The sequence below is a fragment of the Gigantopelta aegis genome, chromosome 12, assembly GCF_016097555.1.
Source record: "Gigantopelta aegis isolate Gae_Host chromosome 12, Gae_host_genome, whole genome shotgun sequence".
NCBI classification, from domain to species: domain Eukaryota; kingdom Metazoa; phylum Mollusca; class Gastropoda; order Neomphalida; family Peltospiridae; genus Gigantopelta; species Gigantopelta aegis.
In genome coordinates this window covers 26797485-26859661 of record NC_054710.1, presented here as the reverse complement: position 1 = coordinate 26859661, position 62177 = coordinate 26797485, and the positions used below count along the sequence as shown (strand labels likewise).

The following is a 62177-nucleotide window of genomic DNA, read 5'->3' as shown; positions in this document are numbered from 1 at the left end:
GGTTCATGCTTTGTGAATATAAGGTCATTGCATGTCCCAAACACATTCCCACGGTTACATTCGATAAAACGCAGCTACTGTACAATAAAGTTCCAAAATGTGAATATTCGCAAAAACGCAGCCACGTGCAAACCATGTCACCACTGCACGTGCGTTGTCTGCACGTGCAACATGAACACCGACAGTATAAAAGTGCAGGGTGTTCGCTTGCCTGGCCTCTGTATCTGGCCGACAGTTGACAATCCAGGACATGCCACGTCTCAGTGAACCGCAGAGAAACAATGCCATCGGCCGACTAGACGCAGGCGAATCCAGAACGGCCGTTGCCAGGGCATTCCATGTGTCCCCAAGCACCATCTCCAGACTGTGGGACCGTTACCAGCAACATGGATCAACACGTGACCTCCCTAGATCCGGTCGACCACGGGTCACTACCCCCGGGCAGGACCGCTACATCCGGGTACGCCACCTTCGGGAACGATTGACTACTGCCACCTCCACAGCCTCAGCAATACCAGGTTTGCGCAGGATATCCGACCAGACCGTACGGAACCGCCTACGTGAGGTAGGAATTCGTGCCAGACGTCCAGTTCGAGGTGTCATCTTAACACCACAACACCGTCGACTCCGACTGCAGTGGTGCCAGATTCATCGACAATGGCCTCAACTGCGATGGAGACAGGTGTGGTTCAGTGACGAGTCCCGATTTCTGCTCCGACGTCATGATGGAAGATGTCGCGTGTATAGGCGTCGTGGTGAACGTTATGCGGCAAACTGCGTGCAGGAAGTGGACAGATTCGGCGGGGGTAGTGTCATGGTGTGGGCAGCCATCTCACACACTGGCAGAACTGACCTGGTCCACGTGCAGGGCAACCTGAATGCACAGGGCTACATTGACCAGATCCTCCGGCCACACATCGTTCCAGTTATGGCCAACGCCAACGCAGTGTTCCAACATGACAACGCCAGGCCTCACACAGCACGTCTCACAACGGCTTTCCTACAGAACAACAACATTAATGTCCTTCCTTGGCCATCGATATCACCGGATTTGAACCCAATTGAGCATCTATGGGACGAGTTGGACCGACGCCTCCGACAGCGACAACCACAGCCCCAGACCCTGCAGCAGCAGCCTTGCAGGCCGAGTGGGCCACCATCCCCCGGGACGTCATCCGTACTCTGGTTGCTTCAATGGGCAGGCGGTGCCAGGCAGTTGTCAACACACGCGGAGGCCACACCCGGTATTGACTCCAGATGACCTTGACCTTGGTGGTGTGTCCTATCACTTACTCACAATGGACTAGAGTGAAATGTGAACAATCCTGCAACATTTGGTAATTATCGGACTCACCATTCAATAATTAAATCAATTCTCCAAATGTTACGACAATGTGGTTTTGCGTTTCTTCTTTTGAAGAGTATATATGGGTGGGACGTAGTCCAGTGGTAAAGCATTTGCTTGATGCACGGTCGGTCTGGGTTCAATCCCCGTCAGTGGACTCAGGCCATTTCTCGCTCTAGCCAGTACACAACGACTGGTATATCAAAGGCCGTGGTATGTGCTATCCTGTCTGAGATGGTGTATATAAAAGATCCCTTGCTGCTAATCGAAAAAAAAGAGTAGTCCATGAAGTGGCGACAGCGGGTTTCCTCTCTCAATATCTGTGTGGTCCTTAACCATATAACCGTAAATAAAATGTGTCGAGTGCATTGTTAAATAAAACATTTCCTTCCTTAACCAAAATATCCATGTGATAATTTTAGTGTATTAACCCGGTTAATAATGATATGCAAGTTTGCATGCTCTCTTGGTAATATGTTGCTGTGGATGGGTCATTTGCTTACAAGCCAACAAGACCTGTGTACCTGAGCATAACGTTTTGAAAGCTTTAGCATGACGTCAAACTAATTTGTGTTAATCGTTAAAACTATATGACGGACATGCAGACAGACAGACACAAGGATGAAGACTACAGCTATAGTTCCCTATCCAGTTGGGTTCGTACTGGACCATTAAATTAATAATAACAACAATGACAACTTGTCAAGAAACATATTTATTTCAAAACACAAAAATGTTATTAAATTTTAATGAACATTTTTAAACATTGCATTAATCTGTTTATGATTTGTATTCAAATACATAATATATACTATTGTAAAGATAATAATAATAATAACAATAATAATAACAACAGAAACAAAACCAAACCATTTCATACAACAGCCTCGAATAAGACCATGCATCAACATAATAAGTTGAATTTGTGCTTTTTCTATTGCTTTATGTGTGTGTGTATGTATGTATGTATGTATCAGGGGTGGGGTGTGTATGTATGTATGTATGTATCAGGGGTGGGGAAAAATTAAATTGTCAATCGGTCCCACTTGATGTCGTCACTACCGGGGGCGTGGGGGGTGGGGGGGGGGGGGGGGGGGAGAGGAATTATAAAATAAACAAAACAAAAAAAATTATATTTTCGAAATAGTTTTTTTTTAAAATGAGTGATATTTGTATAGTTTTATCTTGAATCATGAGCGCGAAACGATAAACATGAAAACATAAAAAAAAAAAAAAAAAAAAATCACATATGATCAGTGAAAAACCCCACAAATTGTATATATTTTACATAATAGAATAAATAATATAAAAAAGGAATAAAAGTTATGAATTTTAATTCCCATATATGTATAAAAAGTACGAGTATTCAGTACTGTATCTTGAAAATTAATAAAAGATGGCACCGTTGAAGCGTTTGACAGCCTGAGCTAGCACATGTTTAGACAAAGAGAGTAATAACGACATCACTGATTGGATGAAATTTGACCTCTACTGGCTCTTGAAATAACAGTACATGTAGCTGTTCTGCTCACTCGCACTTGTTAAAAAAAAGGTGGAAACCTTTTGTTAATTTTAAAATCATTTATAATTATTGGAGACACTACATTGAACAGTCAACAATAAATACATTTATAGATTATTTCATTATATTTTATGCTATTTTAAGCAGTTTGTATTGCACAAAAGCCTCTTGCTTTGGACTAGGACACTCGACCCGACAGAGCTCCGTACACATGTGTTGACAGGTGTTGATTGTAACCAGTTGCAAATTCTGGGTCCTTTGTTTTAATTAGAGTGTAATACCTTGATGGCTCTCTAAACTAAGAATGGTGCTATCGTTAATGTCTGTGTAATCTTTTGACCGACTCAGCGACTTTGACAAATGTCTAGCCTAGTGGCAGTCGATTGACGCTACTGTAGGTCCGACTTCAGTGACTGGCGATATACTTAGGCAGACTTTAAAATCACAAACGTCTGAAACACCAGCCATATTGACCACTATTTATTTATTATTTTAAATCATGCACGAGATACCGATGTATGGGCTGACCGATAGGAATTTGTTCCAATAATAGAAATGGAGAGGTGCTTCGGACCGACAAGAATGACAAGAGTGGGACCGGCAAACGTGCGTTTTTAAAAAATAATTTTGGTCTCAGAGATCGAGAATCGGTCCCAGACCGGGAAAAAAGGGCTTTTCCCCACCCCTGGTATGTATGTATGTATGTACAGTATGTATATGTGTGTGTGTGTATATATATATATATATATATATATATATATGTATATAATGTATATGTATGTATGTATGTATGTATGTGTGTGTGTGTGTGTGTGTGTGTGTATGTGTGTGTGTGTGTATGTATGTATGTATGTATCTATATACTATATGTATATATTATATGCATATATCTGTATCTATATATATACCAAATGCTCTTCAGCATTTCAACATGAGCTCTCTGAAGGTAGAATAAATGAATATTAAACTGCTTCAGTTACATTGTATATTAAAAGATCAATAAAATGTACTATAGAACAAATTACCATTATACTGCTGCAGTTATATATTAAAGGATCAATAAAAGTTATTACCATTATACTGCTATGTACGGTTGTATTCAAATATCAATAAAATGTACTATAGAACAAATTACCATTATACTGCTGCAGTTATATTAAAGGATCAATAAAAATTATTACCATTATACTGCTATGTACGGTTGTATTCAAATATCAATAAAATGTACTATAGAACAAATTACCATTTATACTGCTGCAGTTATATTAAAGGATCAATAAAAGTTATTACCAATATACTGCTATGTACGGTTGTATTCAAATATCAATAAAATGTACTATAGAACAAATTACCATTATACTGCTGCAGTTATATTAAAGGATCAATAAAAGTTATTACCAATATACTGCTATGTACGGTTGTATTCAAATATCAATAAAATGTACTATAGAACAAATTACCATTATACTGCCAAGTACGATTGTATTCAAATATCAATAAAATGTACTATAAGGTACATACATGTACTTACAACATACTAAACATTCAGTACTGTTAACTGAACATAATTCATGACTGCCAAATACCAATAACAAGTAATTCATGACTGCTAAATACTAATAACAAGTAATTCATGACTGCTAAATACCAATAACAAGTAATTCACGACTGCTAAATACCAATAACAAGTAATTCACGACTGCTAAATACCAATAACAAGTAATTCACGACTGCTAAATACCAATAACAATAACAAGTAATTCACGACTGCTAAATACCAATAACAAGTAATTCACGACTGCTAAATACCAATAACAAGTAATTCATGACTGCTAAATACTAAATACTAATAACAAGTAATTCATGACTGCTAAATACCAATAACAAGTAATTCATGACTGCTAAATACCAATAACAAGTAATTCATGACTGCTAAATACCAATAACAAGTAATTCATGACTGCTAAATACTAAATACCAATAACAAGTAATTCATGACTGCTAAATACCAATAACAAGTAATTCATGACTGCTAAATACCAATAACAAGTAATTCATGACTGCTAAATACTAAATACCAATAACAAGTAATTCATGACTGCTAAATATTAATAACAAGTAATTCATGACTGCTAAATACTAATAACAAGTAATTCATGACTGCTAAAGACAATAGCACAAGCAAGATTAGTTTCAAGACAAAGGTACACCTTTTTAAAAGCACTGTCTTTAACACTCTACTGTATGGAGCACAATCCTGAAAAATGACCAAGACCATCGGTCAGAAGTTGGAGATCTTTCAAAATTGGTGCCTTCGCAGGATTCCGAATATCTTCTGGCCCAACATCATAACCAATGAAGAACTCCATAAACAAACCTCCACACCTTCACTGGTATCGGAGATCAAGCGCCGAAGATGGTGCTAGACTGGCCATGTCATCTGAATGCCTCAAACAGCGCTACCAAGAGTGGCACTCTTCAGGGTAAATAGGACTGTATAGCCCATGACTAGCTTTTCTCAGTGGTAAAACATTTTATGGTATTATGTGTTTTGTAGCATACACAATTTTAAACTTAAGCAAAATATCAAAGTGAAAATATTATCATCAATATACAACATAAAAAACCAGTTTAGTATGAAAGTTCTGTGTTGAATATACTTTTTCTGCTTTTCAACTTTAAAAAGTGGCAATTTTTTATTAATATTATAACTTTTTAAAATGAATCACAAGATAAACAAGCATTCTGAGAGTACTGCTAAAGTAATACATGTCCCCTACAACCAGGCCCAACACATTTTTGTATCTCCTAAGTTCAAGGGCCATAACTGAAACATTAGTAAATTGCCATGAAAATTAAACTTGATCTAGAACAGTAAATACCGTATATCTTCGCCTATACGTAGAATTTTTCACACCCAAAAATTATTTTATAACTTGAGAGGTCGACTTATAAGAGGGTAAAAAAATTTCACCCAAAAATATTACCGTTTTGGGGATTATTTTACAAGTTTTATTGTTGAAGTATGCCCTGTATTTATATTCAAATATGTTAATTTGACGCATTTATTTTTTTATAACCTTTTTGTTTTGGGCATTAGAACGATTTTGGTTATGCAAAGAGGCGTGCGATCTCACTCACATGCCAAGAGAACAGTCCACTTAGTTAAAATAACAGTCATCACTAATAGCAAAAATGTAAACAATACTAACTACCTGTTGCCCGAGTTTATTTTGAAATCTGGTCACTGGCATTAATGGTTGTTCAAACAATGTTTTGTCGGTGATTATCTTCATGAATATTACTGAGCTTTCCCTTAAAACAGCTTAGACTGATTTCTGCAGTTCACTAGAGCAATAGGGACATACATAAAAACCAGTGTACTTTCCAGAGTTATCCTCCTTACATGTATTAATATGGCGACAAAACATGTGATTAACTGATACTTTGTTTTATTGTAGTGATCTGTTCTCGGTGTTTATAAATAAAGTTGTTGTCTGTGCACAAAACCATGCTGTACAGTGCCATACGGTAACAGCCAAACAGCTTTCACTATCTACTAAGGGAATATTTCGTTTTGATGCTATGTTACTTGTTTGGGATCTACAAAACGTGAAAACCGAAGTTTGTAAAATAATTTTCTTTTGTTCAAACATTGTACATTATTGTTCTCATGTGCTGAAAATAAGAAATACTTCAATATTTATAAGTTGTTTTTCATGGGTCGACTTATAAACGGCTTGCGGTGAACTCGTATGGAAAACTTACTCGTATGGGGGAAAATGCGGTGAAGTCGTATGGAAATCCACAAGTGAACTCGTATGGAAGACAATGTGGGAAAATGCAGTGAACAAACTGATATATCCATAACTGTATAGCAACTTGTTTGTAGTTTTTATGCAGAGTTCGACAAATCCGCTAGCCCAACGTCATTGGCTAGTGTTTTTTAAGTTCGGGCTGGTGAGAAACGCAAAACATGCATGCAATGTTTACGGTTTCTGTTGCAGGAAATAAGTCTAATGACATGCGTGTTTTAATTATAGGTGACTGCCGTTGACGCACAAACTGCGGTTGACACGCAAATAGTTGACTGATGGGGACATAAATAAGAAGCATGTATAAAAAACAAGTGTCAAAATACACATTTAAGAGAAATATCAAAGTTAGTATATATCTGCATATCCATACGAGTTCACCGGTTTTTTTTTCCATACGAGTTCGTTTTCCATACGAGTTTTCCGCATCCCCTTATAAACGGGTCAATAAAAAAATACGTTTTCAGGGCTTGAAATTAGGGACTCGACTTATAGCCGAGATCGACTTACAGGCGAAGATATACGGTATACATAATAAAGCTACATGTATACTCAAAATTTTATCTCAATATCTTCAGGCATTGCAAGAAAAAAAGGTATAGAAAACCAATTTTTGTATCTGCTAAGTTCAAGGGCCATAACTCTATCAAAAATATCAGCTCAATATATCCCAAGGCATTGTGAAAAAAATATCGGGAAAACTATATGTGGGACAGACGGATGGAAAGACAGACGGACAGACGGACAGAGATGAAACCTATAGTCCTCTCCGGTTGGACCGGTAAGGGGCTCTAAGTAAATAACATGTCTTTAACAGTCAACAGCCAATTGTTCTAACCTAAGGCCCGCAATCCATTAACGCGATTTCGCACACGTTTCTGCGAGTGAGTTTAGCGATACAGTGCATTTAATCGTACCATTTCCATATACGCGATTCCATGTGCTAAAAAATTTTGGATTTTTTTTATCAATGAGTGATTTTTTGTACAGTGACGTCATAATGAGAAGCATTTACTTTTGGCCGAAATACACTTTGACAACGTAACATTTTGTATAGTGATCCGCTTGAGAAAATGCAGATATGGAAAAACACATTTCGGTGTATGGAAACGCGCGGGGAATTGTGTTAATGAAAGCAGGCCTTAGTGATTCCATCTTCACTGCTTTGTTACTTCAACTTTGTGCACAATAGAGGGTTCAGAGTTTGTGTCCATCTCGTCCAATCAGCTAGCCAGTACTGAGTGCGTGTTATCGCATTTATTTTGAAATGGCAAAAGTCTTCGTTTCTTCATCAGGTCTTATATTTTTTTTCCATCTATTAAGAGAAAAAAATTCATGAATTTCATTAGAGAACATTTACTGAATGGTATATAACCAATTTTTGTTTTGTCTTAATAAATAACTGAAGCCCTATCGGTACCATATGTACCTGAGTGGCCATTAGATATATAATTTATCTCACAACAAGTTGTTTATATTGAGAATACGACATGAGTGGCCATTAGATATATAATTTATCTCACAACACGTTGATTATATTGAGAATACGACATGAGTGGCCATTATAGATACCATTTATCTTACAACAAGTTGTTTATATTGAGAATACAACATGACTGGCCATTATAGATACCATTTATCTCACAACACGTTGTTTATATTGAGAATACAACATGACTGGCCATTATAGATACCATTTATCTCACAACACGTTTATATTGAGAATACGACATGACTGGCCATTATAGATACCATTTATCTCACAACACGTTGTTTATATTGAGAATACAACATGACTGGCCATTATAGATACCATTTATCTTACAACAAGTTGTTTATATTGAGAATACAACATGAGTGGCCATTATAGATACCATTTATCTCACAAGTTGTTTATATTGAGAATACAACATGAGTGGCCATTATAGATACCATTTATCTTACAACAAGTTGTTTATATTGAGAATACAACATGAGTGGCCATTATAGATACCATTTATCTCACAAGTTGTTTATATTGAGAATACGACATGAGTGGCCATTATAGATACCATTTATCTCACAACACGTTTATATTGAGAATACGACATGAGTAGCCATTATAGATACCATTTATCTCACAACACGTTGTTTATATTGAGAATACGACATGAGTGGCCATTATAGATACCATTTATCTCACAAGTTGTTTATATTGAGAATACAACATGACTGGCCATTATAGATACCATTTATCTTACAACAAGTTATTTATATTGAGAATACGACACGAGTGGCCATTATAGATAACATTTATCTCACAACACGTTGTTTATATTGAGAATACGACACGAGTGGCCATTATAGATACCATTTATCTTACAACAAGTTGTTTATATTGAGAATACAACATGAGTGGCCATTATAGATACCATTTATCTCACAACACGTTTATATTGAGAATACAACATGAGTGGCCATTATAGATACCATTTATCTCACAACACGTACCATTTATCTTACAATGAGTTGTTTATATTGAGAATACAACATGAGTGGCCATTATAAATACCATTTATCTCACAAGAAGTTGTTTATATTGAGAATACGACATGAGTGGCCATTATAGATACCATTTATCTTACAAGTTGTTTATATTGAGAATACAACATGAGTGGCCATAATAGATACCATTTATCTTACAATGAGTTGTTTTAAACCATGGTGTGAGACGTAGTCCAGTGGTAAAGCACTCGATGCGTGGTCGGTCTAGGATCTGTTGGTGGGTACATTAATTGTGCTATTTTTCGTTCCAGACAGTTTGCCATGACTAGTATATCAAAGGCTGTGGTATGTGCTATCCTGTTTATGGGATGGTGCATATAAAAGATCCCTTGCTACTAATGGAAACATTTAGCAGGTTTTCTCTCTGAGACTAATGTCAGAATCACCTTATGTTTGACATCCAATTAATAGCCGTAAGTAAATAACAAAAGAAAAAAGCTTACATGTACTTGAAAGTTAAGGCGGAACGTAATCAAGAAATTAAAATACTGCATGCAAATAGCACTAAGTACTAGTATATATATATATATATATATATTTAAATATATCAAAAAGTCACAATATAGAAATGTTCAAATTAATTTAACACGATCCACTTGTTTGAAAGCAAATTAAAACCAACAGTGTTACTACTATTTGGTGTTAACCAGACTGTGTCTGTAATAAAGTCCCTCCGCCATGTACAGTGTACAAGCACAGACAACCAAACACATAGCTTATAGTTGGCATCTATAATTCTATAATTTACACCAGAATCCTTGGCAGCCAATTAACAACCACACTTCGCTTGGATGACAATTAATTCATTCTCTTTTTAAATACCATTGGCAATGATAGCTTGATCGATCAACACACTTCGAGTTTTGGATGTGCAATTTCTATTAAATATCTAACATGGGACCAAAAAATGAGTTTGAGAGATTGCGTAACTCCATGTCCTACTTATTCAAAAGATAGTTAAATCACACTCTTATAAGTCCAATATATTTTACAGGCTCATATACCACTAGAGTTTCGAGCATTACTCTTATAAGACATTGTTAATTCACCTTTTGTTTCTTTCTTCTTCTTTTTTTTGAAATATATAAAATCATGTTTGGTCTAGCAGATATTACTTGGGGTTGCCATATTTTGTAAATTATTGCCAACAGAAATTTAAGCCCAACCCCTGCAAATAAAAAAATATCCAAGGCAAAAAACATGCATGCCACTGAAAACCCCCAACTTGAATAGTCCAATGCACAAAGGTGCCGTGGACAACTAAAAAACCCACCGGCAATCTCCACGGCATTGCCGATTGCCGTGGGCAATATTGCAGAGGTTAATTGAAGCCAATATGTCATAGGAAAACTGTTGCTATGATTAACTGGTATATGCAAGGTCTTGTTTTATTTTATGGTCACATAATATCACTGGCAGGGTTTCTGCGCCATACCCAAATACATGTATGTTTGCAGATATTTTTTTCTAAAGTTAACTTTTTGACAAAATTAATTCCTCTTATCATTACTGTATGCTATTTTTAACCCTAACGCTAAACGTAACCCATTTTCTTTCTGGGGGAGGCCCCCATACCCCCTGTTGAATGTGATTGTATTCAATTCTATAGCGCCATACCCAAAAATATCTTTCTGGCAGAAACACTGACTGGCATAGGAAGTGTGTGTGTGGGGGGGGGGGGGGGGGGAGGGGGGCATGTGCTCCTCCCTTTTCAGATATTTTGCTTTATATTTGTTTTATAACAGTGTAAAAGTGTGTAAATATAAGTGTTCCTCCCCCCCCCCCCCCCCTCAATTTTTGGCACCTTCCTACACCACTGAATATGGCCTACCATCTCTGTTCATTATAGCAAAACAATATTCCAAAAGTATTAATCAAAAGTTGTTCTCAAATAATTAGTGTTTAAAAGGGAATTAATTTAAATGACCTCATCCTAAGTATCCAAGTTGCGGGCACTGCCGAACCCACTACCACTACCACCACCAGCACTATCAGCACTACACTGCCTGTGTTAAGGGTCTGTACAGCCTCAGGGTGACGCACTGCACTGACTTCTGCTAAACGAGGCATCTTTTCTGAAAATAAATACAATACACAAATGTAAATTATGAGCCAAACTAAATTGCTACTTAAAGTGTTTTGTTCAATGACACCACTAAAGCACGTTGGATATCAAATATTTTGTAATTTTGACATAGTCTTAGAGAGGAAACCTGCTACATTTTTACATTAGTAGCAATTTAGGGATCTTTTATATGCACCATCACAGACAGGATAGCACATATCACGGTCTTTGATATACCAGGTCGCAGGGGTTGAAATATTTTTTTTTTACCACTATCCCAAAGGAATAGTGAATTTCAAAAAACACTATTCCGTCTAAAAATGTACTATCCCTCAATTATTAATGTATCACTATAGTTCTCCTGACTGTGCTACATTGCCCTGTACAATATTGCATAATGCACAATTGTTTATATACCAGTCTATGCTGCGTACTAGCTGGAATTACAAATGCACAAACGCCAAACATTAGTCTTGATCAAAAAGACGTTTATTTTGTACCGGTAAGTGCATGAGAAAGGTCTTAGTAGCGCGAGGATTTGTTCTGCAGAAAAATATAGCTGAAGAAAAAGCGTCAGCGGAATAGTCGCAGGCGATTTTCGGTATTCTGTGCTTTATTTTCACTTTCATGACGGAAGATTGGAAGAATTGTTTTACTATTCCGTTTCAAAATTTACTATTTGCGGAATAGCGTAAAATTCGTGGAGCTGGCTGGAACAAGAAATAGCCCAATATGGGCCCACCGACGGGCATAGATCCCTGACTGACTGTGCATCAAGGAAAAGCTAGTTAGCTTTACCACTGGGCTACGTCCTGCCCTTAAATGGCTACTATCATGGAGTGGATATAAATATTTTGTATGTCCAGGCCCTGTTCCATGAAGTAATCTTAGCACTAAGATCACATTACGTGCATAAGGTGATCTTAGTGCAAAGACTGCTTCATATACATATATATATATAGTGCAAAGACTGCTTCATATACATATATATATATATATCAGGGGTGGGGAAAAGCCCTTTTTTCCCGGTCTGGGACCGATTCTCGATCTCTGAGACCAAAATTATTTTTTAAAAACGCACGTTAGACGGTCCCACTCTTGTCATTCTTGTCGGTCCGAAGCACCTCTCCATTTCTATTATTGGAACAAATTCCTATCGGTCAGCCCATACATCGGTATCTCGTGCATGATTTAAAATAATAAATAAATAGTGGTCAATATGGCTGGTGTTTCAGACGTTTGTGATTTTAAAGTCTGCCTAAGTATATCGCCAGTCACTGAAGTCGGACCTACAGTAGCGTCAATCGACTGCCACTAGGCTAGACATTTGTCAAAGTCGCTGAGTCGGTCAAAAGATTACACAGACATTAACGATAGCACCATTCTTGGTTTAGAGAGCCATCAAGGTATTACACTCCAATTAAAACAAAGGACCCAGAATTTGCAACTGGTTACAATCAACACCTGTCAACACATGTGTACGGAGCTCTGTCGGGTCGAGTGTCCTAGTCCAAAGCAAGAGGCTTTTGTGCAATACAAACTGCTTAAAATAGCATAAAATATAATGAAATAATCTATAAATGTATTTATTGTTGACTGTTCAATGTAGTGTCTCCAATAATTATAAATGATTTTAAAATTAACAAAAGGTTTCCACCTTTTTTTTAACAAGTGCGAGTGAGCAGAACAGCTACATGTACTGTTATTTCAAGAGCCAGTAGAGGTCAAATTTCATCCAATCGGTGATGTCGTTATTACTTTCTTTGTCTAAACATGTGCTAGCTCAGGCTGTCAAACGCTTCAACGGTGCCATCTTTTATTAATTCTCAAGATACAGTACTGAATACTCGTACTTTTTATACATATATGGGAATTAAAATTCATAACTTTTATTCCTTTTTTATATTATTTATTCTATTATGTAAAATATATACAATTTGTGGGTTTTTTCACTGATCATATGTGATTTTTTTTTTTTTTTTTTAATGTTTTCATGTTTATCGTTTCGCGCTCATGATTCAAGATAAAACTATACAAATATCACTCATTTTAAAAAAAAACTATTTCGAAAATATAATTTTTTTTGTTTTGTTTATTTTATAATTCCTCTCCACCCCCCCCCCCCCCCCCCCCCGGTAGTGACGACATCAAGTGGGACCGATTGACAATTTAATTTTTCCCCACCCCTGATGTATAATTCAGGGCTTCTAGATTATGGTAGCCCCACTTCCATGGCTAGTGATATTCAATGTAGGGCAAGTAAATAACTAATATTGCCATGCCCGACGGCTAATAAAAAAGAAATAGTCAAATGTTGCAGTTAAGTCTATTTTGTAAATTTCAATAGCCTGCCACTACCGCAACCAAACAATAAAATGTAAGTAACTTCTAAATTATATTATTATTATTAAAAGTGGCTCTAATAATAATAGTGAAAAATTACGTTGTAGTGTTTAAAAACTGTTGTCCGTCACTTTAAGTGGTATATAGTGAGAGAGAAGTTAGTTTAGTATACAGCGTCATTAAATTCATCCTGGGTGGGAGCCGGTACCTGGAGGTGAACCCAGTACCTATCAGCACACTCGAGACAGTCCCTTTAATGCAACAGCTGTACAGGAAATGTTTTATTTAGCGACGTACTCAACACATTTTATTTACAGTTATATGGCGTCAGACATATTGTTAAGGACCACACAGATATTGAGAGAGGAAACCCACTGTTGCCACTTCATGGGCTACTCTTTTCGATTAGCAGCAAGGGATCTTTTATATGCACCATGCCACGGATGGGATAGTACATACCACGGTCTTTGTTACACCAGTTGTGGAGCACTGGCTGGATGGAAAATGAAATAGCCCAATGGGTCCACCGATGGGGATCGATCCTAGACCGACCGCACATCAAGCAACTGCTTTACCACCGGGCTATGGGTGGCTTAACCACTACACCACAGAGGCCAAGGACTGAAATTATAATTGGGAGTTTTTGCTTAGTTAATTGGTCTATCGTGTAGTTAATGCCTGTGATTCCTGATTGGCAGGTGTATATATATTTGGTAGGTAACCAGACGAGGCAAGTAATTACCGCCGTCTATAGACACAAAAATACGTACCTCTATTATTAACATCACAGAGTATATGGTGAAATAACCTGCCACCCCTAAATTGGTAATTAATGGACATTATCAGCCATTATGCTTTATTACTGTAAATAATTCTGTAAAACTCTTAATAAGCAGACTTTCCCCATCTAAAATCTCAGAACTGACCAATTACATAGTCCCAAAGAAAAGAAAATGATCACTTGGGTATTGCGAGTGGTTGTTTTTTCTCCAAATCAGTCTACTATAGTACCATATGCATTTTTTCTTTGGATTTTATTTGAGAGAAAAATACTATAACCCTAATTTGTTCTGTTAATGCAAATTGAAATATATTTAGTTAAATAGTTTATTATATTAATATCAAGTCATTTATGTTGTTTTACAAGTCTGGTTGTTCAAAGGGAAGGACCTTGTCGTAAATGACTGTGTTTGTTTACACTGCATGTGCATACACTAGGAGTTGGTAAGAGAGCTCTGATATCACTTCCTTTCAAACTAGATTACCCGAGTCACGCAACGAAAACAAAACAAAATGGAATTTAAGATTTGGGATAATTTGTGGAAAATAAGGTTCTCCGAGGTATATTTTAGAGCATTATAGAATTAAAATATAACAGATTCACAAGCTAATTATAACAGATGAGAACACTGAGATAATCGTACATATATACATGGGCTGCTCTTTCCAATTAACAGCAAGGGACCGTTTATATGCACCATCCCACATACAGGATAGCACATACCACGGCCTTTGTTGTACCAGTTGTGGAGCACTGGCTGGAAAGAGAAATAGCCCAATGGTACCGCCAACGGGGATCGATCCTAGACCGACCGTGCTTCAAGCGAACACTTTACCATTGGGCTACGTCCCCCCCCCCCCCCCCCCCCGTCTCATGAAGGGGGAGCGGGACGTAGCCCAGTGGTAAAGCGTTCGCTTGATCTGTTTGGGATTTATCCTCGTCGGTGGGCCCATTGGTCTATTTCTTGCTCCAGCCAGTGCACCACGACTGGTATATTAATGGCCGTGGTATATGCTATTCTGTCTGTGGTATGTGCTATTCTGTCTGTGGGATGGTGCATATAAAAGATCCCTTGCTGCTAATCGAAAAAGAGTAGCCCACGAAGTGGTGACAGCAGGTTTCCTCTCTCAATATCTGTGTGGTCCATAACCATATGTCCGACACCATATAACCATAAATAAAATGTGTTGAGTGCATCGTTAAATAAAACATTTCCTTCCTTCCGGTTTCATGACAAATGAGCTGCAATTTTGTTTGTTGTAGATATAGCAGGTGAATTTCTGTCACCTAAATGTAGCTGCTAGGTCTAAAAAAACACCATGGACTGCTTTTCTCTTTTTGTAGCTACATGTAGGTTGCCATCTTGAGCCCTGCAGTTGACTGTATACCTATAGTTCATCCCACAGTGAACACCTTTTTTCATTCTATTTATTTATTTCTGAGTGGATTGATTTGTAAATTGCACACAAAACTAAAACTAATATTTATTTATTTCTGAGTGGATTGATTTGTAAATTGCACACAAAACTAAAACTAATATTTGTTTGTTATTTCTACAACACTTTTACTTTCCTTCTTACATATCAAACCAAACTGAAATTATTTACAAAGAACAGTTTTATAGAATAATGGGACGGACTATATAAAGTCTGAACCACATATTGTTAACAACTACTATTTATTACTATCCTACCTTTATTTACCGTTACATTTCCTACACATTTTGTCCAGACATACTAGATGAGAACTATGTCACCTATATTTGTATATCCACTTCACTGAAATCGTATATGGCAAAATGTAATTTTGTGCTGGTTGCCATTTTCCCCTTTTATGGAATACTCTCCAATAGAGGGGTGAAAGGATATGACATAATCTAACAAAGTCATAATGTGTTATGATATAAAAGCAAATGTGATGATGTCATATTAATTATGTCACATTCATGTAGAGTATTCCAAAAAAAAAGTAAAATGGCAGAAAGCAAAACACTGCATGCTTTTTGTCCTGGAGGAGATCTTAGCGTTGAAATTGAGATAGTTATAGGTGACATCTAGTATGTGGAATTGGTATCATTGTAAGGCTTTTTTCACAATTTATGTCGGAACAAAATGTAGATAAACTGTTTTGGAAATTAAAGAATGTAGGAGAATAATTTATTGTAGTTGTTAATTAAAAATGTGGTTCTGACTTTAGTCCAGGGACCTAATTAACAAAGTTCTCTTAGGCTCTGTTAATTTGACAACAAAGCATCCTCTTTGCAAGTCTTTTAGCATTGCACTGCGAGATCGCAAAGTTGCAAGAGTTGAATGAATTAGCACCCTGGGCCTGTGCTTATAAAACTTTTAAAGTCCATGCAGACTGAATCTCTAATGACATCACACACATACATGTACAATAATTGTATGGCATTGTCATGACGTTCACGTCTCAGACTCTATAAGTCTCGAGTCTTGGGCGCTAAAAGTTGTATAAGCCTGGTTAGGTTTTACAGTGAATTAAGTAAAAACATTCACTTACTCTGTATTTTTATATCTGTGTAAAAGGGTATGCATCTGTTCCAGTCACACACTGTGAGAACAAATTGACCGAGGTCAGCCTCTTTCAGTTCATCAATTTTCAGGTATATCACAGTGGCTTTCACTTGGACTACTGTGTCGAAAATCTTCACACTAGTGTCTTCCTTCTTCATGTAGCCTTTCCTGAAGTGTCCACTTGGATCCGTCCAGTTGAAGGTCATGTTGCCCGACCCATGGCTCAGAATGGTTTTACTCAACACCATGCTTTCACCAAGAAACGCTGCAATCACTGAGTACCTGGCCGACCATTCCGATAGTTGCAAGGGTACTGTAAAACAATTTGCATGCGACAAAATATATAGTGGAACTCCTCTAAAACAGACACCCTTGGGACCAAGTAAAATGTCTGGTTTTTAAAGGTATCCGGTTTAGAGAGGTTCTCTTCTATATAGATATTTAAAAATGGGACCAAGTAAAATGTCTGGTTTTTACAAGGTATCCGGTTTAGAGAGGTTCTCTTCTATATAGATATTTAAAAAGGGACCAAGTAAAACGTCCGGTTTTGAGGGAATTCATGCTTACCAAGGGTCCGGTTTTGAGGGGTTGCACTGTATCATGGTTTGTTTTGGTGTATTTTGGGCCTCATGTGGCCTTAATATTGAATAAACGTATTCTTGTTGTTCTTGTTCTTTGAAACAATTTTATTATTAAAATTCAGACCATCAGGAATGTACTACATGCAGTGTTTCTGCCAGAGGGTAAATCGAGTATGTCGCCATACCCAAATGTTGTGCTTATTTTTTGTTTTTTAAAGTTAACAAATTGACAAATTTAGTTACTCTTTATCATTAATGTATGATTTTCTTAACCCTAACCCTAAAATTAACCCTTTTTGTCTCTCGGGGAGGCCCCCTCTCAAAATTAACCCATTTTCTCTCTGGGGAGGCCCCCACCCATACCCCCTGTTGACTGTGATTGCATTCAATTCCATAGTGACATACCCAAGAATTTCTTTCTGGCAGAAACACTGACACGTACATGTGTTTTTAAAGGATATTAATGGTTGAGTACTTGCTTGAAGTGCTTGTGTCACAGGATCGAACCACCTCGGTGGATCCATTCAACTGATTAGGTTTTCTCTTGTTCAAATGAGTGCACCACAACTAGTCAAACGCCGTGGTATGTGATTTCCTGTTTGTGGGAAGTGCATATATAAAAGATGCCTTACTATACATTAGGAAAAATGTAGTGGGTTTTCTCTGATGACTACGAGTCAAAATTACCAAATGTTTGATATATCCAACAGCTGATGATTAATTAATCAATGTGCTCTACTGTGGTGTCATTAAACAAAACAATGTTTAACTTTAAAATATATTAACAATTAAGCTTCCGTTTTGTATTACGTTTATGTCGATGAGAGAAATAAACATTCTGAGAGTACTGCTAAAGCAATACATGTCGCACACCGGACGTGCGATCTCAATAAAACAGTTGAGGATTTCTGGAATGTTGCATGCACAAAGCAGCAGGTCATTGCATTTCTTTTCCCATATGCAAAGGTGAATGTCATTGGAAGAAGTCATTGTACAATTTTCGTTGTTGGATATTATACTGCTCTATCGAGTATAGCATTTGTTAATGTATATGAACTGCTGAGAATGGGTAATAAGTGGAATATTCAAGAATAATCACAAACATTAAACAGTTCATGTTTATTTTAGTCAAACTTGATCTGTAACAGTACGTGATAAACCTATACACAAAATTTCAGCTCAATATCTAAAGGTCTTCTGAATTTTTTTCAGCAATTTTTTTTCTTCACATCTCCTAAGTTCAAGGGCCATAATTCTGTCAAATATTTATTTTAGTCAAATAACAAATTATTACCTCCCTTAACGTCACCGTTTTTACTCTTGAATACAGGAAAATCGTTATTCATAGCATTCGATTCTTGCATTCTATACTTTCATTCTATACTTTGGATTTCGAGTTCGCAAGCGATGAAGCTAGACGTGTGTGCCTGCTCTGGGGGGGGGGGGGGGGGGGGGGGGGGGGGGGGGGGGGGGGGGGGGTGGGGGGGGGGGGGGGGGGGTGGGGGGGGGGGGGGGGGGGGTGGGGGGGGGGGGGGGGGGGGGGAGGTGGGGGTGGGGGGGGGGGGGGGGGGGGGGGGGGGGGGGGGGGGTGGGGGGGGGGGGGGGGGGGGGGGCTCGTTGCTAGCTACAGAGTGTTAATGGAATACAGCGTCACGTACACCGGGCCACGGGCAACCGTGACCTTGGTGTACGGTGACCCGGTAAGGAAGCCAACCAGGAAAAGAAGAAGGAGGAAGACGGACGCGCCAGGGGCAGACCGGGGGAGGACAAAACCGGCAGCTCAACTGCCGGCGGCGACCTTTCCCGTTGTGAACCCCCAGCACCGATCAACACCAGTGAGACCAGCAGATCCAGCTCAGCCGGACCGAGCCGTCGACTCGCCAGGGGCGGAACTTAACCAAGCAGTGATGGAATCGCCCCCATCAACTCCAGAGACTTTAGCTCCCGGGACTCCTGCGATGCCACCTCCACCTCGGAAGAGTGCCGCAGTCGAGACCAAGGCCCAACCTGTGGTCGTTGCCAAGCGGAAGGCAATCGCGTCACCAGGCGACCAACCAGCCAAGCCAGGCCCTCCGACACAACCGCCGAATCCTGCTACGGACACTGAGGAGCAGTGGTCACTCAAGGCCGGCAAACTGTCAATGCGCTACTCCCAGTTAGTTAAGACCAACATTGAGGACGTCAGGCAGCTCTTCACGCAACTGAAGCACGCGGCTTTTAGACCGTTACCAGCAAGCCCGACAGAGGGAGACTTCTGCGTCCACAGCGTCACAATGCGGGATGGTCGTGGACTCTGTTTCACTGTTCGCCGGAAAGGGATATATACTACTCAAAAGAATTTAAGGGTCAACAATTTATAACCAAATAAGTTTCAGAGTGTATTAGATTGATGATGTAAACTACACCAAACATTTTATTTATTGTTCTATATTTACAAAAAACCACAAATAAACGTCACTGTATACAAGAAAGTCACATGACATGCTGTCAAAGTTGAAGGTTGTCAAACATGGATTTTACACATTAGAACATTCGTTTAATAGTGTGTGAATCCACCCCTGGAGCGAATACTCTCGACACATCGTTGCCTCATGCTGTTGATCAGACGTCTGAAGAACTCTTGGGGAATGGGCTGCCACTCTGCCATAAGAAGTTAACCCAGATCATGAAGGTTGGCCGGAGGGGCATGGTTATCCCGAACTCTCCTGCCTAATTCGTCCCAGGTGTCCTCTATTGGGGCCAAGTCAGGCGAATATGCTGGCCAATCCATCCTGGCGATACCTTGTTGTCTGAGAAAGTCCGTTACCACCCTGGCGCGGTGGGGTCTGGCATTGTCATCCTGCAGAACTGCCCCGCCGCCAGTCTGCTGAAGGCCTGGGAGAACCAACGGCCGGATAATCTCATTCAGATAGCGGATTCCATTCAGATTGCCATCCACCACATAGAGGGGGGTCCTGTGGTGGATAGAGATGCCGCCCCACACCATGACGCTGCCACCACCGAACCGGTGACGTTGTCTAACGTTAACGTCAGCGAAGCGCTCCCCAGGACGTCTGTAGACACGAACCCGACCGTCGTTGAACTGGAGACTAAACCTGGACTCATCAGTGAACATCACTCGACCCCACTGAACACGTTGCCACCGCAGATGAAGAGTGCACCAGTGACGTCTGGCCGTTCTGTGACGTGGTAGGAGTGGTGGTCAAACAGCCTGGCGATGGCAGCGTAGATTATTGGCTCTCAGCCGATTGCGTATGGTTTGATCAGACACTCGAGTTCCAGTCGCAGTCCGCAGATTGTCACGTAATCGGCGTGCAGTGGTTGTGCGTTGACGTAGAGCCATATTGGTGATGTAGCGGTCCTCTCTATTTGTAGTGCTTCGGGGTCTTCCCGAACGTGGACGATTTCGAACAGAATTCGTTGCTTGGTACCGTTGCCACAGTCGGCCAACGACACTCTGACTGACACCAAGTCTCAGAGCAACATTTCTTTGCGTATTGCCATCCTGATGCCAAGCAATAGCCCTTCCTCGATCTTCGATAGTCAGTTGAAGTCGTACCATTGTCGAATTTGGAGTGTGCACCGTACACGAACGCAAGCTCCAATTATACGGAAATTCAGTATTGGGAACATGGAATACACGTGCAAAGCGTGCAAATGAAGCGCTTTGTGAAAAAGCAAGTTATGGGCACTTAGCAGACCTTTCGCTTTCGCCCTAATTTACGTGCAAATGTAAGCATGTTTTCGCCATTAGAACTAGTAGACAGTGTCAATGACAGTGGATTTTAATTCATTTATGGGTTGCTTAGACCCACTTTCGTCAAAATAGAACAATACCATGCGTGACATTATGGTCTAGCTAATATAATTGACATTCAGAAAATAATGTAGAAAATATCGTCTGACCCTTAAATTCTTTTGAGTAGTATATATAATCAAGGACTGCTACTCCCAGAAATGCATAACCCGACCCTCCATCGAGTCATCAAGATCATAGCCGGGGATGAGTATCGCTCACTAGCCAAGGCGATAGCAGCATCCTCATGCCGTCCAGCCATCCCGCATTTCATCGCGTCGAACTTCATCGGCTCTCCATGACGTCCTCCCCTTTGCCAACCTCCTTCGCCTCCGTGAGTATGGACTTTACTACACTTTAATTTTTAGGCCGTCATCTCAAAAACTTTGTTTATTTTTTTTGTAAACAGTCGATAACCTTTTATTTTCGGCAATCCGTCTAAATTGCTCAAATCACCTTAAAACCTTTTCGGTCGAGCAGTCAAAACTACTTTTCGACTTAACTTTGTAGTCCAGACAGGTTTGGACGCAGTTAACATAGGTAGACTCAAGTACTTGCCAACTCTTACCGAGGAATCGAACTTTAGCCAATCAGAGTACGGCTCCCACTCGGTATTACTTGAAGTCTGCTGAGTGTCTGCTTTTCGGTCCGCGCTTGCGTTTGACTTTACTAAATGGCTTTTTTCCAAATTCCGACCACCTCAAACTCAATCCCCCCCCCCCCCCCCCCCCCCCCCCCTCCTGCTCCGGAGTTGGTCACTGGCGAAGTCAGAGGCTAAATCCGAAGTGGGCGTGCCTGAAACCTTGTGGATAGGGGCACGTTAATAGAGTTGCCCGTTGCCCGTTATTCATAGTCCAATTAACTTGTCTCAAACTTTTATTTTTCAAACAAACTACGGATAGAAAACACATTTTATGGAAGATAAATTGCTACTGGTCCACTGTGTTTTCTGATGTCCAGTTTTGTTTACAGATTAAAGTAAAATTATTGGACAGTCGCCAACTGGCGAATGTTATTTTATTTTTTAGATGACAGGGAATGTTTTTAATCGTCATGGTGAGTATTTTACTCGCTTTGTAGAGCACTGCTGAATATCTTGAGGCATATATTGCAAACAAAAAAATCTGGAAAACAAATGGGTAAATCGCCATGAAAGTCAAACTTGATCTATAACAGTTACAGGTATATGATAATACATGATAAAGCTATAAACAAAATTTCAGGCATTAATGTAAAAAAACAAAAAAACATCCTGTAAATTATATGTCGGACAGATGGACAGAAGGATTTAGTGAGTAAATTAGGGTTTTACGTGCATGACCAGAACGGTGAGACAGACAGACAGATAGAGATGAAACCTATAGTCCCCATCCAGTTGGACTAATAGGGGACTAATAATAATAGAAGCTTAATATTTAAAATCCTAACATACATAGAGATTATTATACAGCTTGTGTGTCGTACTGATTTTATGAAACAAGTATCAGGACTTTTGTATTGCCCGAACGAGAGCGAGGGTAATACATGAATCCTGACACGAGTTTTGTAAAATCAGTACGATTTACATGTGAGTGTATGTAATAACAATGACTGTTTCAAAATGTTTCAACCACAAACTAGTAGGAGACGACGAAACGACGTCATATTTCATATGTAAAGTCTGAACTAGGACTGGAGAAGCAACATCATGTAATCACGTCGCTTCCCAAAATTACGTCATTACACTTGTTATTACACATGTGCTTCGTATGATTATTATTAACTCTGTTATGTTGTACCATATGGATAATAAATACATGTACTTTCAATGTTTGGAATTTAGAGGTTAATTATAACTATAAAAAAGAAACATCCGGAAAAAATATATGTGGGACAGACAGACAGACAGACAGACAGACAGAAGGACGGAGATGAAACCTATAGTTCCCTACCATTCGACAAGCAGGGGACTAGCAATAACAGAAGCTTCATATTTAGAATCATAACATACATGTACTTTCAATGTTTGGAATTTTAGAGGCTGTAACTGTAAAAAAAAATTATACATGTATGTGGAACAGACGGAGATGAAACCTAAAATCCCTTCCGGTTGGACCGGTAGGGGACTATACAGGGCTTGAAACAAGACTGTAGCCAGGTCGCCAAATGCGACCAATGTCCTGTTTGGGTGACATAAATTAAATATTAAATAATATTATATTCTTTAGAGCTATAACACATGAGCCACTATTAATATTTGTTCCACATTAAAATCTTGCTCATTATTCACTTGCCATAATTTGCCAACATGCATTATTATTTTTGGGGCCAAAATACTTTTTGGTAAGTTTTGAACACTGGACTATAATAATAAAATTAATAATAATAATAATAATAATAAAGCTTAATATTTAGAATTCCTTGTGCATCATCTTGTTCCCAGCGGTCCACGCATTAATAATGTAGATATATATATATATATCATGTGTGTATTTTAAAATATTTATGTACGTCGTTCATAGAATGGAAAAAGATGAAAGTGTGTTGTATGAGAGAGAGATAAATGGATAGCTACATTGATTAGATATATAGTGTGAGAGAGAGAGAGAGAGAGAGAGAGAGAGAGAGAGAGAGAGAGAGAGAGAGAGAGAGAGAGAGAGAGGGGGAAGGGAGGGGGGAGAGAGAGGCGGGGATGAAGAGGGGTGGGGGTGGGGTGGTGTAGAATTTGGAAGCCAGTACCCTAAAGTATTATATTATGCTGTTTTATTATGTTTATGTACACAACCCATGTTTTACCCTTGGCATGTGTTGTTCTAATTGTAAACAAAGGGCTGGCAATAAAATAAAAACATTTTTTTTTAGAATGCTACAATACATACTTTCAAGGTTTGGAATTTTAGACACTGTCACCATCTTTATTCCATTCATAGCAGTGCATGTGTAATTTCCATTGTCTTCATAGTGCAAACTGTCAATGGTCTTCGTTAATGTATTTAACTTGCGGTACCCATTCATCTTTCTCACCAGCACACCGCTGACATACTGTCTGAAGTATGTAAATGAGAACGTATTAGGTGAATAAGCTTTGCCAGTACAGGTCAGTTGGAGTCCATGTGATCTTGTCTCTATGGCAAAGTCGAGCTTCAAAAAATCTAAGAGGCAAACGAATCATCATTAGAACAAGGAAAGGAAATAGTTTATTTGACAACGCACTCTCATTTAATTACATGTACAGTCGAACCTGTCTATGGCGGCCACTCGTGGGACATGACAAAAGTGGCCGCCATAGAGAGGTGGCCGCCGTATGCAGGTCATATATAAACAATTACACGTATGTTGCAATAGAAGTATTAAGGAGCCATATACATGTGCAAAAACGTAATTAAAAACAAGACAAAAAATTAGCATGTATATGAAATTTTATTAAGTGAAAAAAAAGAGAGAATATTTAACAAACAACAGAATAATGGAGCACTGTTCTGCGCATTAAAGTCACTGATTATCCTTTAATGTTCACTTGCTAAAGAAGTCACGCATCTTGCTTTGTTTGCTCTGGCTGCACTAATAGCTACTTCAGAATCTTTGAACCCACATTTTGCGAAGCACTTCTGGATGGTGGATGCTTCCACGTGTTTCCATGCATTGTGGATCCAGTAGATGGCCTGCAGAATGTTGATTTCTTTCAGAAGCTGTGAACCACACTTGCTTGTATCCTTTTCCATGGCAGAGATCACGTGCTGTAGTTGTCTTTTCCGGTATTTGAGCTTCATTGTTTGTATGATGCCTTGGTCCATCGGTTGCAATTTGGAAGTGGTATTTGCTGGCAGAAATACTAATTTCACATTACTGAGTTGAGTTGCAGGGTGAGATGGGGCATTATCGACAAACAGTAACACTTTTCTTCCTTGTCGTCTCATCTTGCGGTTAAATCTCTGCAGCCACCACTCCAACAATCCGGTGTTCATCCATCTTTCGTTGTTGGTGTCATGGTAGAGATTCTGGTGTTATGCTTTTTTGTGGTTTCTTGTTGTTGGTGTATGTTACTGGTAGAGATTCTGGTGTTATGTGTTGGTTTCTTGTTGTTTGTAAAGATTCTGGTGTTATGTTTTTAAAACAGCGTGGTTTCTTGCACTTAGAGATTCTGGTGTTATGTTTTTAAAACAGCGTCCTATGACTACTAGAGGAACACATTTTTCTGCGGTCATACTTGCACATAGTGCCACGGTCAGTCTCTCCTTAGAGCGCTTACCGCCAGCACATTCATCAACTTTCACTTTAAGGGTTGCCTTTGTTGTATCCCTGTAAAACAGACCGGTCTCGTCCATATTGAAAATGTCCTTAGGAGCATACCCGTCACACACCACTGGCAACTTTGACTTCCAGTCCTCAACTGCAGTGTCACTTACGTCACTTCGCTCCCCACTTAGTGTACCTGCGACGATGTTGTGCCTATGCCTGAATGAATCCAGCCACCCATTTGACACTTTGAAACTCAGTATTCCCAAATCTTCGGCAAATTTTAACGGCTTCTCCTTAATCAGTGGACCGCTGACATTTATTGTACGAACAGTGGCATCTTGGAACCATTTCCAAACCAACATGTTAATATCCTCATTGCCTGTAAGTTTTCTCTGCCTTTTTCTGTCAGAGGACTGGTTGTTATCATAATCTGCCAACACCTCTGCTTTTCTCTTTAAAATGCCATCAATCTGAGTTCTACCCACCCCGAAATGTTCAGCAATTTTTCTAGCACTCAATTTGTCTTTCTCTGATTTTTTAATGACCTCTACTCTCTGTTCCATCGTTAATGCTATCGGCTTACTGGGTTTAGGTGGCATTTTGAAAATAAATATCAGAAATAAACTGCAGCAGTATTTAATTCCTTCTAGAGTTGACACGTTTAACTCCAGTTGTTTTAGACTAGATACCCTCTTATCGACTGCGTTTAATGACCACCGCCGATGACTAGTACATCGCACCGTTAATCCAGATTAAAAACACTTGTTAATTAACGAACATAGCTAAGCGACCGACGACCTTTAAAGGACCGCTGTTTATCAAGCCAATTGGTTATATCAACAAAAACATCTTACGGTTTGTTTTACGATTGCCGACATTTCTTTATAACTTGAAACTAAAAAACAATTGTGGCTGTGATAGCAGGTTCATTTTCACTTTTTTATGACAAAAGTGTGGCCGCTGGCCGCGTTGAGCAGGTGGTTGCCATATAGAGGTAAAATATATAGTAAAATTCATTGGGGGGACCTCAGGGTGGCCATTATGGACAGGTGGCCACCATATGGAGGTGGCTGCGAAGGCAGGTTTGACTGTATATGTTTTACGTCATTTTGCCATATGACAGTGTCACTTACGTCACCTCGCTCCCCACTTAGCATTATAGGGTTAAGACACATGGATGGAAATCAAAAGTCAAATGTGTGGAAAAAAAGAGAAAGAAATGTTTTATTTAACGACGCACTCAACACATTTTATTTTATGGTTATATGCCATCGGACATATGGTTAAGGACCACACAGATATTGAGAGGAAACCCATTGTCGCCACTTCATGGGCTACTCTTTTCGATTAGCAGCAAGGGATCTTTTATATGCACCATCCCATAGACATAGACCATGGCCTTTGTTGTACCAGTCGTGGTGCACTGGCTGGAGTGAGAACATTAGAACAAATCAACTTGTACTACATATAACATACACCATGACAAAATGTAAAAAAAGTACAAAAAAACACACAAACTATAAAGGTGAAGACCCTAGTTTCAACCCGTACAAATGGACACTCACGCAGGGTTTGGAGTCGGTATCTGGATTAAAAATCCCATGCCTCGACTGGGATCTGAACCCAGTACCTACCAGCCTGTAGACCGATGGCCTAACCACGATTCCACCGTGGCCTGTTTTTGAATAGAAGTTTAGCGACACCACTATAGCACCTTGATTTATTAATCATCGGCTATTGCAGTTCAAACATATGGTCATTTTTGACAGTCATAGAAAGGAAACCAGCTAAAACAAATTCATTAGTAGAAAGGGATCTTTTATATGCACCATCTCACAGACAGGATAGTACATACCACAGCATTTGATATACCAGTTGTGGTGCACTGGCTGGAATGAGTAATAGCCCAATGGGCCCACCAACGGGGATCGATCCCAAACCGACCGCACATCAAGCGGGTGCTTTACCACTGGACTACATGTACATGTACGACCCGCCGCTGTAATTTTGAATAGCTAACATGACTACAATTATGCTTACTTATCAGCATAATCTTGAGAATGCTCCCAGCAAAATAGTGATTAGTTACGTGTTTCCCGAAACAAGAACACGACTTGTTGTATGCCGACTCTCTTACAATGAAACTGATGTGTCCAATAACAGACATTCTCTCAATTGTTTGACGCTCCTCCAGTGCGAAGATGCCATCTTCGCATGTCATATGGACCTTGTACACGAGTGGATTTCCTCCGGCAATTCTGCATGACAATCTCAACATTGTGCCAGCCTCGACTTCTAGGACTAAATCGAGCCGTTTGGTATTTAACATCCAGACCGGGGGAAAGTAGGGTGGATCTGAAACAGAAAGTGTAAACTGATGGCGAGTGTGTTCTGTATGATGATTATTTTGGTTAATTAAGATTCTTTTTCCGGGATCAAATGAAACTAACACCCAGAAAGCTAATGATGTCATTAAAAAGCAGGGCTTCTAGATTATGGTAGCCCCACTCCCGTGGCTAGTGATATTCAATGATGGGCTAGTAAATAACTACAATTGCCATGCCTGAATAAAGAAATTGTCAAATGTCTATTTTGTAAATACCCCTGTGCGTGCTGTAACCTCACTGTGGTGCAGGGGTGTAACATTCCCTTGGAGAATGGCCAATACAGTAAAAGTCCGTATCTATGTGTGATATTTGTATTTTTGCACAGTTCTTTACACTGTTTTTTTTTAAATCTTGAATTTATGTATTGATGTTGATCATCACCTTATTTGTTTACATTACCATAGTGAGACACCCAATAGCCGATGTATTTTTTGTGCTGGGGTGTCGTTAAACATTCATTCATTCATTCATTCATTTATTTTGTAAATATGAATATACTGAACCCACTTCAACCCCTAATGTTAGTGTTTTTAAGCTCTAATTTCCCTCTTTAGGTGACATATCTGATTATTACTATTATTGAGTAAAATTGTATTAACTGAAAGTAAAGTAGGGCTAGTGAATTTTGAATCGTGGCTAGTAATAGGGGGAGGGGTTAATATGAAAAAATATACTTTTTATAGCCTGTACCATTTCAAAATATGGTGTTACCTTTTATAATTGTGAAACAACTTAAAATTATCCATATTTTATATGCTAACCCCCCTGTAGATGGGGTCCAAAGATATCAATTGGCTCCTGGTGTCCAAAAATTCTGAATTTGCTAAACGTTAATATTATCAGCCTGTTTCAAAGATAATTTCATGTTGATTTATTCTGTATTAAGAAATGTAGGATAAAAGCCTTTTTTAAAAACCATAATTGGAGATAGGTGTTTATGGAAATACAATCCCACCCCCCACCACCATCACCAAATTCTACTATTCAAAGTAGAATCGATTGTTATAATATATTTAGCATAATAAACCTTTATTATGATGGTAGCTTTTTTTATTTTTAAAGCAGTTTTATTTTATTGAATATATTTTTAAAGGCTGCAATATCCTTGGGTTTTGGTTAATGACAATCAACATTGATTGACTGTGTACATTGCATGTTTTGACACAAGTCACAACAATACGATGTTTTGACACATGTCACAACAATAATTTTCTTAAAGGCAGACAGTTGTTTATATCATATGCATTGCAAACCAATCAGACAATTCTTTTAAACATAAATTATCATAGTGTTACTTCTACTAAAAATAAAAATATTAGGGTTTTTTTCTGTCAAACTCTTAAAGGAAACAGTTGGCACTGAATTAACATTTTTTTATAAATGGCTTCAAAAAGGTTGACTTCAAGTAGTGGCCCCAGCCCAAACAGAGATATGATATCAAGTCACAGAAGATTATTGGTGAAGAAATATATATTGAAAAAGCTTCATTGTCGGTGGGGAAACTGCCTGTTCAAAAAACAATCATCGAAGCCATGATGTATCTGCTAAGGGCAGAAAGAGCAGGTCAAGCTCAGCAATCAGTCACTGATGCTGCAAGAATTTTAGCTTACGTCTTAATAGAGCACTGGATGTTTTGCAATATTTATACTCAAACAGCGAAGGCTGTTGCTCAAAGTATTGAAAAACTGTATAAAGAATTCATCAGAAATGTACAAACAAGAGTTGAGCGTCGGAATGAGCAATGGAAGGATAAAATGAAGATATACAATCAACGGGTAACGGTTACCTTGTTTGACATTTCTACTAAGGATGAAAGAAGAAGAAAGATCTTAGAGAGGGAAACTGGTATCAAAATGCTTGAAATAGAAGAAAAGTTTTTGACTGATCAAAGAGGGCCAAGAATTGGCTATTGTGATGATTGTGTAGACAGACAGTGGTCAAAAACAATGAAAAGAAAGAAATTTGAAATGGAAAGCCAGGATAGACAAACAGAAAGATAAATGTGACCAAGAAACCGTTCAGAAAAGAATATCTTGGGATGATGTCAATGATGATGAGATGCAAACTGATGATTCAGCTGAGATGGGCACTTCACTTAATGTAGACAGTGATGCTGAATATGAGCCAGACGAGAATGATGATGGTGAAAATAACAGGAAGAGATTCAGGAGACATGTTTACTCAAACATGATAAAAGATGATCAGATGCCAAGTCAATGGCTCCATATAAGAGAAAGTGAAAGGAAAATTAAGCCAGAATTCTACACAGCAGTAGACAAACTGATCAGCATATACCATTGCAGTAAGACACAAGCGGTAGCAGGTATTATTATTACTGCTAACACCTTATTTGGAAGGCAGTGGAAATTTCACAATGAAGAGGATTTTATTGATCTGGACACAGCTCCTGATGAGAAGCCTATTCGTGCATCAGGTAAAGCCATTGAAGTCTTGGCTTTACGATGTATAGTTGAGGAGATGATGAAAGCTGAAGATGCAGTAATAACATACCATGATGATGGATCCAGAAAGAAGGGTGTTGGTTCTTTCATGGTACAAGGTATTACAATCGATGGTGTTTTCCGTGCATTTCCTTCACTTCCAGTTGATACCGAGTGTTGCAAAAATCTGGCTAATCTTAAAATAGCCATATTAAATATTCTGTCAGTATGTAGTGGTGTTTCAACTGAAGACCTATTCAAGAAAATTACCTTTCGGATGATGGATTCTGCTAGCCATAATTTTGGTGTTGATGAACAGGTGGCATTAGAGTTAGGAACAGATCACATACCGGAGGAACTGCTTTCGAGTACCCACCTGCTCTTATGTTTAATAAGGAGATGGTGGGCGTATGTGCTAATATAGAAAATGGCATTGGAAAGGACAAACATTATTCTGCAGTTCTCATAACTTCCACTACATGCCATGATACAGTATGTGAACAATATATTGATGTTGTAATGCGTCTTATAAGTCATGACTGACCATAAGACATGGAATTACAGTGACCAATTTGACAAACATATTTTTCCAAAAACACAATTATGCTGTACAACTGAAGAAAGAACGTTTTAACAGATTTGTGTATGCTTGTGCAATATTGATTCACCATGGAGAAGATTTGACCAAATTCCTTGATAAATATGAACATGTTACCAACTCTCTTGCTTGCATTTTAAAAGCATTCCAGGAAGTTGATTGCCTCCAGGTCATGATATTAGCCATGGCAATACTTGGTCAACAACTGATTGAAGGATTCTTGAGTCTGACATACCATGGTACAGTGAACTATGAAAAACTAATCCCTGCTATGCAACAACTTTATGTAGATCTATCCACAACTGCTTGACCTCTCTAAACCTTCTTTCAAATTCATATCCACTGATAGGTATGAATCTTGCAAATAGAACAATGATATTATTGTTTCATTGGAAACTGCTATTTCTGCTCACAGGTCCGAAGTGACACAAGTAATTGGTATAATGTTACCGAAGCTTGCAGCAGGTTGGTTCAGACAAAGGGCAGATGTGTTTGGCTTTGGTGAGTTCAACCCAAACAGTGATAAACTTCTCACCAAGAAGAACATGTCCGTACTTAATAAGGCACCAGTCAGTAACATGGACTCCGAGCGCCGGGTTGGAAGGATTAACTATGCGTTGTCAATAAGAGGATCAAAAGAACTGCCCATTGCTAGTTCATCAATTGTAATGGGGCAGAGTTTTGATTTGATTGAACTCAAACCTGCAAGTGCATTTCAAGACTGCAGAAAAACAGCAGAAAAGGTCAACCAGCTTGTTAAAGCTTGGAAAGATGAACAGGATAAATTAGTCAAACAAAACTGTTCAGCAAAAGAGTGTGAAAACCTCAAAATCGATATAAGACGAAACGTGGATTTAGAAAAGCTGAAATCCCTTGGGGGACCTTTCACCTCTTCCAGTGATGTTAAAACTTATATTGCGGACAGATCAATATCACATGATGACCAAGTCAGGAGACTCTACCTTGAAGTTCGATACTGTCGTGATAGCTGCTTGTCTCTGCCAAAGTCAAGTGATCTGTTTCGACTGAAGAAAAACTACAAACCATTGTCCATACGAAACTATGTATCAAATCTGTGTGTCTATCTTAATAAGGTGCAAGCAAATGCAAGTGCTACAATGGAAGATTTTCATATTGCCCTCGACATGTTAGCTTCTGGGATTACAGCAAATAAATGATAAAACCTGCCAAAACAAATATTCAGCAATTTCTGATTGTGTAATGATTTAAACTATTTTAGTGCAGAAGTGACCATATCGTAAAACCTCAAAATAAAAATTAAAAAGGAACCACTTTTCAAGACATGTTCAACTCTCTATAGGGGTTTCAAATGATAAAATTACAACTAGAGATGATGAAAGTGTTTTTCTTTTTATTGGTGAGTGAAATGTAACTTTCAAAATAAAGACGAAAAATAGAGCTTTATTTTGAAACTTTACGGTATTAAATAGAAATAATTAAAAACAGACGTATTGTTTTAATATATTCTTCCTATATAATTAATCATCTTAATAATATCTTCATAATGAAGTATTTATAAAAAAAAAAATGTGGGGTGGGAAACTTACCTTAAAAACTTAGTGAAAACGCACCCCATTAACTTTCGGAGCTAATGTACAGGGGGGTTATACTTAACAAAATCATCAAAAGAGGCATGCATTATGTTTATAATATATAACCTCACATTTCTAAAAGGTACAGGCATATAAAGTTACATAACACCGCCCCCTACTAGTAAATTTTAAAAATGACTGATCTCATGGCTAGTGGATTTAAAAACAATTCTAGAAGCCCTGAAAAGTGATGTTATTAGCAATTGGAACAGGCTAAGTTGACAGTAATTCAAGGGTCTATACAGTTAGATTGTATAGCCAGGTATTGTTTTCAAGACATACCAAATATACATGCAGTTTACAATGGACATATAACTACATGGACTTTTAGATTTGCAGGTGTTATTGTTTATTTGATGCACGCAAATGTTTAATTTTTAACCTCAGGATAATAATTGCCTTTAGTCAAAAATGACATAATTTGAAGGATCAAACAGACAATAACACCTGCAAATCTAAAACCTCCATATGCATGGTTATCTCCTAAATATAAACCATGGTATTGAATTTAACCCTGCAATTGCCCACTGCAATTGGCAATGCTGTGGAGATTGCCGCATAGTTTTTCGTTCTCTGAGGCATTTGTTTTTGCTGTGGACTAGATTAGATTTTTTTTTCAAGATGTATTTTTTCTTTACTGTTAAAAATAAAATATATTTTTCGAAACTGAAAACAGATTAAAAGTAAATATTAAAACAATAATTAACTAAACCGTTATTAACATAAGTATCTGAATGTCAGCGTCATCCAGCTTATCTTATCTTATCTTATCTTATCGTAAATACATGTACATTACCAGCATTAAGCGAGTTTCAATTAGGTCATTGAACTCTGTTTACTGTTCATAGTATGTGCATTGCAGGGACAACTGAATTGCATGGGGGTGATAGCTTATACATCGTTGAACCGTGGCTATTATATGGTGCATTACGGGTGTTTTATTTTCAGTAAAATGTTTAACATATACACTTCTACAAGTCACGTGAAGCGTTATGATCAGCCTGATGATGAGATATTTATAGATATACGTACATATTATATATATATATATATATATATTATATAAATTGTTCTGAAAGTTTAATAAAACGTTCTGCGTCATTTATATTTGCAAAATATGCTACCCTTTTCTGATGCCGAGTGGCCTAATCCCCCCAAAAACAAAACAAACTTTACTGATTTACTTGGGCTTGAAAGGGGGGCATTTGGTCTTGGTGACAGATTTTGTAACAGAATTTATGCCGTTATGAAAGAAAATTACTTTCATCGCATTAAATATATTCTGACACTTTGATGTAATAATATAATTAAAATATAAACATTGACCTGGCATGCATGCCACTGTGGACGGACTACGCTGTATATGATAAATTGTCATCCCCTTGCAACCCCATTGTTCTTGAATGTGCACGTGTCATTCGCGTGATAACTGTTATGTCACTTTTTTAATCAACGAATACTGCCACTGGTATAAATAAATCTTACAGCATATTGGCAAACAACACAGATAAAACTCATCCTTCAAACTTACTTAGAATCCCGAGTTGCAAACATGTTAATGGAAAAATTGCCGTGGAAAATGCTGTGGACACTATTTTTCCATGGCAAATTATTTGCCGTGGACATTTTCTTAATTGCAGTGGATGATTTAGGGATTTTAACCTTTTTTAAAAGTAAAAGGCTACATGTATATCTAGATATTTTGGGAAGGAAGGAAATGTTTTATTTAACGAACGCACTCAACACATTTTATTTATATGGCGTCAGACATATGGTAAAGGACCACACAGATATTGACAGAGGAAACCCGCTGTCGTCACTTCATGGGCTACTTTTTTCGATTAGCAGCAAGGGATCTTTTATATGCACCATCCCACAGACAGGATAGTACATACCACGGCCTTTGTTACACCAGTTGTGGAGCACTGGCTGAAACGAGAAAATAGCCCAATGGGCTCAACGACGGGGATGGATCCCAGACCGACCGTGCATCGAGTGAGCGCTGTACCACTGGGCTACTTCCTGCCCCAGACACTTCTGATACGTCGTACAACCATTTGAAGAGTATTATCAGGGACTGAATGTACAGATAATATGCTCAACGTCATCACCTGTGTTTTTAGACTCCGATAATCAGCACCATTCCCCACAGGCTATAAGTTAGCTTGTATTCCCAATTTTGGAGTAAAAAATTCCCAATCTGAATGTAAATAATTCCTATTTTTTATTATTCAGGGGTGGGAATTGGTGAAAAAGAGGAAATCTAGAGAGGTCCCGGAAATTCTTGAAATCCTAGGTTAAAATCTGTGCCATCTGACACATTTTGGAGGAAAGGACGATTAAAATGCAAGGAAATGCAATGTTCCATAAGAGGAAAAAAGCTGATCCGAGGAGAATTCCCACCCCTGATTATTATATAAAAAAGTTAAAGTTTGTTTTGTTTAATGACATCACTATATATAGAGCACATTGGTTTATTAATCATATCTGCTATTAGATATAAAACATTTGGTAATTCTGACATTAATATAGTCCTATAAAGATGAAACTAATTGCTACATTTTTCCATTAGTAGCAAGGGATCTTTTTACATGCACTATCTCATAAACAGGATAGCATATATACCACAGCCTTTATTATATATATACCGGGTATATATATATATATATATATATATATATATATATAAAGACAAATTTTATAAATCATACGTGCATGCATGTACCTCTTGACAAGCTGTGAATTTAACAAGATGCCGTACTTCAATAAATGCTAGATTTTGTGTTGGAAGCTTATGATTATGAAAAGGAATCCCAAAAATATATATACTAAATCATGTTTATAATTCGGGGGGGGGGGGGGGGGTGTGTGTGTGTAATGTGGTAAAGCACTCGCTTGATGTGCAGTCGGTCTAGGATTGATTCCCGTCCGGGCATGGACCCATTGGGCTATTTCTCGTTCCAACCAATGCACCACGACTGGTATATCAAAGGCTGTGGTATGTGCTATCCTGTCTGTGGGATGGTGCATATTAGAGCTGTATAACAGTATCGTATCGCAATATACGAGGGCCACAATATGATACATTGATTCAGAACAGCTGTATCGCGATACAATACGATACATTGATTCAGGACAGCTGTATCGCGATACAATACGATACATCGATTTAGGACAGCTGTATCGCGATACAATACGATACATCGATTCAGGACAGCTGTATCGCGATACAATACGATACATCGATTCAGGACAGCTGTATCGCGATACAATACGATACTGGCCCTACCCTTGAAAGCTGTTCTTTATTATGGTGAAAGACAAATTCAGAGTACTTTCCTATGCTTGCTATAGTTGCCAAAAAATATTGATATGTGTGTTTCCTCTACGTCTGTACAATCTGAAAGGGTGTTCAGTACAGCAGGGGACACTGCAAAATCAACTGCCCAGTGGTCTGCACTGAAACCTAAACATGTTAACAATTGAGTTGATTTTTCTCTAGAGAGAAACCTGAAATTCAATTTAGCTCCTACAAAAAAAAAAAAGTAAATAATTTCAGTTATAAGAAAAAAAAAAGTTTTTTGACATTTAAAAAAACCCCAAACTATTTTTATGATCTATTTACAAATCAATCGGCTCAGAAAATAATTTCCATAGCATGAAGAAGAGCGTTCCCTGTGGGACGGACGGACCAGTGTTCGAGACAAGCACTTGTCTCTCTTGAGAAGTGAAAATCTGCTTGGACAAGCAAAATGTATCCCAATGGTTGTCCAGTGCACCGGGACAAGTGAAAATTAATGTTCAGTGCAGTTTCATTTTAAGTAGTCAAAAATATTGTCCTTGCACTTGAATAAAACAAATCAATTATTTGGACTTAAGTGAAACTATTGGCAAACAGGTAGATTAATTTCTATATGTACTTGTCCGGTGGACTACATGTGTATAGCTAGTGAAACTTTCTGCTTATTTCTATCTCTGCGAACTATAGTTACTTTTATCCTGTAATAATAATAATAATAATAATAATAATAATAATAATAACAATAATAACAATGATGATAATGATAATAATAATAATAACAATGATAATAACAATGATAATAATAATAATAATAATAACAATAATAACAATGATGATAATGATAATAATAATAATAACAATGATAATAACAATGATAATAATAATAATAATAATAACAATAATAACAATGATGATAATGATAATAATAATAATAACAATGATAATAATAATAATAACAATGATAATAATAATAATAATAATAATAATATAGCTAGTGAAACTTTCTGCTTATTTCTATCTCTGCGAACTATAGTTACTTTTATCCTGTAATAATAATAATAATAATAATAATAATAATAATAATAATAACAATGATGATAATGATAATAATAATAATAACAATGATAATAACAATGATAATAATAATAATAATAATAATAATAACAATAATAATAACAATGATGATAATGATAATAATAATAATAACAATGATAATAATAATAATAATAATAATAATATAGCTAGTGAAACTTTCTGCTTATTTCTATCTCTGCGAACTATAGTTACTTTTATCCTGTAATAATAATAACAATAATAACAATAATAATAACAATGATAATAATAATGATAATAATAATAATAATAACAATAATAATAACAATAATAATAACAATGATAATAATAATGATAATAATAATAATAATAACAATAATAATAACAATAATAATAACAATGATGATAATGATAATAATAATAATAACAATGATAATAATAATAATAACAATGATAATAATAATAATAATAATAATAATAATATAGCTAGTGAAACTTTCTGCTTATTTCTATCTCTGCGAACTATAGTTACTTTTATCCTGTAATAATAATAATAATAATAACAATAATAACAATAATAATAACAATGATAATAATAATAATAATACTAATAACAATGATAATAATAATAATATCAATAACAATAATAATAACAACAATAATAATGATGATGATGATGATGATGATAATAATAACAATAATAATAATAATAATACCGTATTTGACTGGGAATAAGCCCAGGGGGCTATGGTAATAATAACAATTCAAAAACAAACATAAACCCAACAAACACACAAATGTACAAATGTATATCAACTTACGTTGTCTCTTTTGACCCCGTCTTCTACGTGTACCACGTTCAGTTTCTCCTAAAACAAAGAAGAAACAAGTCATCTACAATCTCAACTACAGGTGTAAACATATAGGTCGCGATATATACGATTCATATCTACAGGGCTTCTAGATCATGGTAGCCCCACTCCCATGGCTAGTGATATTCAATGTTGGGCTAATAAATAACTACTATTGCCATGCCCGATGGCTAGTGAAAATATTTTTGTCAAATGTTGCAGTACGTTGTCTACTTTGTAAATATAAATATCCTGCCCACAACCCCAGTTAATATTTTTAAGCTATATCTCTCTCTCTAGGTGACATATCTGATTTTTACTATTATTTAGTAAAATTGTATTAACTTTAAGTAAAGTAGGACCAGTTAATTTTTAATCATGGCTAGTACATTTTTTTTTAATCACTGATCCCATGGCTAGTGGATTTTATAAAAATTCTAGAAGCCCTAATCTAGATACTGTAAATCATAAAATATTAGCGATCTTGAAATTTATGAGAATCCCAATATAAGTAAAATATGTTAGCAACATAAAACTTAGCGATATCGTCACATTAGAAACTAAAAAAATAAAATAGAATAAGCTTAGGTTAATGTAAGCTACATGTAGATCAGCTGAAATAATATGTTTGACCAATTTTAACATTATATATGATACATACAACTTAAATTTGGTAGAAATTGAAGTAATTAATATGCAAGCTAACTAACTATTGCTGTTTGGTATACTTTTGGTTTAATCAATAGGATGTAACCAGTGTATATAGTATGCCCCTATATTTAGATAATCATGCACTGACAAAACTATTGCACATAAGGTTGTTTTTTGGGAAAAGACTTCTCTATATGTCTCTTTAAATTTAGTATCATGAAATATTAATTAGTGTCTTGTATTTTTCAAATTTCAAAATGGCACTATACTGCTGTCATGCCTAGTAATGTTACAATTTAATTGATTGTGATCGAAAACTGATCGACTTAGGTCTACCAATATGTGATAATTGATTATAAAAATCCATAATCGATTGTGTGAGATAATTAATGTTAGCTGTAATTGTTCCTCCAGTCTCTACTACTCTTTTCTGGGGGTGAGAAATACCCTAGTGGTAAAGCGCTCGCTTGATGCGCGGTCGGTTTGGGATCGATCCCCATCAGTGGGCCCATTAATTAGGCTATTTCTCGCTTCAGCCAGTGCACCACGACTGGTACATCAAAGACTGTGGTATGTGCTATCCTGTTTATGAGATGGTGCATATAAAAGGTCACTTGCTGCTAATCGAAAAGAGTAGCCCATGAAGTGGCGACAGCAGGTTTCCTCTCTCAATATCTGTGTGGTCCTTAACCATATGTCCCATGCCATTTAACTGTAAATAAAATGTGCTGAATGTGTCGTTAAATAAACCATTTCCCTACTTCTACTACTCGTTTCTAGACTTTACTTTGTTTTACATTGGTAATATCTCATATCCTTCAGACCCCATTATATATTATTCCTGCAAGTGAGGTTTTATCTTCTTGCATGTACATGTATCAGTATCCAAGGTACTGCTGTATACAAAAAGTTAACAGAAGGACGGATGGACGAATGTACTGATGGACATGTCAAATCCTAATACAGCAGCCATATTAAAAAAAAAAAAAAGGAATTCAACTTACGTAAGTCTTGATCTTGATAATCTTCATCGGATTCTGTTTCAGAGCCATCTGAAAGAAAGAAGTAACAATTCTACTCCGATTTAAAAATTTAGCTGCAATTTAATATCTCAAATGCAATGCATGTACACACAGTATTAATTTGGTGTCTTATTAATGTTCTTCTTTTGTTTTTTAAATTCAAGCTATAAAGTTGATGTCATTAAAGCAATGTATTATAACCATCTATACCTTGTAGTAGTTGTACTAGCAAAATGTTAAATGTTTTTGCACAGGTGTCAGAAGATGCTGTGAACATCAGGCGGCCAATAAATGTGAGGTCAACAGTACATTGTAGCGGATCGAGGGAGGGGTTGGATGGGGGTGGATCGGGTGTGTGTGTGTGTGTGTGTGTGTGTGTGTGTGTGTGTTTCCAGGGGACCAGATCCCCCTTTTGTAAATTCGAGAATGATGTGTTCAGCCGTAAGAGGCATGCTGTGTAAAAGGAGAGATGAGTCATCACTTTTGGGCCAACCCCCCCCCCCCACCCCCACCCCCTCCTCCTTCAGAAATCCGTGCATCCGTACCTGACATGTTTGCAACACTGGTTTGATTGTAAGTGAAACTGAATGATGAGTTTGTTAGTTGGTTTGTTTGACAATTTTTATGTAAGATTCATTTATACCAGTGGTGGTATTCGCTGACTGAAAATGACATATCAGTTAACATGCTAATGATGTGCACAATCAAGAACAATGGAGTTGTAAGGGGAAGGAAGGGAAATGTTTTATTTAACGATGCACTCAACACATTTTATTTACGGTTATATGGCGTCAGACATATGGTTAAGGACCACACAAATATTGAGAGGAAACCCGCTTTCGCCACTACATGGGCTACTCTTTTTGATTAGCAGCAATTAAGGGATCTTTTATATGGGGTTGTAAGGGGATGACAATTTAGCATATAGAGCGTAGTCAGTCTGCAGTGACGTGCCAGTTCAATCTTTATTTTAATTATATTACATCAAAATATCAGAATATATATATATATATTTAATGTGATAAAGAATTAAAATAGTTTTCTTTAATAACAGCAGCATAAATTCTTTTAGGATATATATGTCACCAAGACCGAATGCCCCTAAATTGTTAGTTTTTTTGTTTGTTTTGGGTTAAGCTAATTGGCACCAGCAGAAGGGTATATATAGTATATATTTTGTCAATATAAATGACAGAACATTTCATTAAACTATCGCAATGATCTCTCTCTATATATGTATATCTTCAAATATCTCATCATATAAAATTTCAAGTGACTGGTAGGAGTGCGCGCGTGCAGGGTAAATGTTGAATATTTTACTGAAAATAAGACACATATGCATACTGCACCATAGCCACACACACACCCTGCAATGCACCAGATTTTTGTTTTTGACAAACCCAGGAGTGCTAAAAATCGCACTCCTCAAAATGCTTACGAAGGGGGTGGAAATCGCACTCCTCAAAATGCAGAGGATGGAAAAATCGCACCCTTCAAAATAATCAGAATTAGAAGCAAGAGACCAAGAGGAATTGCACCCATGAACATGGTTAAGTTTGAGGAGTAATAGTTTCTAAATTAAATATGTTAAGGGTTAATGTTTTGTGTTTTCAAAGTAAATATCCTAATTTAACTAATACGATGGTTTTTCTCAAAGATGGAAGGAATGAGTCATTGCAGTCTTACACAAGAAAAAGAAACACCATGAACACAACATTTATCGATTTCTTCTGCATTATATGCATATCATGTTGCATTAAAATTCTGAATCATGATAATCCGTTGACTATTTATGAATAAGGAATTGAAACTGATTTGTTTGTGCTTATTCTGTTTTATTTAAACAAGTACAATAATTTTAGTTTTCATCGCAGAATGATTTGATTTCTCCATGGACACAAACCTGTGAACTGAATGTAAAAGTGTAACAACCACATGGCACAGGGTTATCACATTTATCATATCATAATATACATGTTATGTACCTGCAAATTCTCTATTTTAAAAAATAATAATAATGTCATGACAGAGAAAATGAAATTGTTTTATATATACCCAAATATATCTTACTACAATTTTTATAAATATATATTTTTACAAACAGGATTAACTTTGATTATTGATGTACTGTAGTTAACACGTCATTTATTATACTACTAACTCGAATCATAGCAACCAATCAAAAATTATAAAAATAATAAAAACCCCCAAAAACAAACAAAAAAACAAATTTAAAATATCCATGCTTTACAATTGGTAAATTCGAATTACTGAGTCGGTTTGTTTTCAGGTGCCCGTCAATCGATTACATGTACCGTACTAGAAATCTGACTCTACCAAGGTCAATGTCCTTGGCTTTAAATCAAGTGGCAGTATCGTGAAACAGAAAGTAGAAATATCTGGAGGACATCGCTATGCTATTAACGAAAACAAAACATGCTTTACTAAATTTGTTTTTTGTTGGTGTACACGTTTAATGTGATATTAACATATATAAACATTATACATATCATAGAATTATTGGACAACACACCTACCGTATTATGTTTTCTGTACGTGATAAAAACGACGACAGTGTAAAATATATTTTTCGAGGTTACCTGCATTGTACGAAATTAAATTAAAGACAACAAAACTGACGAGATCTTAATAATAAGTGAACTCCTAGCTGATTGGCTCAGTATAAAGATAACCAACCGATCGTGTTTCAATTTATAAAAAGTATTCTAGGAAATTCATTGTGAACAGAATGGAAAGGTTTGTGGCATTGGATTGGATTCAATAAACAATTAAAATGGCAGAGTTAAAAAAATAAATAAATACAAGAGTGATTTGTTCAATTTAGGGGCACGTTATTTTGCGCCCGTCAGATTGAGTTGACGGGGGTTCACGGGCGTGATAGCGCTCGTGCCTGTCAAAAACGAAAGTCTGATACACATTATGAACATGCAGTCAACAGAGTTTAATGACCAACATGTAGTTGGAACTCGATCGCTCAATGCTGGTAATTTACATGTATTTTCAATCAAGCCCGATGGCGCTGATATTCAGATAATAACGGTACAGTTACTGTTTTAATATTTACTTTTAATCTGTTTTCAGTTCACAAAGTATATTTTATTTTTAACGAAAAGGCAAAAACAATACCAAAAAGAATTAAAAAAAAAAAATCTGTGGCAATCTCCATGGCATTTGTTCGTAATATAATATAAAAATCTGGCTTGTACCCCACCCCCTCACTAAAGATTGTGCCCCCCACTAGAGATTGTTTAATGTGTTATCTTTCTGCATGCATCAGTATCCAAGATACAGGTACATCACTACATATATGGCTGGATAAGAAAACTTAACAGATGGACATTCATTTTCATTTCAACTTATTTTCGTACTTATATCCAATTAAGGTTCAAGCACGCTGTCCTAGGCACACCTCAGCTATCTAGGCTGTCTGTCCAGGACAGTGGGTTTGTTGTTAGTTTGTTAGTGGTTAGTGAGAGAGAAGAGGGTGTATTAGCCTTACACCTACCCACTGAGCCCTTAAGAACTCGCTCTGGTTTGGAGCTGGTACTGGGCTGCATGGAACCCTGTAGCTACCAGCCTGTAGTCCGATGGCTTAACCACTGCACCACCGATGCCCGTACAGACAGACAGATGACAAATACAACAGCCATATTAAAAAAAAAATATTCAGCTTACGTGAGTCTTGATCTTGATAATCTTCATCAGATTCTGTTTCAGAGCCATCTGAAAGAAAGAAGTAACAACTCTACTCAATATGTTTTAATTTAGCTGCCATCTCAAAGTTAGTTTGTTTTGTTTAATGATACCACTAGAGCACAGTGATTAATCAATCATCGGCTATTGGATGTCAAACATTTGGTAATTCTGACAGAGTCATCAGAGGAATCCCGCTACATTTTTCATAATGCAGAAAGGAATCTTTTATCTGCACTTTCGCACAGACAGGAAAGCACACAGGGCTCGAACTTAACGACGGCACCGACGGCAATTGCTGTCGTTGAGATATAAATTGCCGTAGGTAGCGAGCATCACCATTTTTGTGCCGTCGATAAAGCTACTCAACAATGGTGAAATGTATACATCTAGTGTGAATTATCTGCCAATATTTAACATTTGCACATTCAAAAGATGTCTACATATAACAAGATAGCCTTTCAGTCAGGTTTATTTGTTGCAAATGTCACTTTAAAAAATTGCCGTGGGAGACAAATTCTTAAGTTCGAGCCCTGAGCACATACCATGGTCGTTGACCAGTTGTGGTGCACTGGTTAGAACAAGAAAAAGCCCAATCAGTTGAATTGATCTGCAATCTTAAATGCAATAATTTAATGCCTTATGAATTTAAATTATAATTATTTTTAATTCAAGCTATAAAGTTCATTAGATTATCTATTTCCGTACATCCAGTGTTTCTGCTCATATTATCTGGGTGTTTCTAATACCAAGAAATACACATTTTTCATTTTTATAAAAACTCTGAGAAGTAATCTTTATGGAGACAGTTCTAGTTATTATAGTTTTAAGGGTATTTTCCCCGCTTCAATGTCAGACTCTTATTTCACTCTAGTGTAACTTTATCCAAATGTGTTACAGGCTTGTAGATTAACCACACTAAGGTTGAAACTAAGGTCTGCGATTTTAACATGAAGTAAATGGTGAAAAGTAGGTCTCTGGACATGTGATCCAATAATTCAATGTATGACACCCGAGTTGGGGGTGGGTGGGTGGAGGTGAGCTCCATTTCAATGTTTATTACAGTGTGGATTTATTTTATCTATTAATGGTAATTTGTATTTACATATAAAAAAGTTAATTAACTAAAAAATATTTTCAAAAAAAAAAAAAAAAAAAATCAAGAAACCCCCCCCACAAGAAAAACAAAGACAACAACAATGACATCAGGAATTCAAATAGAACAAGGGATTACTATGAGAGGTGCAAAATCCTGAGATTAATAGCCTTGCCATCTTAGGCAGTATGGTGCAACTTCAAAAGGACTCAATTCAGATACCATTGTGTGGGTCTCCAGCCAGTAGGAGGAAACCAAAGAAGAAACCCAAAATGGCGGCACCTGGACATTTTCTTTGTGCACATGTGTTTAGTTAAGACTATACCCCATGTCCGTGGAACAAGTCTATCATACAGGAAAACTAATTTGGTAAGTATCTGACTACATGTAGCACCTATTTTTTATTTTAACAGTTTATGTTTTTCATTTAAAAACCACCATTTACCATGCATTACAATCATTGTTGGATTTTCAAATAGACAAAATGGTGGCATTCCTTTGTCTGATAAATTCTCTTTATTTATGTTAATGCATGTACATAGACCTTTCATTTAGTTAATACAGCTATACTAAAAGTGAATCCAGGACAAAATCTCACAGGACAAAATCCCACAGTACAAAATCTACCCGGACATAATCCCACAGTACAAAATACCACAGGACATAATCCCACAAAGTGAAAATAGGGACAAATTCCCACACTCAAAAATTAAATTACATAGTAGTTAGTTCTATATTTATTTTCGTGCTTACATCCAGTTAAGGTTCAAGCACGCTGTCACGGGTACACAGTTCAGCTTCCTGAGCCGTCTGTCCAGGACAGATAATAATGTTAGTAGAAGAGAGGAAACCTGCTACTGCCACAATGTGGCTACTCTTTTTCGATAAGCAGCAAGGGATCTTTTATATGCACTTTCCCATAGACAGGATAGCACAAACCATGGCTTTTGTCAAACCAGTTATGGAACCAATTGCAATTTATATTTTAATGGGCTCCAATTACAAAAAATTTAACTGAGATTACTTGAGCTGAACATTCCCCTTCCTTGGGAAATCACATAGTTGTAATAATAGAGCAAGTCTATTGTCTGCTTAATTAGCATATCAGATAACTGTTAAAGCACGCTCCCATTGAAAGTGGTGCATGGTATTGTCTGTCTAATAGGTCCCTTTAGAAAACCACATACAGTTGTAATCACAGAGTGAGTCAATTGTCTGCTTAATTAGCAGATCAGAGAAACTAAGGTACAAGATATCCTGGCATGGTATTGTCTGGTTAATTAGCAGGTCATCCTTAGCACTTAAAATCATCAAATAATAAATGCCAATAAGAGATCAGCTTGGATACAATTATCTGACAAATAAGCAATGAAAGGCCTGGAATCATGTGAATATTCAGGGTGATGTAAGCACGTAAAATCTCTTTCCAGTCCAGTACTGAATATTCAGTTAACTTTAGATGGAGGTCATACCCAGTAACAAGGGCGGTCAGAAAATTTTGCTAGATGGTTATATGTACACAAAAAAATCTACTAGGAAGAATCACATATGGTGGACATGTGTGCAATGCCATTCACTCCACTGCAAGGGAAGTCTGAAGACATCTCTGGCCCTGGATACACCTGTTTCTGGTGCTTCCCACAATCATGACCCTGACCCAGCTAGTGTTTGTGTGACCAAGGCCAAGGCAAACTTGAAATCTTTAGCTGCACAGACCAGAGAGAAACCAGGTCAACTCTTTGCCCAGATGCTCGCTGATCTTCCCGATGATGCCAAACTACGCCTGGGCAAGCAAGATACCATCAAGATGATATAGAACTAGAGGGGGCCGATATCCACCTGTACACGACTCACTCGACGACTTGGTTATCAATGGTGAATGGGCTCAGACTGTACAAAATGAACCTGAACCATTCCTAATCTATGACAATGGTCCAGACACCAATGCCCATATTATTGTTTTCGCCTCCGCACCCACCGTAAGACTGTTAGCCAGTGCTGATACATGGTTTGTCGATGGCACATTCGCGATGGCTCCCAGAGGGTTCATGCAGTTGTATGTGATACATGTTCCACTTGGAAATACAGCTGTCAGCACCGTCTATGCTGTTCTCCAACGCAAGTCCCTGCCGTCCTACGTGGAACTGTTCCAGGCAGTGATTGACCATTTCCACAGCATGGAACTCTACATAGACCCAATTACGGTAGTGTGTGACTTCGAACAAGGTGTCATCAAGGCCTTACAGACAGCCCTGGGTCCAGCCATCACCATACAAGGGTGCTTCTACCATCTTACACAGGCTACCTGGCACAAGATCCAGGAACTTGGACTTGCACCACGGTACTCCACAGATGAGGAGTTCAAGCTCTTCTGTTGTCAGCTTGATGCACTGGCATTTCTACCTATTGAGGACATTCCAGTTGGTATGGCATCCCTGCGTGAGAACACCCCGGATGGTGCAGATGAAACTACTATCCTACTTCGACAGGACCTATGTTACAGGAAGCTATCGCCGTGCTCAACCAGGTCATGGTCAGATTGGCATTCGGGTCAAGAGGATTCATCCACTACCCACCAGCTGTGTGGAACGTCCACGAGGCTACTCTCGCTGGTGAGCCACGCACCAACAACCAGTGTGAGGGCTGGAACAATCGCTTCACGCACCTTATTGGATACAGCCATCCAACCATTTGGATACTCACTGAAGCCATTCAGAAGGACTGCTTCATTCGCACCCAAATCAGTGAGGACTTGATTGGGAATCCACCTGCAAAGCGAGTCAGACGAAAGCAGAACAATCTGCAGGCACGCCTACTCACCCTGTGCCAGGATCGTCAATCAGGACGTAAGACAGTTACAGAGCTTCTTCGTGGTGTTGGCTACAATATCCGATGGAAAGATACTCTGTGATTTTATTGTGTATATTAATAAATAAAGAAAAGAAAATGTTTAAATTTTATTGTATGGGATTTTGTCCCTATTTTCACTTTGTGGGATTATGTCCTGTGGTATTTTGTACTGTGGGATTATGTCCGAGTAGATTTCGTACTGTGGGATTTTGTGCTGAGAGATTTTGTCCGGATACCGCAAAAAGTGAAGTGAAGTGAAGTGAAGTGAAAGACTTTACGTGCACATTCAGAGCAAGCTGTTGTAGCGCACGCCTATACTGGGCACAGGGACCAGCCTTGGCCGGATCCCTCTGTCCAGGACAGGAAAATACTAAAAGTTCAAATTAGTGCTGATTATAATTATTTTGTCACACAAAGGTTTGGTGTTTAAATATTATAAGTAATTAGTATTAATTAATTAAAATATACTTGTGGTTTCCCTCTTGTACCAACAAACATGATTTTTCTTTCTTTTTTAATGTCAAGGCAAATATTAAAGTTTTTAAATCCATATGATCAATTAATAGCTTGGAAGTATTAATAAGTTATAATTTTTAATTCTATAATTTAATTTGATCATTGTGACCTGTCCCTCCATTTCCGGTAATGGAGGAACATTTGTGCCATTGTACATTAAAACAGTTTATGTGATAAAACCAACTTGAAAAGCATCATATATATATATATATATATATATATATATATATATATATATATATATATTATATATATAATATATATATATAATATATATATATATATATATATTAAATGAACTAAAATAATTAATGTAATGTTCATCAACTTCTGCAATTCACAAACATTGGAAGTCTTTAGATATCACCTTACAAAGGGATTACATAGCTCCACTAATTGGGGCAATAAAATGTCTATAGGAGAATGGGAGTTGTCACCTGATCACTGTGTACCTGTCTTATCAAAAGTATATGTATCTCTACTTCTGGCAGACTGGGAGTAATTAATTTACTTCACACAGTGCTAATTAAAAGCGCAAGGGAAATGGGGGCAGTTGTAATGACTGACATTTTAAACAGTAACATGAAAAATATTTGTTAGCTTTTATGTTTGCTTAATACACACATTAATTTTTATAAGCTCAATCATTGCATGTTAATATCATTTACATTAAACTGTTCTAAAGTCAGAATACCTATTGTTTGTTCAGAAAAATAAAGATGCTACAGAGAACACCAAAAGAAAAACCTAGTGTCATCATATTTTTTACAAAATGCACAATTAAAATGGATGTTTTTATTTATTCACCAGTTATCTCCAGATACATACATGTTGTAATGGTTCATGTACTGAACAAATCAGTCTGACTGATGTTTTATTAAATGTGATCATCCAGCTTTAATATCCTCAACATGTACATTGTACATACAAATACATGAAACTTTACCATTTTTGGATTATGGAAACATATAATCAGTTGAATCAGAGAAATTTATAAACAGTTATTTGCATGATTCTTTCTAGTAGTTTCCAGAACTTAAGAGATTAAAAATATATGTATATACATGTATGTATTTTATTTTCTAGTTTCTTCTTAATTAAAATTAAAGTTCAACATTGAATATTTCAAAGTCTGTTTTAATACAAAAATTAACGTTTATCCTGAAGATTTGATTGAATATTTTTTTAAACTATTATTTTTAGAAGTAAAATTGAAAATTTAACTGAAAGGTTTTTTTTTCCCTGAAGTTTTGATTCCCCACATCTGAAACTTGGTAGGCTATATGATTCTCTAACTTAGTCTTTAAAAACTAATTTAAAGAACTAAATGTTTACATTAAACAATTGCTAATTACATAGCAGATCTATCCAGACTATATAAAATATCTGAATGTTGGATGACATATATCAAGATGGCACTGAACAGGACATAACTGAAGAAAAGGGATGTGAGAGAATCCAATCTAACATTTAAAAATAAATATACATTTATATTATTTATAAAATATTTCTTTGCATATATTGTTCAGATATATTAGTGGGTCACTTTGGGAAGAATGAAACACCACTTTGTTAAGACTATTGTGCTTCAGTTTTTATGTCTTGCTGACAGTTTACAGATAGGGTGTGGAAGTGCTGTCATACTGTACCGGTGACATAAGAACAATAACTTTTTAAAACAATTATTTGAATTAAATGGGTCATGGGAATTCCCATGGTATTCATGGATTTTGAACCTGTCGTTTCACTCTTCTTTTTTCTTTTCTTTTTCTTTTTCTTTTTCTTGACAAAACATTTGTTACCAGTTGGTAGCTTGACCAAAATTGGTGTCCATTTCCGTGGGTGGAGACAGGGTCAGTCGCATTAATACAGAAATTACCTGAGAATATTGACATTTGGCCTCCAGGGACAGATTGCTGCCTAATTTCATTTGTTTAATGATGTCACCAGAGCACTGATTAGTTCATCACTGGCTACTGGATGTAAAAAATTAAATTGATAATTAATTCTGACCCATAGTCGTCTTCAGAGGAAGCTCTCTACATGTTTCAAAAGCAGCAAGTCATCTTTTATATGATCTTACCTCAGACAGGACAGAACATACCACAGCCTTTGATATTCACTTATACTTAACTTATACAGCGTTTTTGTAAAATATCAGTGAATCACTTATACTTCACTTATATTTCACTTAATTACACTTCACTTATAGTGGGTTTTTTTTAAAATGTCAGTGAATCACTTATACTTCACTTATACAGCAATGTTTGTAAATATCAGTGAATCACTTATACTTCACTTACATTTATTTCACTTATACTTCACTTCACATATCAGTGAATCACTTATACATGTACTTCACTATATATACAGCAATGTTTGTAAATATCAGTGAATCACTTATACTTAACCTATACTTTACTTATACAGCAGTTTCTGTTAAATATCAGTGAATCACTTATACATGTACTTCACTATATATACAGCAATGTTTGTAAATATCAGTGAATCACTTATACTTAACCTATACTTTACTTATACAGCAGTTTCTGTTAAATATCAGTGAATCACTTATACTTCATTTATATTTCACTTATACTTCACTTATAAGTCACTTACATGTATATATATCTAACACTTCTGTTAAATATAAGCGAATGACTTACACTTCACTTATATATATGGTTAACACTTCACTTATATGTCACATATACTTTGTATAAGTGATACCTCATTTGCATACAAAATCCTAATCGTTTACTTATAAGTCACTTATACTTGAAAAGTATTAAAGACTTATACTTCACTTATAAATGTAAAATATAAGTCATTTCGGTAAGGGAATTATATTATATATTTACAATGTGTGTGATGAATGCAACCAGTCAACAGGGTGGTATGGGGACCCTCCCCCAGAAAGAAAATGGGTCAGGTTTAGACTTAGGGTTAAGACAATCATACAGTAATGATAAAGAGTTATTAATTTTGTCAAAAGGTCAACTTAAAAAAATTAAATCTGCAAAACATTTTGGGTATGGCACCATACCCGTTTTACCCTCTGGCAGAAACTCTGAACCCATACCACCATATATCACAAGATGTACTCAACTATATAAAAGAAGGATAAAGTTTGTTTTGTTTAACGACACCACTAGAGCACATATTGTTTATTAATCATTGGCTATTGGATGTCAAACCTTTGATAATTCTGATATATATATATATATATATATATATATATATATATATATATATATATATATATATATCTAGACTAGCTTAGAGGAAACGTGCTAAATTTTTTCATTAGTAGCAACAGGGTTTCTGCCAAAGGGTAAAACGGGTATGCATGGCGCCATATACCCAGATGTTTGGCATATTTTATTTTTTAAGGTAACCTTTTGACAAAATAAATTATTCTTATCATTACTGTATGCTTTCCTTAACCCTAACCTTAAACATAACCCATTTTCTTTCTGGGGGAAGTCCTCCATACCCCCTGTTGACTGTGGATATCCTAATACCATGGCCATAATTAATTCAAAACAGAAATTCAACTTACTTTCATCTAGATATTGAGAATCTTCACTGGATTCTATTTCAGAGTCATCTGAAAGAAAGAAGTAACAACTCTATTAAATGTTTTTAGTTTAACACCTGGCAATCTCAAATATTCAAGGTGATTATTTGTTTGGTTTCTTGTATTTTTTAATTTAATTTAAAAAAATTTAATTCACTTTAATTAAAGCTTTATACATGTAACCATATATACCTTGTATTATCAATTAAAACATTTAATGTTTGTATTAATAATTTCAGTTTGGCTCGATATAAAAAAGAAAGGAAAGTAGTTTGGCGAAACATATTCTAGTTTAATATACAATTTGTAATTTAAACATAAGACTTAGTTAATACATGATGTTTGTTTGTTTTGTTTAACGACACCACTAAAGCACATTGATTTATTAATCATCGGCTATTGGATGTCAAACATATGGTTATTTTGACAGTCATATATAGAGGAAATATTAACCCGCCACATTTTTCCATTAGTAGCAAGGGATCTTTTATATGTACCATCCCACAGACAGGATATCACATACAGTACATGTACCACAGCACCAGTTGTGGTGCACTTGCTGGAATGAGAAATAGTCCAATGGACCCACTGACAACCATCGATCCTAGACCAACCGCTTAATACAGTGAAACCCCTCAAAACCGGACCGTCAGTAAACCGGAATTCCCTCAAAACCGGATGTTTTACAGGTCCCGTGATTTGCATACCTTTTAACACTAAAATTTACCCCTCTAAACCGGAAACCCCTCTAAACTGCATCGGACGAAATTATCCGGTCCCATTGTGTTCCTTTAATGCAAATTTTACCTCAGAAAAACGGACGGTCACACCGACATCCATCATTATTGCATTACTTATACTTTGAATACCCACTCAGCCAATAATGTGATTGCATATGCAGAGCTAATTGCAGGTGTGCATATGCTCCAGTGTCACTGTTGTGTAGTTGACAAACACCAATTACGGGATTAATTAACAGCTTTGATGTTTAAATAACTGAAGGAAATACATGTACTCCCTTTATTCTCAGCTCGATTGTTACACAGTCAGATTAACTTACGAATTTGATAGAGCTTCTTTTCATAGTCTACGTCTCACGATTACCCAATGAACGGCAAAGCAACTAGGAATTTAATTCATTTTTCCAATTGTTTGAACCCTTTTTTGTTGTTGTTGTTTTGTTTTATATGTTTGCAAAGTTTATTTAATAAAATAAAGAGTAATCAAAAATAAAATTTGTCAACAGTGTTTCATTTTAGTATTTACTTTGGACATGTCGGAACATCCAGCGAAACACCGCCATGTTGAATTATCACTTGATGATAAACTTAAAATAGTTTGAAAGTGTACCTCTTTTATTGGCAGTTTTATTAGTTACTACATGTATATCAGTAGAGAACACCAACCAACAAACGGTTTACCTCAATACTGAAACCTCGGTAAACCAGATACCCCTCAAAACCGGACTTTTTTCTTTGTCCAATGGCTGTCCGGTTTTGAGGGGTTTGATGATGCAATAAACTGCATACTCACCCAGTGATTTAAGAATGTCATTTGCTAATGAAACTTAAAATGACATTTTTAAATCTCAAATTCCATAAGTTTCCATGATGCGTGCGAACCCTGACAACTGTTCCTCCAGTTTAGATGATGAATTGACATGAATATGTTGGTGTTGGGGTTTGTTTTCATGTGTACATGAAGAAAAATTATATTAAATAGTTATTAAAGGTAAAATTAGCGATTTGTAGGGTCTATAATCCAGGTGAACTTGACAATAGGTGTATGCAGTGCTTATAATTCAAATCTTTTTATGTTCATATAATTCTAACAGATTACATAATTGAAAGTTGATTGGTTGGTGCAAACACTAATTTTATTAATATTATTTTTTAAAGCAACAAACAACAAACCAAACCAAAGAATGGAATTCAACTTACCATTGTCTGATGGTTGATACTGTTCATCGATTTCACTGGATTTGATTTCAGAGCTTCCTGAAAGAATTACGGTAAGAAGGTCAGGTCAAGTCATAGGGCTTATAATGTGCACATTCAGAGCAAGCTGTTGTGGCTCACGCCTGTCATGGGCACAGGTGTCGACCCATGCCGGCTTCTCCATCCAGGACAAGACAGGAAAGGGTTTGGGGTGGGTGGCAGGAGGGACCGCCTGCATGGGAAAGTGCAAGAGATCATCAGCAGCCCGACCAGGGTTGTTAGTAGGTGGTGCTATTGAATTTTGAATATTCCATAGCTAGGATTATTTTAATGGCTTTATTTTAAAGGGACATTCCTGAGTTTGCTGCAATTTTTAAGATGTTATCGACTAAAAGAGACTTTTTAACGATTGTAATTACATATCAAATATATTTTTCTGCATAAAATATTAGAAGCCGTATATTAAACATGTTTCTGATTGTTCTAATATTTGTACTAGGTTGAATTTAATTTTATTTCCTAAAATATATTTTTTCGTACGTACGAAATTATTTGAAGACCAAATCCAGTTTGGGCTTCTTACAAATATTAAGACGACCAGGAACACATTGAATATACAGACACTGATATTCTAAACAAGAAAACATATTTAATATGTAAGTTTAATCGTAGAAATATTTTATTAGTCGGAAACAATGCAGCAAACTCAGGAATGTCCCTTTAATGTTTTATTTAAGGATGCACTCAACACATTTTATTTACGGTTATATGGTGTCGGACATATGGTTAAGGTCCACACATATATTGAGGAGGAAACCCGCTGTCGCCATATGGGCTACTCTTTTCGATTAGCAACATGGGATCTTTTATATGCACCACCCCATAGACAGGATAGCACATACCACCACCTTTGATGTAACAGTCGTGGTGCACTGTCTGAAGCGAGAAATAGCCCAATGGGCCCACTGACAGAGATCGATCCCAAACCGACCGCGCATCGAGCGAGCGCTTTACCACTGGGCTACGTCTCACCCATACAGATGGACAATGTCATATCCTAATACCACAGCCATAATTAATTCAAAAAATGAATTCAACTTACTTTCATCTAGATACTGAGAATCTTCACTGGATTCTATTTCAGAGTCATCTGAAAGAAAGACATAACAACTCTATTAAATGTTTTTAGTTTAACACCATCAGCCTCGGTGGCGTCGTGGTTAGGCCATCGGTTTACAAGCTGGTAGGTACTGGGTTCGGATCCCAGTCGAGGCATGGGATTTTTAATGATTTCAGTGCTTCCTGAAAGAATTACGGTAAGATGGTCAGGTCAAATCATAGGGCTTAATGTACACATTCAGAGCAAGCTGTCGTAGTGCACATCTATCATGGGCACAGGTGTCAAACCATGCCGGCTCCGTTGAGGACAGGGCAGGGTTTGAGGTGGGTGGCATGAGGGACCAGCTGCGCTGACAAGTGCAAGCGATCACCAGCAGCCCTACCAGGGTTGGTAGTAGGTGAGTGCACTTAAAGTTACAGTGTCTGGTTACCATATAATAATATCATGCACAAATATGAAATACACGTTCAACTGCACTTTAAAAAAATTTGTGTGTGTTCGCTATGAACGGAGAACGTCAAAAGTATACGCTCGATTCGTCACCTGTGCGGCCATTGCTCGGCAAACCACAAATGACATGAGAATTCTTGCGTTGTACAAAGAACGTTCGGTTAAAGATACGTAACTATTCTTTCTTTAAAAACGGTTTTAATCATGACAACGTACTATCGACAATAGTACCTTCCTATTTAAGAATTAATATTTTATAAAGTGTTAGTAGAACTTTCAAAGTTTAGTTTGTATAACACATTGATCATGTATATATTTTTAATAAATTATACTAAAGTAGAAATGACCGTTTTCACTTTTTAAGTTTACGTGTGGTAAAATCGACAAATTCAAATAAATATTATTTCGTTTGGAAAGGGTAAAGTTAGTTTGTTTTGTTTAACGACATCAGTGTTAGAGCATACTGATTTAATAATCATCTGCTTTTGAATGTTAAACGTTTGGTAATTTTTACATATAAGCTAAAAGAGGAAACGGGCGCATGTGCAGGGGGGAGGGTATTGGGGGTTGAAACTCTTCCCTGACCAAGATAAAAAAAAAAATGAAATATATTTTCTGGGGGAACATGGCCCCATATAAACTTCGCTCAACACAGTCTATAACCCCCAATTAAATCACATACCATGGCCTGTTATATACCAGTCATGGCGCACTGGCTGGAACAATCCCGCCGATGGGGATTGATCCTAGACCGACCGCACATTTAAAAAACCCACCACATTTTCAGGTCTAAGTAATGAATAGAAATAATATATAGTCTTCATAAATGTTACGTATATCGAACATACCGCCCTCTTCCTCTACCCCTAGAGCGTTACGTAATTATTAACACCCCCTTATATGTAATGCGTATGCCAACCGCTGGTCACTGTCAAAATTTCAAGGCAAATCCCCCACCGACCCCTGGAAAGGTACTGTACCATACCTCTATGGATATAAATATATTTTGGAGATATGAGACGACCCATCAATCAGGACAGTTAGATTTGTTAAAAATCACATGAGAAGCTCAGCGCCTGCGCAAATCGTGTAAATTCCCAGTTCTACTGGCGTCCCGCTAATTGAAGAAAAACAAGCTGGTCATTGGGTTTGCAGTTAACCTAGATAATATAGATAAGCGAGCATTGCAAAACTATAGCGATGTGGTGGGCCTTTTATGTACCAAACAGAACTGGATCATCTATTCTAAATGCTTAAATTAGGCCGAAAAATTACTTGTTTCCTATTACATGCTGGAAAAATATAGGGTAGATAGGTAGGAAAAACAATTTATTTTGGAAAATAATTTTATTTATGGATATTAAATAAAAGTGTTGACTACTGGTATCCAAAATAACCTCTGCATGTATAGAAATGCATTATGCGAACCAACAAGACCATTCATCACAGTGTTTTCCCTAGAAATGAAGTAAGGCATGATAAAGTGACGTTTTGGGGGCATATTTTATGTGCAGTTTTAAATATAAGGGCTTTTTTTTCCATTATACAATTTTCAAAAGGACTAAAACCGTATGGCCATTTTATTTTTTATATCTATTTCATAACTTAATTAAAAAAAGGAAATATGTAGTACTATCCAGATATAGGTGTGTTTAAAGGCTTCTTTTTACATGGGCAAGTTATAATTTTATAAAAGGCAAGGCATTTTGATTTTGAGGGCAACATGGTGCTAACCTATCTGTGGGAGAGTACATACAAAAGACCCCTTGCTGTTTAATAGTAGGCAGGTTTACTCTCATACTAACACTTAACTTCTGTACTGGTCCAGAACAGACTTGGTTGAACCTTAATTGGATAGAAACCAGTAAATAAGTTATAACAATTTCTTTTAATGAAAACTGACAAGAAGGGTTCTATATTTATCTGTCCAACAATAACATTTAAAATTTGTTTTATGAATATTATCTTTCCTAGTGTATCTAAGAAATGGTAGACTTACCAATTTTATAATTTGCAATGTTAGTTTTATTCTGTATGCATCCAGTATCAGGGGACAATATTTCGAAATCTGAGGTAACCGGAAGTCGGTTCACGTGGTTTTTACCTAGGTAACCAATTGTTCGGTTACGTGAATTATATTTGCGTAACCTGTGGATTACCTGATCGGATACCTCAAAGTTACGTTGAAATTATATTTTAAATACATATTTTGTAGCTGAAACATAAAGTTAAAACAAAATACAAAAGAAAAACGTTTTATAAAACAGTTTCTTTAATGCTTGCAAATCGAAAGAAGTGACTTGTAGATGTTTCTTTTGTTTTCGTACGATCATAGCGTTGTAGATTTATTATTATTATTGTTATTATTGTTACTGTTATTATCATTATTTATTATTATTATTATTATTATTCACCACTTGCCATCGGGATCGCAAAAAGTAATTTTTAGTGGCTCGAATCTAAAAACCACTGTCCTCGGGCATCGGGCCACCGTATTCTAGAACCTCTGTGCAGCTTGCTGAAGTTAACACTATTAGCCCAGTACTGAAACAAAATAGATACATTTGGAGGAAAAATGGCCATTCCCTGGTTCCTCTGAAATATAATGCAAAGCACTCAGTCACTCACTGGTGCATGATTAGACTAATCTTTTTTTTTTATATAAATAACAAATAAAGGCCACCATTTGTCACTGATAATATGTAAAATTTAGTATACAGCAGATTTAAAAAACCCCACCAAAAACCCAAACAACAAATGTCCAGTTCCTCTGAACTATAAAACAGGCTACTCATTGGTGCATGATTAGATTAATAAAAATAAACCTTATAATAACATAAAAAGAAAGACCAAAATTTGGCACTGATATTTTGCGGTGGCGATGCTATATTCACTTTATCGCTGGTACTTCTATACTACAGTGATGTTCCAAATGTTTGTTATTTAAAGCTCATTATGCGATCTTTGTATTTTTCAGCTTTTGTGACATTTTTGCATTTCTGTTTACGTTAAAACTGTTTTCAACCTTTGTAAAATTATAGGCAATCCCATCGAATGTCTACATATATTCCTTTAGAGATAGAATAGCAGCAGATAATTTAGGCGCCTTAGCAGTCCGTGCACATTTCTTTAAAACTTTTGGCTCGACTCTATACTGAGCCTTCGGGCGCAAGTTACAACAGTTGTAATGTTCCACTGTCTACTGGTTTGCCGCGCATCAAGTACTAAAAATCATTCTAAAACATTTGCCGGAATACTAGTAGTATGTCTGCATGAATAAATTTCCTGTAATCGTGAAGTTTGCGAGTTTTAATTTCTGACAGGTCACGATGTAACCCATTTGCGGTTCGCGTAAATTTAATTTTGCGTAACCGACACGCGAACAGAACGGCGGTTCGCGTGAAATATTGTGCCCTGCAGTATTAAAGTACACACTTGGTTTGAAGCAATCAATTGGTCCAATGAATAGAAATGCAGTACAAATGTTCAGGATGCTCAAACGAATGTTAAAAAGTAAAGTTTGTTTTATTTAACGATGTCACTAGAGCACATTGATTTTTATCTTTAATATCATCGGCTATTGGACGTCAAACACATGGTCATTCTGACACTGTTTTTAGAGGAAACCGGCGAAGTTCCCAGTGACCACTTACAAAAAATAACGAAACGAATCGAGATCTTACTGACAGATTTAATCATTTGATTTGGCAGTAAACTCCATCAGTATCGGTAAACATTCCCTCCCCTAGTTTATCAGAAGGTCACTAAATTTCTACAAGGCCAGTTTGTCGCTGGAGTAAATCATTAAATATAGTTATTATTATTATTATTATTAATCGGAACACCTCGCTACGCTAGATGTAGAATAAATCGGAAAAGATCGCATATATTCGTGAAAACAATTTTCCGACTCTTCACCCGATATCTCACGAAAGTTACCGAACTTCAATTTGAAGGGAAGTAACTCTATCAATCAATTGGTAGAAGAAAACATTTCGTGGCTAACGGGTTGCCACTAAAACTAAATCAACTGTATCAAAATGACAGGAAAATTTATTTTATTTAATTAAACGCACTATTAGCAGGTAAATAATAATGTTTTGGGAAACATTCCGGAATTCCACGATTCTATCCATGTATCCACGATTGGGGAAATTCAGTGCCTCTGTATAAGGAGCCTGAATCACATGGTATTAACTATACCCTCTGAATGCTCCCCAATATATATATATATATCAAGGCTCGAAATGGCCTGTGGCCAGGTCGCCAATGCGACAAAAGCCCTGTTTGGGCAACTTAAATATTAAAAAATAATGGTGTAATAATATTATTTGGGCTATCTTCTTTCTATAATATATGAGCTACTATTAATAATTGTATGACATGTATTTATTCCACATTAAAATCTTCCTCGTGGGTCACAGAACTGAACAGATCGGCTTACCGTAATTTGCCAACATTTATTTATATTATAAACATTGATGTAGTAGACCAAATGCAGTCATTATGATCCAGTTTGTAACCATTTGGAGCATCTCGGCCGAATATGTGATCAAATCCTAACATTCCCTAATGCTGTCTTTGTTTTTGTTACATGCTTTGTGGTGTTCCGATTTCTGTTTTGTTTTTGGTTTTTTAAATCTTGCTTTAATTGGGTTTTTTAATTGGCCAGTTAATTCGGTGTCTATTGAAATGACTAATGAAATGAATTGTTACCATTTTCGGAGTAAAATCACGATCATGATGTCCTGTGCTGGGTGGAAATGCACAGCAAGAAGCAAAGGAAAAAAGCAAGCATGCCAAGGAATTTGAATTTGTTTTTCAGTTCTGTCTGGCGCAAATGAAGTTAGGTTCTATCAGGATAAGAAAAACCTTACCTGCACTTCGTTTGTATCTATTTCTTACAAATACTTATATTAAACACTGAACACATGAACAACAGTTACACTTTGCTAACACGTGAATAACAACTATGTAGCTCAGTTTTTTTTTTGTATTATACGTGAGCTATCCCTGGGAGATGAATTACGCCATGCAAATTTCCATTGATGATGTACGTAAACAAAAAATTATTAAGTTCAGATATTTTGTAAAATATGTACAAGATAAGTAAATAATTTGCTCAAGCCAATGTTTTCTTTTAATTTTTCATTTCAATATCATGTATGTTGGTATATTTGCTATCTAGAAGTACATTTCATATGCTTACTTAAATATTTCGCTTAAAACATGAAATATGAATATTTTGTGTTTGGGCTACCTAAAGTAAGTTTGGGCCACTGAAAATGAAATTTTAGTGGCCCAGATATTTGTTTTTGGGCCACCATATATTTTGGCGAGTTTCGAGCCCTGATATATATATATATATATATATATATATATATATATATATATATGTATGTATGTATGTATGTATGTAGATATATGTACATGTATATATATATATATATGTATGTATGTATGTATGTATGTATGTATGTATGTATGTATGTATGTATGTATGTATTTATATATATATATATTTTTTTTTTTTAAAGCAACAAAGAACAAACCAAACCTAGTGGTTTCCCTAGACATTTGGCAAGGCATGGTAGACCAAACACTTATGGGGCATTTTCGCCATTTTCAGGGCACTTGTTTTTCATTAAAAATACACAAAAATTAATTTAAATAAACATTAATGTAATTTATGTGCTTGCTTTAATAAATGAATGGCAAAAGATATAAAAGGCATATTTTATTAATTAATAATACCTTTTTGGGTGTTTTATAAAGGCAATTTTAGAATTAATTAGTGAAAAAGGCTTGTTTAATCTCGGTGCAGCATGGTGCTGGTTAAGGCAAGATGGTGCTAGACTACTAAGGCATGGTGCTGCACCATGCTAAAACAAGCTAGGGAAAACACTAAAACCAAAGAAAAGAATTCAACTTACTACTGTCTGGTGGTTTCAATTGTTTCTGTCCATTGATTTGATGGGGGTCAATTTCAGTGCTTCCTGAAAGAAACAAGCAATAATAAGTCGATATGTATGGTGTCTCAGGATTTCTGCCAGAGGGTAAAACGCATATGGCACCATACCCAATTTGTTTCGAAGATTTATTTTTATTTTTAAGTTAACCTTTTGACAAAATTAATGACTTATTATTACTGTATGATTTTCTTAAACCATTTTTTTTCTAGGGGATGCATTCAATTCCATAGCGCCATACCCAAACATTTCTTTCTGGCAGAATGTTTTTAAACAACAAACCACACCAAAGAATGGAATTCAACTTACTGTTGTCCGGTGGTTGATTCTGTCCATATTTTCCAGTGGGGTCGATTTCAGAGCTTCCTGAAAGAAAGAAGCAACAATTTATTTATTTAATTTATTATTAGTTTAGTCTGGTGAACAAATGAAGATATGTACTGTAACCTAGCTGAACCAATAAATGATCCACTTCTATTATATGCTTTGACATTTTGTGAATTCCACTTTCACCTGCTACACCAATAAGGAATAAAGGACTTAAGATGCATGCATGCTTGAAATAGTAAGTGAAATATGGCCTAGCTGCTGTTATTGCTTTTAAAAAGAAGGCCAGTTAGAAATTAAGCCTGCTATTACAAAATATGGCCCGCTCGAAATAAGACAGCATGCATGCATGGGTTAACTGGAGCGTATGAGTACAGCTTGGCAGTATGCTGTATATACTTGGCGGTATACCGTATATACTGGGCGGTATAACGTATATACTGGGCGGTATACCGTATATACTGGGCGGTATACCGTATATACTGGGCGGTATAACGTATATACTTGGCGGTATAACGTATATACTGGGCGGTATAACGTATATACTGGGCGGTATACCGTATATACTTGACGGTATACCGTATATACTGGGCGGTATAACGTATATACCATTCAGGTTCGGTATCATGTCAATACCGATTAATCGTACTGAGCAAATTCCTTGAAATATTGTCACGTGATTTATTTTATTTTTTTAAATTGCCGGATCCTGTACTTATATATCCTTCTACATGTATGAGAAATAACTTTTAAATTTACCTTCTGTGAAATTCACATTGAGAAAGATGAGTGCTCCTGCTCCAATGATGGTATGCAAAAGGGTCATACCTGCAAACATTTTTTAAATAATAATAATAACAAGCATTTTGAGAGTACTGCTAAAGCAATACATATGTCCCCTACCTGACCCAACAATTTTTCGTATATCCTAAATTCTAGGGCCAAACATCTCTAAAAAGTGAGTAATTAAATCACCATGAAAGTTAAACTTGATCAGTAACAGTACATGATAAAGCTATATACAAGAATTTCACTACAATATTTTCAGGTAGTGCAAAACAAGTCTGGAAAAAAAAGTTTTCATATCTCCTAGGTTCAAGGGACATAAGTTACATAACTCTTATTAAAAATGGGTAAATTGCCATGAAAGTTAAAAC

The 62177-nt window shown here is 36.7% G+C and overlaps 3 protein-coding genes across 3 annotated transcripts; 1 reads left to right on the top strand and 2 right to left on the bottom strand.

The window, feature by feature from the left end:
- Positions 1-7149: 7149 nt before the first annotated feature.
- Positions 7150-27893, bottom strand: LOC121386735. The gene is made up of 5 exons (XM_041517733.1): positions 27585-27893; positions 24185-24457; positions 16936-17262; positions 11154-11301; positions 7150-7997 (listed from the first exon to the last, which is right to left on the bottom strand). Exons 1-5 carry the CDS (start codon positions 27871-27873, stop codon positions 7940-7942), a joined length of 1095 nt encoding a protein of 364 aa, XP_041373667.1. The 5' UTR covers positions 27874-27893; the 3' UTR covers positions 7150-7939.
- LOC121386737 (tigger transposable element-derived protein 4-like) lies at positions 24514-25270 on the bottom strand. The gene has a single exon (XM_041517734.1). It carries the CDS (start codon positions 25268-25270, stop codon positions 24812-24814), a length of 459 nt encoding a protein of 152 aa, XP_041373668.1. The 3' UTR covers positions 24514-24811.
- An 18408-nt stretch (positions 27894-46301) lies between the features above and the next one.
- On the top strand, positions 46302-47182 carry LOC121385930. The gene is made up of 2 exons (XM_041516724.1): positions 46302-46728; positions 46761-47182. The coding sequence occupies exons 1-2, from the start codon at positions 46302-46304 to the stop codon at positions 47180-47182; spliced, it is 849 nt and encodes a 282-aa protein (XP_041372658.1).
- Positions 47183-62177: the final 14995 nt, after the last annotated feature.

What these genes read in the sequence shown, in the direction of transcription:
- LOC121386737 (XM_041517734.1), bottom strand. Translation starts at nt 25,270, where the DNA reads ATGAACACCGGATTGTTGGAGTGGTGGCTGCAGAGATTTAACCGCAAG.
- LOC121386735 (XM_041517733.1), bottom strand. Translation starts at nt 27,873, where the DNA reads ATGTTAAATACCAAACGGCTCGATTTAGTCCTAGAAGTCGAGGCTGGC. An exon ending in CACAGATATAAAAATACAGA is followed by an intron (nt 11,302 to 16,935) that starts GTAAGTGAATGT and finishes ATTTATTTTCAG; the next exon opens with AAAAGATGCCTCGTTTAGCA. An exon ending in ACTTGGATACTTAGGATGAG is followed by an intron (nt 7,998 to 11,153) that starts GTCATTTAAATT and finishes TTCTCTTAATAG; the next exon opens with ATGGAAAAAAAATATAAGAC.
- LOC121385930 (XM_041516724.1), top strand. Translation starts at nt 46,302, where the DNA reads ATGGCTCCCAGAGGGTTCATGCAGTTGTATGTGATACATGTTCCACTT. An exon ending in GCGTGAGAACACCCCGGATG is followed by an intron (nt 46,729 to 46,760) that starts GTGCAGATGAAA and finishes CTACTTCGACAG; the next exon opens with GACCTATGTTACAGGAAGCT.